Genomic DNA, 72089 nt, shown 5'->3' on the forward strand with positions numbered 1-72089 from the left:
TTATCTCTTTTGGGACATATAGTCGTTGTTTAAAGAAAAAAAGATAAGTAAAATAAGCTGGAGTGCGCTAAAATCAGCTGGAGTCCGGGGAAACAGCTGGGTTCCGGCAAGTTTACAGCACACCTTCAGTTGTTCTTCTACTGGCTCTGCCTTTTCCGGAGTCGATGATCGTGCTTAAAAAGTCTCCCCTAGCATGTGTAACACTGGTAATCGTTCCTACTAAATAATGGTAATTGTATTCCATTTCTTTAGTACCACTTGAGTAATAATAACCAGCTTAGCCAGAATTCACTCAAAAATGTTTATTTTTTTTCACTTAAACAGTATTCCTGTTTACGTATTTGTTTGGCGTTGTAAATTAATTGTACTTCTTTTGTAGATCGGCTTTTTGCGTTGATAGTAAGTTTCAGGAATCAGATATTAGTTATCGCTTATACATTCTAAATTTGCTATAGCATAAATTAATTAATTGTTCATTGAATTGTGATGTTTTCTATAGGCTGCATATCCTGCTAGAGACCTTTTCCACGGAACTCAGAGATTCTTTGAGTTCTCCTATCGCCTCCTCCTGTACATATGGTTGTTACTAACTAAAACTTCTTACTCAAATCGTAAAAAACAACTGACTAAATCAACAGTTTGTGATACAAAACAATAATTACGCACGCAATATTTGCTGAGAGGTGTCAGAATAAAACATCTTGTTTGACATTCTCGCAATGTTATCAAACCTCCAATTTATTATTAAAGCTATGGTAATCTTAAGCTCATTAATAAGTTTTTACAATGCTAGTTTTTAATCGGAGCTGAAAAAATTCTACAGTCTTGAGGGAATTGTTAACGAGCCAGATACAAGCGTGATGTGTAAAGTTGTAAACACCCATAAACATAGAACTTCTAGCCTTAGGAGGGCTTATATGAGGTTTATAATCTGACTTATAAAGTACTTAATGTCAGAGGCTACTATACTATTCTAACTATACACACTGGATTTTTTAAACTATCCTACGATAATCCGACTTGCAAATAATTAAATATTTCAAGTAGGCAAAATCAAAATAATACACTGTAACAATTCAATATTTCCACTTATATTTTTCATAGATAATTTAATTTTCACCATATGTTTTTCATTTTATCTAAATGTCAATCCCTTTTCAAACCATATATAGTAATTAATTGTCCATGCAGACCAATAGGTAATCAATTTAATACAATATAATATAGAAATTTTCAAATAACATAATTTCATGTAAATATACCTATTGGTCTGCATGGACAATTAATTACTATATATGGTTTGAAAAGTGATTGACATTTAGATAAAATGAAAAACATATGGTGAAAATTAAATTATCTATGAAAAATATAAGTGGAAATATTGAATTGTTACAACACTCAAGTTTTCTTTTCTTTCAAATATAGATTATGCTGCAATAAAGTTCAAGGATTCAATGGATGACTCATAAAACTAACATCTTCAGTTAAAAACTGCCACAAATATTGTGCTACTTTATGCCTAATAATGTTTATATTCATTACATAACACGGCTTAATGCACTGAAATATAAATTAGAATAGTAATAATTACTTAATTAACATAGGTAATTAATTATCTATACCCTTTTGCGTCTAAGCCTTCCGTTATTTCTAATAATTTAAATGGGTTATACGCTTAAAGATATGAGAATCAACAAAAAACATAACGATTGCACATTTTAATATTCAATTTCTCTTGATGTGTTTCAGCAACAAATAAATGAAAGGCCACCGTTGTAAAGTACGTACCACTTCGCCCTTACACATTAGACCAAAGAACACTTACACGTTAGACCAAAGAACACTTACACATTAGACCAAAGAACACTTATACGTTAGACCAAAGAACACTTACACGTTAGACCAAAGAACACTTACACGTTAGACCAAAGAACACTTACACTTTAGACCAAAGAACACTTACACGTTAGACCAAAGAACACTTACACATTAGACCAAAGAACACTTACACGTTAGACCAAAGAACACTTACACGTTAGACGCTCATGAGTTCATGATTTCATCCCCTTGATTTAAATAAAGCGCTTACACCATTACTCGGTTTAAACTGTTCTTTTATTGGTAACTATTCCTTTGCTATATTATTCCGAACTAGCCGCTTTACTCGTAGTTAGTTTACAACGAGAAAAGGACGCGGAAGTGAATAAAATGGCCATTTAATTATATTGCAAGGAATGGCTATACATCCTAATTTATTTTACAATCAAAACTTAATTTTACTACTTGGTTTGATACAAGTTCATTTATTTCAATTCAGGTATGATGTTTTAATTTCTTTGGCTTCTTAGAACGGTGTATAAGTGGCGCTGATATGTGCTTAAAAATACTGTATCTGTATTATAAGTTAATTTTTGTAATATACACGTTACTTGACATATTATTCCGGCCTTTTTCCATTTCAGTTGTAAAATACCTCTGCCACAGCAAACCTGCAGACTAAGCGAAATTCAACTTGTCTGATCACATTATTACTAAAATTTTCCATGAATAAGACATATTTATTCCCAATTTAAATAACATTAGATTTAACGAGTGCATAGGTTTGCTGCTACGGGGAAGGTAAAAAGTGTTTTTGACCATACGTAAATAGTATAGGATGAAATAAAAAAATTAGCCAAATTTTATCAACATATATCCATAAACAAGTAAACTACAACAGTTTTAATTTTCTCCTTAAAGATAACATGGGAATTTTTAAATTCCACTATTTTTGTATTTTCTCCGTGACCGTTAGGCATACAACAGAGCTTCAATATACTAAATAATTTCTTTTTTTAAGCTCTACAATATGGTTTAAAAATAAATTGCAAAATCTTTTGTTTTTAGGGTCAAAAATGGAAAACCCCCATTTTTACCCCATAAAGCCCCCCATAATCCCCCGTTACCATGAGTACTATGGTAATAGCTTATTCTCTATACGGGAAATTCACTAAAAGAAAGATTTCACCTTGTTTCAGGATCTGACCCCGTACTCAGATGGGACAATATTAAAAAAATTAAAAGAGTTGTAGACAAATCTAATCGGGCTGGAAATACATAATAAACCATTTACAGAACAGTACAGTAGGCAAACACAAATACCGTGAGAAAATAATACCCATAAACTAGGCCCTTTAAATGAAACAATATGATAGAAATACTAGGTTAGATGTACCCACATGCAGTAGCAGTATGAGGAGAGCAAGTACTGTAAATAGGTATATAAGTAACAAACGAAAATCAGGAGAAAACCGCGTCTGCCCAAAAGGGAGTGCAAGTAAGAGTCATCGTCATGTGAGTCTTTGTCATTCAAAATGTAAACACACAACCGACAGTGGACCACGGTATAGTCTGTCAGTTGTTATGTCAAAACTAGTACAAAACTAGAACTGGGACAGGTGGCGTCATCCTGTAATCCAGCTAATAGGAAGTTACGAAAAATGTGGTTCGAATTCCACTATAAAATGTAGGTCCCTTATTTGCCATTAGCTGTATGGGCTATTAATTAACAGCTTTGTCTAAGGAATGTCGGCCTTAGTCACTAACATGACTAACATGATCGTGCCACTCATCCAACACTCATCTCCATTCATACTTGGCTTAAAATACTTACTTTGTATAGTCGCCAGTTCATTGAAAAGTATTAAGTATTAATTTTTGGCTCATGTCTACAATTTAAATGTAAATAGTTACTGACATTTTTTCATATGAAGAAGATTCTGTGTATGACTATTATTTTATTACTGTATTGTACAGACTTCCGCAAAAAATGTCTCAGGTTTGAGCTTGTAAATATCTTTGTTATGGCTACAATCACAATAAAAGTACAACACAGCATGCTTGGTTTGTTATCCTAGGTATATATTGGATTACATTTGAGCGAATTTCCCAAGACATCACAGTTTCTTTACAAACACTTATCTTCTTTTCAATCTTACCCTCGATCGTAGAACGTCCGAAAATGCATATGTTCCCAGTCCAAGAAATAAAACGGAGGAAGGAAGACCTCGGGTGTGGCTCCGCCGCATGTCCGTTGCCAAGTTGTTCGCTCGACCCGACGTGACACCAGGGACGTGGTAAATATAGAGGTTATAGGGTTGGTTGGCAAAACCAGTTTGGTTGGCGCATTGTTTTGCGAAAAGAGGTAAAGTCTCAGCGAGGAATAATATCATCAGGAAGCTCACCAGCAGATGCTGGGGTGCAAACCCTAATGTCCTCAGAACCTCAGCTTTAGCGCTCAGTGTGTCGGCTGCGGAGTACGCTGCACCAGTATAGAATGCATCGTCACAAGCAAAAAAGGTTGACATTGCAGTCAATGACATGGCTCGGGTGTTTGTAACTGGGTGTTTGAAACCAACCCCAGTACACAAACTCTATCCTATCATAGGGATCGCCCCTCCATCAATCCAACGTGATGTCGCTGCCGACGCAGAAAGGACTAAGCAAGAGACAGACCCTCGTCACCCATTACACGGCCACCAACCTGCAGAGCAACGGCTTCGGTCCAGAAAGAGCTTTTTATGACGGACACGAGTCCTGGATGGATCACTCTCAAGCAATCGGGTGACAAGGTGGGAGGCCACGTTGACTAACCCTCCCATACCAGCCAGGGAGGAACTGGCTCCTGGTGGAGGCCTTCACTACACGGTGTGGAAGACCCTAAATCGAATTAGGGTCGAGGTACCAAAATGCAAGACAAACATGCAGAAATGGGGTCTCTTACCAGACGAGGAAATCATCTTGTGCGCGTGTGGTGCTGTTCAGGATCCTGGCCATCTGCTGATCTGCCCACGCCTAGACCAGTCTTGCACATTAGATGATCTTTTACATGCGAATGACAAAGCCATATCGGTAGCTAATTTTTGGAAAAGTGAAGTCTGATTTCCGGACACGGAAAGTATAGGGTTGGTCTTAGTGATCAGAAGATAGTTTAAGAAATACCCCTGTACATGCTACACAAGCTGGTTAAATGAATAGAGTGACACACAAATATCTTACTCAAGAACATAGGCAACAACAAAAAAGTAATCTAATACAACATATCAGTAGATGAATTCGCCTTTGTTTATAATTGTAGACGAATAAATAAAGACAATTTTTATCATTTATTATACAAATTTTAACCTTATTTCAGGACTTAAGTGTCATTTAAAACCAAATAAGTAAGAAGGATTTTTTTTATTATTTATTTTTGTTTTAATTTGATGGAAAGTTATATAGTTATAAATCTCTGTTTCCCAGCCCAGCTAGTTATTTAATTCTCAACCTCCGTAGTAAAAGTTTTAACGACATATATTTTGTCAGGGCTATTATGTTGGCTGGCCGTCGTGGCGTAGCGGCCGGTAACAATGAAACTGGCAAGTTTATATAGTGTTAAATATTATAGCGGAATAAATTTAAGAGTAGCCTTAATATACGTCACCATCACATATTATATACCATCGATGATAAGTTTAAAGATACACAGTTAATTCCCCTTTGGCCTTAAAATCAATCAAGATTAATGAAGATGTACTTTAGTAATAACAGGATTTTTTTAAGAATTTTGATAAGGTTTTTTCTTAGATTTCTAATTTAATTTAAATTCTAGTTTGATTATAATTTGTAAAATGTATTAAATTATATTATTTACTCTAACTTACACGTCTGGGATATTCCATGCTGAGAGCTGCGCCTGCGCTATGATTATACTTGCATCAGTATGTACATTGTACAAACTACAGTTTGATCAAGGTAACTTGTATAGTTTAAATGTTTTGTAACTTTCATCCAATGCATTATAGTTCAAATTACTAAATTTTGCTCTAAAGAGTTTTTATTTCAAGTTACTGTATCACATTGCAGCAGTAATGTGTAGACTGAACCGCGCCCTCGTACCTGCACAGGCGAACGACTTGGAAGCGTGACTCCATGTGCAGGCCCGAGGAGTGGCTCACAAAACATTACCAACAAGAGGAAAACCCGTGGAGGAAGGTTCAAGAACAACACACCATTTGAGAGAAACGAGCTGTAATAAACAATTAAAAAAAAACAACAACAACACATCAACAAGAATACATAACTCTAAATTACCTTCAAAAAACCTTTACTATTTGAGTTACGAATCTGGCCTACTAACTTACAATCAATAATTTTATGAATCAAATATCAAAAGGATATAATAAGATTTAACCTTCAAAAATATTACCAAAATTCATAAATTATAACAATAGATAAATATATTTTCTTTTTTTTTATCAATTCAAATGATCTAGGTAACCATTAAAATTTAGGAGCCCAAAAAATAAACTGTAGAATAGACAAAAAAATTTGTCAAAGGTCAACAAGTAGGCTAGCAGAAGTAGAATTATAAAAAAAAAAAACAATAACAATTAATAAACTACAATATATATATGCATAACAACAATTAATAACTTTAAATGGAGTCTCTTCCTTTTTTATATACCTACTAGTGGCTTGTAGGGACATAAGTCCCTAAAAAGCTGAAATGTAAAACAACATATTGCAATTCCGGTATTTAAACAAACTCAGAATAACATTATCTATGTGTCAGAATAGGCATCCCTACACCATATCTTTTGTGTAAAAACCAGTTTGTTGTTCTTCTTTGTTTGCTTTTGTTGATGTCATTTTCAATAAATAATTTGAATCACTCCAGTGGTTTAACATGAAAAGGCAGCAAACATATCATGGTTTGTGAATAAATACTGGTTTACTAAGGTAGCTTTGGTCTTGTGGTTAATGAGGATAAATAAAAGCTTCTCTGTTTGGAATTTTAAAAATTAATTGGAGGTTCGCCTTCAGATGAATTGAAGACGCCTGCAATTTCATCTGCAGTAGGCTTATTATACCTACGACTATCCATATTTATCCTGTCTACAAACCTAAGTTCTAATTCACTGTCACCTTGTACAACCATTTCTTCCGAAGCTCTTTTGTAGATTTGTGCAAATGGATTTCCTAATAGAATTTCAGCTAGTTTTGACAATATTTCAGGTTTCAAGTCACTATTTTCTCGACGCCTTTGACGAATTTCTGTTGCTGTTGATGTGTCAATAATGTACAATTGGCCATACACGGGGTCTTCATCATGTTGAGGCAGCAAATCTGAGATTGAACGATAAATCTGTCCTTGAATTTTGAAACAGTATGGTCCTTTTCCTGGAATATCTTTCTTACTGGCTGAAAAATAAGCAAAAGCCATCGCACTGTTGTATTGTCGAATGAATTTATACAGTTGTGGGCTCTCTTCAAACAAATTTTTAGTTCTACATTAGTTTTTGGCTGAGGAAGGTTAATAAGTCCGTTATGGCAACATGTCATAAAATGATTATTCGTTAGTTCTTCTCTAAAATGAAGAGCACTACATTGAATGCACTCTTGGTCCAGTAATCCTGCATCATGGATATTTACATTTCTCTCATCTACCATGGGTCTCCTAAAAAGGGGTTGTAACATATCTTGATTAAGTTCGTCATTATCTACTCTTGCTCTTCTACGCGCACTGTCATTCCTATGAACAGCTCCCCGCCTTTGTGGTCTTCCCCTGACGTTCATATTAATTACAGTACTTATAATGAAAAGAATATATATCCAGCAGCCTACATACCAAAACATCTTGAATCCCTGGTGATTTTATAAAAGTATGATCGAATATGATTACCGTACTCTACGTTGTATATTCACTGCACTAAAAATATATTTACTTACGAAGGAATGCAAATACACCATTTTAGAACCAATAACATTTGTAGGTTATTTTAGTTGTATATATTAACACAACCTTAACCGTAAAATGTGTAGAAATATAAAGAAAACAACATCATTTAAAATAAATTTGAACATATGATTTAAAAATAAAAACAAAACAGAAGTTAGATTTAATTTCGACTCTTTGATTATTTATACAGAATATTTATTCTATGTCGTTTATTCCTTTAACACGACAATAACGTAAAAGCATGAAAAAATGAAACTTGAGTATATGATTTAAATATAAACAAAGAATGGAGACGTTTTTCCGATTAATCTTCAAGATTTCAGTTTTATTATAGTATACATTTCATAGTTGACTGGCTAAAAGTAAACCAAATGCGTGTATTGATCACTGTTTTCAAGATATAGCACGATCAGCTGTATCGAAGTAAACAGAAATCAGCAGTAAATGACTTCTGTTTTAATTTCAAAAGATGTAAACAAATTAAACCCCATGTTGTTTTAATGGGAAAAGTTTTATTCTGTTGCGAATTTATGGTAAAAAAATAAGAAAAATTAATAGTTTTCCCTCAAAATTCACGTCAAGACCTTTAAAGTAAGACCCCTCCCATCCTTCTACGGCCATCCAGTCACTCACAATTTCTTTACAAAAATTTGACTTACGGAATTATATATATAGATTTTTTTAAATAAATAAATCTATGAATAAAAATAAATATAACAAAACGATCAGCTAACTTGCGGATGGACGGTAACGGTTCATGGGTCTTCTGGTGCACAACACTGGAGGGCCGCTGAAGTTGGGCGGAGAGAGGGGCCGGCCTGAGTCCCAAAAGAGGGCCCCACTAGTAGAAGGTTTCTCCACCCATGCTCCATGTGTCAAGGTAGCCCTCCTGGGCCCCATCAAGTGCGCTTGGTGCGTTTAAAGAAACATCATTGCAGTCGAGTCGCTCCCAAAATCAAAAGAAACCAAGGTGGTAGCATAACTAACCAAAACGTAACTCGATTAACAAGGATAATCATCGCCAAGAACTTGACAATTCAGTCGTCACACAACCTATGACTTCTTGGCGGCGGGAGTAAGAACTACATGACACACAGCCTCATTGAGGGTCGTTGGAACAGTAACAAGGTGACATACTATACAAAAACAGTTTGACCGTTGATTATGAGTCGTGACATTCGCCGGTGGAAAGTAGTCACGGCTCAAGACCAGATATCTCAATACACGTAGGTGGAAGGAAAATCACAAAAACGTATCCTGGCAGAACTGTCAGATGAGTACTCAATCAGAACCATCTAATCATCATGGGTTATATTCATAGTACTTACCATAACTGCTGTCCGAGTTGTATATACTGAAGTTACAGTATATACCCAAAAATTGTTATTTAACAAATATGATAAACAGTTGTATGTTTTATAAATTATTCCTGCAAGCTTGGGGAAATAGAGAAATGTTCGTGCTCTCGTGAAATAACCAGCAGGTAATTAATAATTACTGAAATATTTAGATCAAGTATTTTACTGGAGGTATTTTAGTGGCAATAAGCCAAGAGTACTTGCTGTTTTTATCATGTTGCTTTTGCACTCGGGGTAGATTAACGTTTCTCCACCTACACAGTTTTACTGAGTATTTATTAGTATATTACGTTACTAGTCCTGAAAATAAGTGTTTACCGGACGAGTGTGGTCGTTCCACACCACACTCATACCATACGAGTCCGGTAAACACATTTTGGACGAGTTACGTACGATAGTTTACGCCATACTACTTAATTCGTAGAAATCCTTATATATTTCCACCAACTAAAGGACTAAACATCACCAGTCATATTAGAGGTTATGTTTTTGTTTATAACCAATCATTGCACGCAAATACAGTATAATCAGCTGATTGGTGTCCGGTAAAACTCATTGCAGAACAGTATTACGCAATGAAACCCCATTTGAATAAGCTGGCGGCAAACAGCTGTTTTCTGGACTAAATCCTTGCGTGGGAAGTTCGTCAAAATAATGTAGTGTGGCGTAAAATAATTTTTTTTCATTCTAATTTTTGAACAGGGCAATAATTACAAGCTTAATCGTTGAATGTTAAATGTTTAAATGTGAACCTAATGTCATTTCACTTCAATAAGCACTACATTTATGGAAGGTACGATCTAATAATAATATTCATCGCGTAAACGTGGGTGTGTAATTTATTTGTTGTTTTATGGTCTCCTCCGTTAAACCAACGGAATTATCAATCATAGTTCAACTGTCGTGATTTGATACATGCTTCAATTTTGAAAGTTACCTCTAGTTTTAATAAATATAAATAAATCTTGTGATACGTAGAACAACCTAACAAAACAAAAAAAAATATATCATCAGGAAGCTCACCAGCAGATGCTGGGGTGCAAACCCTAATGTCCTCAGAACCTCAGCTTTAGCGCTCAGTGTGTCGGCTGCGGAGTACGCTGCACCAGTATGGAATGCACAGATACACAGTTACGTTAGTTAAGTTAGTTAAGATATGACAAGACAAAAGGTACAAATATAATATTTAGTATTTAATTAACATTTTTCTCAGACACACATAGAAATGGAAATATTTTGGTGACATTTTTTTATAAAAATTTAACCCATCGAAAAATTATTACTAAATAACAAATAAAACCAACCCTCCAAGGCACATAAAACTTAACCTAAAAGCTTTGAAGTCTAATGTGCAAAGCCTTTGGTGCATTAAATTTACATCCATTTTACATAACAAATTAGTATGCATGTTATGACTAAATATTTGTATTGTTAATGCTATTGAGAAAGCAGGGGACTTGTTTCAGCAGACTTCACTACCAAGCAAAATGTTTGATAAATGTTTTCCATAGGTACATAATCCAAATCAACGGGAAGTTCTTTCTTATAAGAGCTCTAGGTGCTTCTATGTACAGTGATCGTGGCCTACCTTTTACCTTGATAACTACAATAAGAGTTATATATTTTAGGAATTCTATAACATTTGTAGATTAAAGTGTAAGCAAGGAAAGTTGGAATTGTTCGCCTCGGTAACGCCAAAGAAACATACGTCTGTTTTAGTGGTAAAGTTTGACAACATTACTTTCTGTATTCTTTATATTTCTTATTGGTGTGCCAAATTTCTGTTTTTTGTAACAATAATTATCACTCATAGAAACCTTGTTACTCTTAGGAGACAACTTTTAGAAAATCTTAATGTTTGATATATCAAATCATTTCGTACACAATGTACATAAATAGTGTCAATATAATAATCGTGACAAAACAAAGATCATAATAATAATGTACAAGTATCAGCGGAAAAATCATTTACCTTCATTGTAACAGTATTTATTACATACAACTTTTTGCTTTTTAAATGATTTGAGGGAAGATGCAGATTTAATCGAATCAGGTTATTATAAAACTTAACACCAGAATAGTGGGGAGAAGATTGGAAAGTCAAAGATTCGTGTTTAAGGTATTAAAAGCAGATTTTGTGGGAAAGTTTAGAAATATTTTTTTTTTATTAGTATTAACAAATTATAGATGTACAGACTGGGAAAGGTAAGAATATTGTTGCTTTTAAATAGATTTTCACAAGAATCCCTAGCTTTTATAGTATAAATTGTTCTAATGATTCTTTTTTGTAATTTAAAAACTTTTTTGTCGGAATTTCTCCCAAAAATTAATCCGTAGTTATGTGTGCAGGGTAAACATATCCATACTATACCATCATAAGAGTGGAATCATAAACTGATCTGGAATGGATTATACGTGTAGTTACAAAATATGTTTTATTTAACTCTTTGATGACGTCTACGTCTGTTATGTAAGTTTTCCAGGTTAATTTATGATCTACTGCTATTCCTGAAAGTTTGGTGCCATTAGCGAGGTTTGCAAGATATAGTGATATTTTTGTGCGAAATATGTTATTAAGATAATTTTTTTGAAAGTTCATTAAAAGAGACTTGGAGTGATTTAGTAAGGTCCATTAGCTAGAAACCAACTTTCCAGCTTTTGGAATTCTTGTTTTATAAGCTGTGGAACCATTGATTTATCTGGATGGGTGAAGATAGCAGAAGTATCGTCAGCAAACATAATCAATTTGCAATTTAAGTTCATGTGCAAGTCATTGACATAAACCAAGAAGAGTAAGGGTCCAAGAATGGACCCTTGAAGTACACCATCTGTGATTAATCTATAATCAGACTTAATCCCCAGTGACGGCAAATTTATACACTGTTGGATAGAAATGAAACCAACCATTTAATTTCCGCAGCCATTTAATAAAACCGCAACTTCCGAATCAGTATATCATGGTAAGTAAATCGTTGAAATCAAAATTCTACATTACGTAAAACACAGTATTTTAAATATGAAATACATAAGCTATACAGTAAACATAAAAAATCATGCGTGTTTTTAGGCCAAGAGTATAGAAACATTTAGTCTGAAATAGTTTGTCATAAAAAAAAATTACGCCTGGTCTATGTTTCACAGTAGATCATTATTGAAACTTTTATCATTCGTGATGCATATGATTCGTGGTAATATCCATGCACACCACCAAAGATTACTTAAACAATATTTTTGGAAATAATAATAGTATTACTCCAACCAATTTAAAGGTTTGTACTGTACATTTTTAAGCTGTGTGGTCTTACGCTATAAAATTGAAATATGACGTTAGACGTGTTGTATGCAGGACTTGTTATACAAATATAATATTTTTAACCGTATTCGAGATTAGTTAGCCTAAGCCTTATCATTACTCTTAAAAGTTTGACATTAAAACTTAAGAAGTTTCAGATGCTAAAATATCTTAAATTCCTAAGTAAAATTAAGATAAAATGTATATTTATTAATTAGTTAGCATTTACGTATTTTTTAAATAGTGTGATGAGTGTTAAATTCCTGGGAGTGTGTTTGGCATAGTAGGGGGAGTTGGCAAGATGCCGGTTACACGTTTAGGTTTGAGGAGCAACAAAGGAACTTTTACTGCAAATGAGTAGATTATACTGTACCCGAGCTGTATCTATTTTGATAAGTATTAAAATAAGTTCCAACTTTCATAAACACACGTGGAAAAACTCTATTGTACGCCGTTATCCCAAACTTCATTATTGAAATAGATGCAGTGTTTACTGGTACTAGTAACGATATTTAGATTACTTTTGTTGTATATTCTTGAAATAATTCAGCCAGCATACAATTACCAATAACAGCAACAAAAACAAGCACAAGTGCAAGTAGTGGTTTTTATATCTATTTATTACAATTTTCACTGTTTCAACATCTCAAGTCGTAAAAGAGTAAAATGATCTATACTTTTCATTAACAATCACCTATATTAAAAATACTCTTGTTGGTTTGAGGATACATTTATATACCTAATGCACTAAAGATACATATTGTTCCTTAAAAACACGCGGAATAAAATAATGTTGGTAGTTTGGTTTATATTGAATCGGACCACGTGTAACTTGTATTTTTGACTACTTTTGGTTCGCACTTTCTTTTCGTTCTTTATTGATTTCCCTAAAGAACACCAGATTTTTGTTAAATTAACACTAATTTTTGATAGGGAAATAAATGTCATACAACTACCATAATTAAGTAATAAACGCATACTATGTCTTCAAATAACGATTTCAAACGACATCAGAATATTTTTTGTGCCACAATAATTGTTTTCCTTTGTAAAGAGGATCGTATTCAAGACAAAAGGTAAGCGGATAGGGAAGTGGGGTTGCAATGTATTGTGGGCTGAACTGTTGAAGTGGAAGGTATTGTTCAAGCAGCTTATTTGGACCAAAAGAGAATACTTTGAAGTTTGACTCACCAGATATATTAATTCTGCAAATAAATTAAGTCATTTTAATTGCGCCAAAAATATGCTTTATCTTATGCTGTATATGGATTTAAGTAAAAGACCAATGATTATATGCGTACCTAATCACTATTATTTATATGTTGAACTAAGATGTTAAATCTATAACAAAATCAACGAGGTGCCTAGAGGTGAGTGTAGAAATGCAATAGAGGTCTTGGGTAAGGAAATGTTTTTACTTAGAGTAAGGAAATTACGTAAAGTTTTACAAAAGTCAGGAATGATTTATGTGGTTTTAAGCTTATAACTTTGCACTTTACAGACACCAAGTAAATTCAGTGTTGGGCGAGGAATAAGTTGTTAGTTTCGATAAGATGTCTAGTAATTAATATTTAAAACCTGAACTAACTATTTCTTCCAAGAAATCTAGGCATGGCAATATATTCCATTGTCGACATATTTGTAGTTCTATAAGTCTTTTAAAATTATATTTCGACCACTCCATTATCCATGCAAAATTCCATGTTGCACTTATAGAATCGTAGTATTTCTTTTAAGGTCATAATAAATCCTCAAAGAAGAATAATCGTGGTACTATAATATTATTAATATTAATAAAATTAATACTAATCAATCGTTGAATTCATAGTACTGTGTCAATAAGAGTAGAAACCGTACAAATCATAACTTGTTGAAGCGATTTTAGAAGGTTCGTTGTAAATATTGGCCTCCCATAAAAACAAACAGCCGTCACTAAACATGTTCGGACGCGTCGTGCCGCTCGCTTTTTACCTCTTTTTCTATAACAGTTTTGTTCATGTTTCAATTTTTGTCTTCCAAAAATAAATGAAAAGGGAATGAATGTGGGAGGATGACTTGAAGTAGGATTTTAGGGATTCTGGTTGTTTTAAGTTCGTACTTAAACTATACATAAACATTGTTCTACTTAGTAAGTAATTGATTTTATTTATTTATCCAAGTGAATGTTGGGACTAAAATTAAATCCTCTCATTTTAAGTTTCGCATAAACGAATGCCGAACCATGACATTATTTTCTTTGAGGAGTCAAACATAGAATATTAGTCTGTAATTAATTAGTAGGAAAGTGTAATAGAAAGTAAATCTTCGAATTAGTCTTAATATTCTATAACATATTATAATATACTAAAATTTAACGGCATACAGATTAACCACCAAGGGCGACCAGTGTAAAGTATCATGACATTAATAATCAAAATATTAATAATTCAAAACTAACCTTTTGATTGATGTAATTATAAATACGCTGAAATCGTCACGTTTTTTGAAATGTTTTTGTTGTATTTAATGAAACTTATTTAATTTACTGAACGTCTAGTGACGCTTGTACTGTTAGATAAATGGGACCCAAGATGGTCTCAATTGAAATGTTGCATCGCTGTTAATTAGTTCTTCAAGAAAACAAGGAATTTATTTATCGGCGATCAACATCAAACTGAAGGGACGGGATCCATTAAATCTGGGTTCCCTGGTAACCCTTGTTGGATTATGACGAACAAAATATTATTAAACTAAAAATGCTGGGAAGTTTTTAAAAATATTTTACTATATTGTGGTTTATGTTGGAGTTACAACATCATCTAATTTACTTATTACCTGTTTTATAAAATCATATGTTATATATCTAGTTTTGTTATGATTATAAGTAAATAAAAGGTATTATTGTGTGAGTGTTATTAAAGAATAGTTGATTCAATTTTAACAGATTATGAGACTTAATTAAGTGAGGAATATGGAAAGAAATATGAGTAATCACATTGAACTTTCGAACAGAAATAATTATGACACATGGAAAATGCAGATGGAAGCAGTTTTAGTTAAAAATGATTTACTTGGGTATGTGTTAGGAACTATTAAAAGGCCTCTAGAAGAAGGTGAAAGAATGACTGCTTGGCTAATCACTGATGCAAAGGCAAAGGCAGATATAATCCTCTCTATCAGCCCAAGCGAATTAAAGCAAGTGAAAGGATGTAACACTTCAGCAGAGATATGGGAAAAATTAAAAGGCATTTATGATTCCAGTGGACCAGCAAGGAAAGCCTTTTTGTTAAAGAAGCTAATTTTGGCAAAACTGACCCCTGATTATGATGTCAGAGATTACATGAATATGTTTTTTGATGTAGTGGACAAATTAAAAGGAATGGACATCGATATTAATGAGGATCTTTTGACAATTATTCTTTTGTATTCCCTGTCAGATGAATTTGAAAACTTTAGAATTGCTATTGAAACTAGAGATGCACTGCCTTCTCCTGAAACTTTGAAAATAAAAATTGTAGAAGAGTGGGAAGCGAGAAAAGAACATGGTAAGAAAGAGAGTAGTGAAGCTCTGCTAGGAAAATTTCAGAATAAAGTTAGATTTCAACCAGGAAGATTTTCAAAAGACTCTTATAGAAATAGAACGGAATCAGTTGATTTTCCGTTTCGATGCTTTATATGTAAAGCGATCGGGCATAAAGCAAAATTTTGTCCCAAAGCAAATAAAGATCAACAAAACGTAGCGATTGCTAAGCTAGAAGAAGTAGGACTTAATTCTTCTGTACAAGATAACTGTTATTTTGGAAACTTGTCAATGAAAGATATACAGTGGTGTTTGGACAGTGGATGCACTTCACATATGACTCATGTGAACAGTAAATTTACCAAGTACAAGCCTGTAAATGGAAGAAGTATATCTCTTGCCAACAATTCATCAACTGATGCAAGAGGGGTTGGAACAGTTAATATGAACATTTTAAATGGGAGTACAAATCTAAGCGTTAATTTGTATGACACTTTGTATGTACCAGAACTTCGAACAAATCTGATGTCTGTAGCTAAAATTACTGACCATGGGTATCAAGTTTTGTTTAAAAAAGATGCTGCTTTGATAATAGATCAGAATGGACAGACAAAGATCCATGCGAATAGGTTAAATGGACTTTATTACGTACAAGAGAGTAGTGAAGAAATGAATATAAGCTGTGAAAAATCAAGTCTATTGTCTTGGCACCAACATTTTGGACACTTGAACCTTGAAAAGAATAATCAATTTAAATATGGTTAAAGGTATTAAAGTGAACACAAAAGAGCTTATTCCACAATGCGAGGTGTGTATTCAAGGAAAATTTACAAAAAGACCCTTTCCTAAAAGTGAAAGAACATCTGAAGTGCTGGACATTATTCACTCTGACATCTGTGGACCAATGAAAACTGAGTCACATGGAAAATCTCAATATTTCATTACTTTTATTAATGATAGCTCAAGATGGGTTGAAGTTTACTTTTTGAAGAAGAAAAGTGATGCATTAGATTCTTTCAAAAGGTACAAGAACAAAGTAGAAAATTTTACAGGAAGAAAAATTAAATATCTTCAAACAGACAATGGAGGAGAGTAAGTTAACAGAGAGTTCGATGGATTTTTGAATTGTAATGGTATTCAGAGAAGATTAACATGTAGCGGAACGCCTCAACAAAACGGAGTGGCTGAACGGATGAATCGTACATTAAACGACATGGCAAGATGTTTGCTCATTGAAGCAAATCTTCCTCAAACGTTTTGGGCAGAGGCAGTTGCAACAGCAGCTCATGTTAGGAATAGATGCCCATCAGATGCAATCGATGGTGTATTACCATATCATAGATGGTATAGGAAAATTCCAAATGTTTCATATCTAAAAAAGTTTGGTTGTAAAGGTTTTATCCTAGACAAGACAAATGACAAGTTTCAATCAAGAGCAAAAGAAGGGATATTTGTTGGTTACTCAGATGTATCAAAGGGCTGGAGGATGTGGTTACCCGAAGATAGGAAAATCATTACAACTCGAGATGTAGTTTTACACATCTTCCTTTCCACATGTCGATGCAAATCATACTAATTCAAGCTTTAGAGACAGTTTACTCCAAAGACATGAAAAGGTCGAAGAAAATCAAAGAATTGTTCAAGTTGATCAACCAAAAGGTACTGATGAGAAAAATGTACTTGATGATAGGCAAACATTAACAAATGAAACTAAAGAACATATGTCAAATGAAATGGAAGAGATTGAACATGACGAGCCATATATGATTGATGGGGATAATAATGGAGATGATCATCAGAATAATGATATTAACTTGAAAGTAAGAAAATCTGAAAGAAAAACAAAAGGTGTTCCTCCTAACAGACTATCATTAATAGCTCAAGGAAATGTGATTGAGCCAAAATCTTGGAAACAATTGGAGAAATATCCTGAACCTGAGAAAAAACAATGGGTTGTAGCAGCTCAAGAAGAAATGGAAGCCTTATTAAAAAATGGTACATGGGAACTTGTAGATTTACCTCCACAGAAAACAGCAGTTGGATGTAAATGGATATTTAAAGCAAAGTATGGAGATGACGGTATGGTTGAGCGCTATAAGGCACGTTTAGTATCCAAAGGTTACTCACAGAAATATGGAGAAGACTATGATGAAATATTTGCCCCTGTTGTTAATTCAACAACAGTAAGAATTTTACTAAACATAGCAGCGACAAAAGATCTGACTGTGCATCATTTTGATGTAAAAACAGCCTTTTTAAATGGAAAGTTAGAAGAAGAAATATATATGCAACAGGCCGAAGGTTTTGTGAAATCTGATAATGAAGATAAAGTTTATAAATTAAAGAAATCAATTTATGGGCTAAAACAAGCAGCTCGGGCCTGGAATGAAACACTGAATACAACAATGATGAGCATGGGATTTGAAAAAAACAATTCCGACCCTTGTTTATATACGAGTAATACTGATGGAAATTATACATACGTAGTGGTTCATGTTGATGACATTTTGTGTGTTGGAATGTCAAGAAAACATTTCAAAAACTGACACAATGCTTTGAAATGAAAGACTTAGGAGTTGTTCACAACTACTTAGGAGTTGAAATTGATAAGATGGATGGAGACTTTTACATTCACCAAAGAAGAAAAATAAATAAAGTCATAATTGAACATGGGCTGGAAAACAGTAAACCAGCAAGAACACCGATGGAAGTTGGATTTATCAACTCAACAGCTATGTCACCAGATCTGCCGGATAACAAAATGTACAGGAAGGCAATAGGATCACTTCTTTATCTTGCTGTGACATCAAGACCGGATATTTTGTCAGCTGTTGGAATTCTAGCTAGAAGAGTTGAAAAACCCACCCAAAGTGATTGGAATGCTGTAAAGCGAATAATAAGATATCTGAAAAGTACCATTGACAAGAAATTAAAATTAGGGGTGGAAAAAGAATTTAAATTGTCATGCTATGTAGATGCTGATTGGGGGGGTGACTTAGCAGATAGAAAATCAATCAGCGGAATGATGTACAAGTTAGGAAACAGCACTATAAACTGGATTAGCAAAAAAACAGACCAATGTCACTCTTTCTTCAACAGAAGCTGAATTCATGGCCGCAAGCTTAGCCACTCAAGAAGTAGTGTGGTTAAGACTATTGTTGAAAGATATGGGCTTCCCCCAAGAAAATCCTACAGTAATATTTGAAGACAATCAGAGCTGTATCAAGTTTATTGAAAACTAGCTGTAACCCGCGGGCTTTGCCCCGTTTAACTTCTTAATTTTCAAGATTATCTCGTTCGCATGGCTCAATCACGTCCTGGTTGAAGTTTGTTCGCTACGCTCACTCACCTTTAGGTTGGAGCTCGTTCGCTACGCTCACTCACCTTTAGGTTGGAGCTCGTTCGCTGCGCTCACTTGCCTTCAGGTTAGCTCGTTCGCTACGCTAACTCGCCTCCAGGTTGAAGTTCGTTCGCTACGCTCACTCACCTTTTGGTTGCAAATTAGCTGTTGTCATAAATGTAAAAGAAATAATAGTGCTGCACCCTGTTGGTAATCCTTGTAACTTTAATGCTATTGAACATCATAGAACAGAACCAACTTGTTTAATTGAAACAGCTGTTAAGATTCAATAATTCCATTTCTCATAAGGTTAACATGGGAAACTCCAGAGCCACTGGGGCGGAGCCCGAAAGGATTTTTGAAATAAGAATATGCCTATATGTTAATCGGGAATGTGAGCTATCATCATGCCAAATTTCAGCCCAATCCGACCAGTATTTTTCGAGTTTACTTTTCCCATACACACACATACAGCAACCACCTCTTTTTTATAATAGTATAGATGAAAAGATGAGTGCTAGAATAAAACATTTAGATATTCGAAAACATTACGTCCGAGAAATGATAAATAAGAACGAAGTATTTCTGGAATACTGTCCAAGTGAAAATAATCAAGCGGACCTTCTAACAAAGCCACTTCTAGGGCAAGTGTTTAAAAGATCACTCTTTTACCTAGGACTTTACTAGGCATGATGTTGAGAGGGTGTGTTGGAGTTACAACATCATCCAATTTACTTATTACCTGTTTTATAAAATCATATGTTATATATCTAGTTTTGTTATGATTATAAGTAAATAAAAGTTATTATTGTGTGAGTGTTATTAAAGAATAGTTGATTAAATTTTAACAGTTTAAACATGTTCCTCATCAAACTAAGGCTAATAATACAAAATTATTTCATGAAATATTTTATCAAAGCACCGATGGAATGAAAATAGCCATGTACACGTCAAGTTTGATTTGTAATTTGATGACCAAACCCCCATTTAGCATACCTCCGTTGTAGGCGTACAAGATTAGGCCTGGAAAAGCTAATTTATTGTAAAATATTAATTTCAAACTGTTATGAAGTTTATATAAATATATATATATGTGACCGTCCACAGGAAAAGGGACCTTAACTTCCAAAATTTCGAAATTGAGTTATTGGTTGCTTTGGATACACCATTAAATTACAAACATTTTGGTAAAAAAATTGTAGAGATATCTAAAAAAATGACTGAGTTATGAATTTTTAAAGTTTTTTTATCATAAAAACCTCGTTTTCGGAAAATGAGCGTCAAATTTTGGTAATATTCAACGTTGAATATTTCTGTTATTATTTACAATAATATCAAAGTTGAGGTACCTACTTGTAGGTAATTTTGTCCTGATTTGAAATATGTTTTATTTTTTCATTTTCCTTTTTTTCTGGTAGCTGGAAGCAAAAATGTCTAAAATGTATATATTTATATGTATATATATATTTATATATATATATATATATATGTCCGTTAGCACGATAACTCGAGCAAAAATGATCCGATTTTGATGAAATTTGGTACAAACGTGTAAACCTACGTTTATTCTAACGAGTTCGCGATCCAGCAAAATCGGACCATGGGAACGGGGGTTTATGGGGGGTTTTATGGGGTAAAAATGGGTTTTTCCCATTTTTGACCCTAAAAACAATAAAAATTGCAATTTCTTTCTAAACCATTTTGTAGAGCTTAAAAAAAGAAATAATTTAGTATATTGAAGCGCTGCTTTATGCCTAACGGTCACAGAGAAAATTCAAAAATAGTGTAATTTAAAATTCCCATTTTATTCTTATGGAGAAAATGAAGATTGTTGTAGTTTACTTGTTTATGGATATATATTGATAAAATTTGGCAAATTTATTTATTTCATCCTATACTATTGAGTTATGGTCAAAAATCCCTTTTTACCTTCCCCGTAGCAGCAAACCTAAGCACTCGTTAAATCTAATGTTATTTAAATAGGGAATAAATACCTATGTCTTATTTATGGAAATATTTTAGTAAAAATGTAATCAGAGAAGTTGAAATTCGCTTAGTCTGCAGGTTTGCTGCGGCGGGGGTATTTAAGGTTATATTATTGTTGAAACGTCAAAACAAAATGACAATAATACAATGTCACAGAGTAATACAGTAAAAGGGACCTTATCTTCCACAATGTATTTTATCATATGGAAGTTAAGGTCCTTTTTGCGTTGAGTGCAGAGGTTTAGAAAACTAGATAATTAAGGGTGTTATAATCAAGATATATGTATAAAAATTACATTTTCATATTCAGAAAGAATCCAGTTACAATATGCAATCAAAACCTAAAAATGTGAAATTTTGACCCAAACCACTAAAAAGTGCCATACTGTAAAATTTTGCCAGGGAAGTTAAGGTCCCTTTTCCTGTGGACGGTCACATATATATCCTAGAAGTCCTTACAAAATATTATGTTTTGTAGTAAAAGAATAATTTGCACAGTAAAAAAGAACAAATTTATTAAAAGAAAAATATGTATTTTTTGAATTATTTGTAATATCAATAGTATTATACTCACACAACGAGTACTTAGTATATTGCTAAATTGTTATGGTGCATTATACCGTGCATAAGACATAGTTAGCCATAAGCTATAGTTAGGGTCTTCTTATCTGGGTAGTTACAGTAATAGCTAGTGCTATTGCCACAGTCGACTATAGGGCTACATAATAATGCGCTTTGTATTGTAGATTGTTGAGTATTTGTGTGTTTTATGTATATTTACTCAAATGTGTTGTATATAGATTAGTTTGCTGGATAGGTTTATTTAAGTTCAGTAAAAAATTAATCACGCATCATAACATCAAGGTATTTATCTGCCAGGTAGGTCATTGGTCTAGTGCTGTTAACGATCTTAAGGTTTACTCCATAAGATATCCCATAAAAATGACCTTAACTCCAAGGAATAACTTAAAGATATTTTAATGTGTTTCGCCTAATAGATGTACCAAAATTAGAGGTTCCCTAGTTCATATCTCACAATTTTCAAATACAAACTTATGTTATATTATACATAATTAAAGTTAAATATCATAAAATTCGTTTAGTTGCATCGAAATTAATAAATCTAAAAAGCGAAATAAAAAATATATTGCTGTAAATTATTTAAATACATTTTGAACAACTGGATGTAATGATCTGCGATATTTATCAATTACAAAGTAGGCGTTCTACAATTACTGCTTATTGAAGTGTGAGTATATTAGTAGAGCTAATAAAAACATTAGGAAGGATAAATCTTCATAATTAAAAATTAGGATCAGTGCTTATTTAAAAACTACATTTTTAAATATGTATTACAATATTAATAGTAAAATGAATTTTAAGTATTGTAAACCATAATGGAAAGATGTAAAATACAGAAAATCCACTTATAATCCAATCACTTGTACCACAACCGTTATTGGTGATTGCAATGCCAATTAGTGACACTGCCCAGCACTGATTTGGCAACATATAGGCCTAGTAGCACCGACCTCACAAAGCATATCAGTGTTATAGCAAACAGCTTTTACATCTGTGTTCGGAGATTTAGTTTATCTTTGGTAGTCTAACTTGAGGATTTAAAAATATATGAGTCATTTAATTTAAATTCGCCTTATTATATCCAATATTATTAGGCATACCTAAAGGTTGATTGTAACTACAGTAGTAATTAGTTTAATGAATTGAGGCAAAGAGTACTTTGTTAAAACATCCATGAGTGACTGTCAAATTAACCGCTCTTAAATAAGAGAACCGAATGAAATTAATAGTACGTAACGTTAGCGAAGTAAATGATTGTTCATTTAGAGAAAGAAAAAGAGCAAAAAAATTATCAGGTTTGAAAATATGGCAATTACGATACCATTTTATTTTTGTTTTTGTTTTTGCCTCATATGGCGACGAGGTTAACTCCAAATATATTTAGTTTGTAAGTGTTATAATATGTTGTTATGAAATAATCCAGGTTACCATACTATAATTTTAAGTTAGGCAGTACAATACTTGGCTATAGTAAATTACCTACAATTACAGAGCCATTCTCAATAACGGTCTCCCTCACTTCTTTATCGGAGGTGAAACTGTCAAAATACCTTATTTCCAGAGAGGTTCTGGGCCTACGTTCCCAGAACGGACTTTTATGGCAAGCAGGTATCGCAAATGTATCGTTATATGATTGATAAATGTGAATGAAATTCACTATCATGGTACACCATGGATAAGCATAAAATATTTTAGCATATTCATGACAAAATAAGTATTCTAGTTTACTCAAGTTTGATAATTTGTACTCACTATGATATTCCAACAATAAGTTTAGTTTCATTGATATTTAAGAAACTAAGAGCTAAACTCAAATTCTTTTCAGATAAACGGTCCAATTATTATTTTTTATGATCATAATATTAATGTAGTGTTTTTTTTTTGCGAATACAAATTAAAGCAAGTTACTGTACTCAGTGGTATCTCATTTTACCAAACTCTATTAACCTTTATCCACTAGACAGCGCGTCACCGCAGCTACCGAGCTGTGAGATTGGTTAATCTGGCGATTAAGGAAGGAAATTGGACGGAAATTATAATTATATTTTTGTAATTTTTAAGACTTAGACGACCTAAGTTGAAAATAATGTTTCGTTAAAATTTGTAGGTAATCTAACTGTGTTTTGTGACTAAAAAATCCCTTCTAATTAAGTAACCTGTTATTGTTTTTGGCTAATATATTTCCTTCTGTAAATAGCAAGCAAACTGAAATATTTTTGATTCTGTATGAGATGAGTACACAATGTTTGAGAACCTAATATCAGTAATGTACAGAAGCCTTGGTCAGCGGGGACCAGTAAACTTATCAGCACCTCTGGGGCGTTCTGATGGTTTGTTATACCTCTGACGGGTCATCATACAGTTTTATTTCTTCAATTAAGGAACAGGTCTTAACACCAGTTTTGTTAATTTTTATTATTTATCGTGAAGAACAAATTACCATTTAAAATCATAGTTGTTGGCGGAACAACGCGCGCCAGGTAACTCCTAGTTCAATATAAAAGTAATGGCATAATAAAATACAATTCTGATTAATATTCATTGATAAGGTATAATAATTAACAAATTGGATATTAATATACATTATTTTCTAAATACTTTTACAAAAATAATAATAGCTTGTCAAAGTTTAGAATTCGACTGGCATTGTCTAATTACTACCAAAATAATATACATGTTCACATGGTTAGTCCTTGCTGTTACGGTTATAAGAGAATAATATGAAATACAGAAGGCTCTAACAGTTTATCATTTACAGTTACTCTTCAATGTCTTAAAATATTATATTACTCACCATACAGTGTCCTCGAGACTTGTTTGTAGTCAATAAAATGATAATTGTTGCTAGGCGACTTATAAATAGTTCTTTGTTTAAAGGTTACTTCTCTGTTATATTTACATTTAGAAAAAAAAACTAACATATGAGTGATTTTTACTTTGGCACAAAACAAGTATGCGTGAAATTTATTAATTTTACTTTGCACTCTTTTTTTAAAACCACAAAATACCACATCTTGGATCGATCTATTTTAAATTATTTACGTATACAAGATGGTACGGTAGTAAAAATGTTTTATGGTAAATTTATTGTTACCATCACTTATATTTTATCGCCAAAATAAAAAATGTCGCATTATTAACTTGTTCATAATACTCCGTATCAAAATAATTTAAAATTCTAAACTTAGAGGAAAATCCAATGTTAAATTAATATCAATAATTAGGATGCAATAGCCAATATTTTAGCTTATCCCTTAACTCTCATAAAGAGTCAATCGAGCACCTATATATAGAATTTTAATTGTTATGATTGAGTACTTAGAACGATAATTGAGCACATAGAAACGGCAATATTTAGACATATTGCCGTTTTAATTAAGTTTATATCCTGGAAGTCCTTCGAAGTTTCCAGCATAATGAATGTTTAGGAGAGTCATAAACTTTGAACATCCGAGCCATTAGGGTCTAAGACCGAGAGAGATGAAAACCCAGGAATATCCGGAAACAATCATCATCACTATGTATTTGAGGCAGAATATTTGCATTTAAGCTAAACGATGTGTGCAACACATATTAGGCCTTTAATAATAGAAATACATTTTTTCTTTAATTTACAATATGCTACTGAAATCTTTTTACAAGTAATATTTTCATCAAACGAAAAAGATTTAAAAGAAATTATTGGTGTTTAAAATTATCTTTTCCATGGCCTTATAATAAAAATATATATATAAATGAATACGAAATATGGTTTAAAAGACTATTCGGTTGAGTAATTCAAGCCATAATTAAAAAAATCATGGCAACTATTATTATGGTAAAAAAATAAATGCTGAGAATCCTACGTCGATTTCAATTATACAAATCATAAACAAATTATGGATGGATGTAAAAAGTATTTTGTGTTGACAATGCCCTGTAATGTTCAACCGATCCTAATTTGTCTTTAAAATTATAATAAGTTGCAACAACTTTAGTTTGGTATTTTATTTTTAATTTATATAAATTACTTAAATTTTTAAACTAGGACACTCAACTATTTTTTTTTATCTTAATATTTTAAAACCCCTACAATGTGAGTAAAGTAAAAATAAAACAACTAACTATATTTGAAGCGTAATATGAGGGTAAAATATTGTGAACAGGAAGTGCTTAGTAATGTTGTGTGAGTAGGGCTGGTAGTGTTGTGAAACAATAACTTGTTGTGCTGACCTAGGCGGGTTACACACCGGTGTCGCGGATATTATGTCGCCGATATTTCTGATGTCGCGGACATGATGTCTGCGACATGTAATAAAATGCAACCATGGGAGAAGGGACACGTGCTGGCGACATGAGAGGGAATCAGTTCAGTTTTTCATCAGTTTTAATAATGTCATCCTCTGAAGAAGATGGTGTGTTGTTGCTGCTGATGCTACGGAGACGAAGACGACGACGAACAGTAAATGTGAGAAGAGAGTTCTGGACCCATCCTTATTGGAAGGATAATCAGTTGTCCAGTCAATTCACATTGACTCTAGTATAATATAACCACCACTCGAGTAAACCCACCACTCAACTCACAAAACAAAACAGAAGTACCAAGACCAAGTGACAGCGCCGAAACTACTAGAAACGTGGTATGCGCATGCGCGGGCCCAAGAGACACGAGACATGTCTGTCCAAACACCGACCGGTTGGTTCGCTCGAGACACGCGTCCGCGACACTGGTGTGTAAAGCTCCATAAGATAACATAGGTTGGTTTTCGAGGGGCATGTCGCGGACACGAAAAATATCGGCGACATCATATCCGCGACACCGGTGTGTAACCCGCCCTAAGGCTGTTTTGTTGCAAGTAGGCCAGTGCACTTGATCAGGGGGATAGTTTTTTAGTGGTTACCGTGGTGTATCGGAGGACAGGGTCCTGCTGGGGGAGTTTAAATTGGGGCTTGAAGTCTTTTCAAAATTGGGGTTTCAGTTTCTAACTAAATTATTTATACAGTTCCAGTCTACTATACCTTTTTCATGGTTATTTATTTTTGTGTTCCTTGTATTGTTTTGGGTTTTAATAAAGTTGGGTTTGTATGCGAGTGCTGTGTTTCATTCCTGAGCTACGTCACCCAAAGTAATCCGTCGACTGTTACAGAAGGACTCACTTCATATACTGAGGTACATGAAGGCAAAGAGTTCTAAATTAAAAGAAAATTTATTATAATGGTAGACAGCGTGGTTGTATATTTTTTGGAATCCCATCAACATTTAGATTTAAATTATATTTTAAGTTAGTAAAATATTTTAAAACGATTAATCAGAGAGCTATTACTTTTCATCACACACTTTAATATTTCAACCTGAACTCACAACAATAAAATAATAGACATTTAAATCATAGACCAATTATAGCTATGAAAACAACAACTGCAAAGAGTATAAATTATTTTACCTCCGACCGTTTTTTAAAGTAGCCATTTCAGTTCAGTTCTTAGAATTGAAAAGTTTCACTTAACAGCTGTTTACTTTCATAACAGCATAGTTTTTCTCATAACAACACGGGTAACGGACCAATGAGATTCAAGGATTGAGAGAAAAGAAGTAAAACTGTAATGCTTCTAACGTCAACTAATCAGCTAATCAATTGACAATTTTAATTGTTGATCCGTCTTGTTCCTTTTGATACTCGCGTAAAGCCCCGTTCACACGGGGCGAGTTTACAAGCTACACGCCGGCTTTTTTACACGCAGCTAGTAAAATAGCTCAGTGTGAACGACGTACTCGCTCAAAAGCTGCTTGTAAAAAAGCTCTGGAAAAAGTTGACGCTGCCGCTACTTTACACGCCAACTCGCCAGCTTTTGAGCGAGTAGGCGTGTAAAGTAGCCCAGTGTGAACACAGTTGCTTGTGCTTGTGCGCTTGTTACTCAAAGATGTTGGAGGATTTGGTTCAAGCCAGCTACTGAGCGAGTGGAAAAAGCATCGTGTGAACGACTACAAGCGCACTCGACGGCGTCTTTCTACACGTCTGCGAGTTGGCGAGTGGACAAGCTCCGTGTGAACGAATACAAGCACACTCGCCAACTCGCCGGCTTCTTACACGCTGGCGTGTAGCTTGTAAACTCGCCCCGTGTGAACGGGCCTTAATTTTAACCTAAGTTGGTGGTTAAAGGAAGTTAGATTAAACAAAATAAAAAAATTCAGTTATAGTGAAAGTGAAGTTGACGAGATGGTAATGAGAGCACAAACTGTTTGTGCTAATCTTTTGCCACCAAAATCGAAACAAAGGTATGACATTACATACCAGCAATTCATTAAATGGACGAAACAAAATAAGGTTAGATTGATAAATGAAAATGTGCTTCTGGTTTATTTTGAAAACATCTTAACCATTGTTTCAGCCAACTGGTTGTGGACCACATATTCGATGCTGATATCTAACTGTAAATGAATTGTTTCACTATATTATTCAGTTGTCCAAATAAATATGCAATATTTCCCTAATTGTACCTGATACAGTATTTATGGTAAGAATGCTGCTAGCAGAAGCTATTGCCTGAAAAAAGTAACGTAACGAAATTTTACAAACACGTAATTACATGAAATCAGCTGATTATACAATAAGTCGTTGCATCACTTTCAGTGGCAATGACAATCAATGAAAACATAACCTCTCTAAGAAGTTATGAGTAATGATTGTTAGTGATTAAAAACCAGATTGTTAGTAATAAAAAAAACTGTCGTAGGTAAAGTAGTGTACGCAACTCGCGGTAATAGTTAAATAGTTGAATTTTCTACTCGTGTCGTAAAGACTAACTTAACGCAATCGTTGCGTAAACTACTATAACAGCTGATTCAAATTCGTAACTGTTATTATACGTAAGAAATCAATTATAGTATGGATAAACCGAAATAAATAAATATATATAGCCAAATATACTTAACTGTTCTGTGTTCTTTAGATCCATATAATGTGTAATTCTATAAGCTAAAACTATGTATACAATTAGCATATGTTAATAAGACAAGTATTTAAATTGTTAGATTGTGTAGAGTTAAGTTTCTATTTTTACTTAGAATTTTCCTTCGTTTTCCTGTTTATGGATCCTCATCACATCACACTAACCTTGAGTGTGGTTTTGTTTTGTTTTAATTTAAAGACTGGAATATTCACAACACTTTAAGCTCCAAACAATTAGTATAATTGAACATTTCTGTAAACTTCTTAGCAGCTGTAGAAAATGTTCTTAAAAATTGTAGTAAAAAAGGATACAAATATTGTACGAATCCGCATTTATAATATTTAAGCTCTAAATATAAATACTGGAAGTAAGATGTTGTGTTAATAATTTAAAATCAATAACATTTTTCCTACGAAATTAGAATAGTGTTATTCAATGCTTATTTTCAATTTATTTTAAAGCAACTTTCAATAAAAAGACTTTTTGCATGGTGACATGCTAGATCTACTTTCGTAACTTCGTATGGTGATTTTCATGGTCTGTAAATAAGTATTAAGAACAAAGACTGATAATTTAACTTTTATGAAATCAAAAAAAGGTTATTTTGCAACACATAGGCCATTTATAGAATAGATTATAGTCACATTTAAACAATTTTCTTTTGGACTAACGTTTACTCGATATTTTGTTGGAAAACACATTGAATTTTCAACTATTAAACCTCTGTTGTTGGTAGGCCTACATTATGTATTAATAAAATATTTAAAAGACGTTTAAGTTATTCCTTGGGGTTGGTTTAGTGGGAAAATGTTTTATATTATGATTGTGGACAAATGGTTTGTCTTAAATCAATAGTGACCACCTTACATGATTCACCTCGTATTTGAATGGATGGTGTTTTTTTACCTCTAGGGACATCAAAACGAAACAGGAAATCGGCCCCGGGTTCTGGTTGAACCTTGTGACCTACAGTAATAGTTTGGTCCTTATTTGGAAAATTCGCTAAAAAATACAATTAGATATATCTATAGTCTTCTAGGTTTTTCCTACTTTAAAAAACCATAATAAAGAAATTTATTTAGAATTACATAACATTATTAAATATCTTACATCCAGGGGAAATTCCCTGTCTTGCAGTGTCAACATTCTCTTGCTATATTTAGGGGAAAATAAGCTTTGTTTATTTTGAACATTACATTGCCAGTAGAGCAGATTTTTGTGATATTCCCCTATCACCATCACTGATGATTTACTTTTTCATTTTGATGTCCCAAATTACCACATTTTGAGAGATTCATAATACTGTGCGTTCAAGTTGTTACATTAATTAATTGGTAGTTTTATTTATTCGATAATATGCAATTAATATAAAGTACTTCCATGAGGCAGAAAACCTAAGTAATAGCTAGTTCTAATATTATTTAAATTGGCAATACGTGTTTAAAGAAATGTTGTTGTCAAAATCAATTTAGACAATGGTAAAGTATGCAGGTTTTATTCGCCGGGGCTAGTGTTAATTCTATTGTAAAATCTTAACAAACTGTATTTGAACATGAAGTGTATCAATATTGACTTATCAATATTTATTATCAATATATCTAAATATATAAAAGGCAAAGCCCTCACTGACTGACTCACTCACTCATCACTAATTCTCCCACTTCCCATTTACCTAGGAGGCTGAAATTCGGTACACCGATTCTTTGGGCATTAAATAGGAAAACTAAGTAGTTTTTATTCTGATCGGACTTTCGGGCTCCGCCCTAGTGGCTCTGCAGTTTCCCATGTTAACCTTATGATTTTTCATATTTAAAAGGAATTAATGACTCTTAACAGCTGTTTCAATTAAACAAGTTGGTTCTGTTCTATGATGTTCAATAGCATTAAAGTTACAAGGATTACCAACAGGGTGCAGCACTATTATTTTTTTTATCTACGACAACACAGCTAATTTGCAACCAAAAGGTGAGTGAGCGTAGCGAACGAATTTCAACCTGGAGGCAAGTTAGCGTAGCAAGTGAGCTAACCTGAAGGCAAGTGAGCGCAGTGAACGAGCTCCAACCTAAAGGTGAGTGAGCGTAGCTAACGAACTTCAACCAGGACGTGATTGAGCCATGCGAATACTTGTGAAGTTAAACGGGGCAAAGCCCGCGGGTACAGCTAGTTACTTTTATTTACATTACAAAATGCCATTGTCAGAATAATACTAAATGAAACAGAAACTAAACCTTCTCTCCCTCTTTTCCAATGATTAAATATTTTGCCCTTTAGAAACTTTACGTATTTGAGGTTTTAAGAATATTTTTTTATAGATGTGATACAAACGTAATGAACCAGAGCTATATCACAAAAGAATGTGGGTAAAATGTATGTTCCGCAACCCGATTTATCCTTTTCAAAAATAATTTTTTGTACTTATCAGCAACATTTTGTAATCTACTTCCAAACTATATTAAAGAGTGTACAAACGAGAACCAATTCAATAAATTGACACTTAACTACATACTTAACCATAAAGATAATATCCAATGTTTTGCTACTCTAATATGAAGGGCATAGGGGTTTTCATTGCTAGTTACAATTTAGTTATAGTTTTTTTACCTATGCCTCATACTTTTTAAGACATAATAATTTAGGAAGTTATAATTTTTTTATGTGAAGAAGACCATGTTTATGTTATTTTTTAAATATGTATGTGGTATAACTGTGACACTGATTCCGCCCAGGCACTCTAATAATTTGAAAGCCTACTAATCAGTTTGTGTGAGTTTTAAAAAATATAGATCCTGAACAGGTTTATATCATATAAATATTAGGGCTTTATTGTTCTATGTTTCGTTATATGCTATTTGATGTTTTGTAAACGGTTAATTAAAGTTAAAATAATTGTGTTATAGGCTTTTATTTGTAGAAATACTCCTATTCAGAATTGTGTTTCAACTACTATTGTGATTGTTACTGTTACAACAACAATAACAATGTAACCGAGCAATAAAGAATTTTTCAATTCAATATAATCAATGTGGCTCTGTTTATGATTATTTTGTTCAATGATGCATTATTACATGCTAAAAATCAGCTTTTACCCAAAATAATATGGGTTTGGTATGCAATAAAAAGGTTTAGTGGCAATGGTATTAGTGCATCACTACCCAAACAACGTAGTTATTGGAAAAACTTATAATTACAGTACTTTGTTTCTATACATAAAAAATTACATAGATTCGCTATTAGTTTCAAGGACGTATTTGCACTTACACTGATTTTACGTGCGACATATACAGGCAAATAACGGTTTATAGTGAAGTTTTGTCGTTTCGATTTAATAACCCAGCCAAAAACATAAAGTGGTGTAGCATGTGTGTCATACACGTGTGTGAATGACGGAAATCCAAATATACCTTAAGAAAGCAAGTATAGTTATATTATTATGACTTTCTAGCCCTTTAGATTTACCGCCTTGCATTATTACTATGTATATGGTAGTACCATATGTTTTATCGATGGTAGTACATATGAATAGTAGGACATTTTAGATTTATTATTTCATGTTTAAAGGTGATTAACTTTAGAATATAACCAAAATGTTTACTTATTACCGTCATAACATAATCAATACTTTGTGGGAAAAAATAGCAAGTGTAGTGTTGAGTCTACAGACGATTGCTGTGTTTCTCATCTTTTTTACTCATTTTCATCATGCCGAGGGAGGGTCTCATAAAACAACCCCTGCCAAGACACCGGTGGAGACCCGGCAAACAACTGTATGAGCACTCTGTCAATAATTTATAATTACAGTATTCCTTTCCTTTTTTATGTGTGGAATTGAATTGGTGAAATTCCTTAAGCTACTTGGTAAGGTAAGTATTTGACTTACTTTATAAATTTTATAAAAAAAAACTAATTATTGATTTTAAAAAAGAGTCTTTAAAACTTCGTAATATTTTCAGTTTGATGATGAGTTTGTCGTTGATAATTGGCGGTATTGCAGATAAGCGTTAGAACACTAATCCATAAAACACGTAAGTCGTAACCTAAAAGTTAGATAAAGTCGTAGTCATCCAAAATTAGTCTTATTGAAAATAGTTAATTTAAATTATATATTTACCTAATTCTTTAAGTATAATCCTATCCTATACATTTATATAATCAATTTATGCATTTATGATGTATGATTGTATGTATGATTGTATGCTTGCACAACGATCTCGTAAACGGCTTCGACAATTTCCCTCAAATTTGGCAAATAAATTTTTCTGGCATAAAACTTTTTACTGCAGTACAACTGCCAACAAAAATCGAATTAAGTAAAAATGAAATTGAAAGTCAACAGTTTTTCATTGGCTTTATGGGTTGCCAAGTAACCATGTTAATTGAACAAAATAACAAGGAAAAAGTAAACAAAAGAGTTGTTAGATGTGTTTATAACAAGCTATCCACAGTCTACTAGCAAATTACAAAATACAGTACAAAGGGGAAGACGTCAGTTGTTACTATTTAGCAAAGATTACACTGAAGGTTACTCGATATATATGAAAATATTTCCGATCAAATACTTATTATTTTACTTGGTTCTATCCTATTAAAACCTTATTCCCAAAGTACTGAGGCAATGTTTAGCAAATTTTGTTTTTAACAGTGAAATATCTAATTATGTTACATTTATTTTTTGTATATGAACAAACAAACTGTCAAAAGATTGTTAATGCAAGTATATGGTATTATAAACGAGTGATTTTACCATCGACTGATGAATAAATTAATCTGTTGTAAATTGCCAGGTTTAAATTTCCATCATAATAAATTTGAATTACACTGAAACTTAAATAATAAAAGCCAAAACTAGTTGTAAATAAAACGTGAGAATCCTTTATATTGTTTAAAAATGGAAATAAACAACACCAAGCCAGGAATCGGTCCCCAGGTACCATTGTAAAATACATAGACAAATGAAAGGGTGTCTGAGCAAGAACATTTAAAGCGTTAGTGATGTGTTGCATATTGTAATCATTTATTTAGTGTGTTATATGAGCTTGGTTCACCTGTGTTCAACAAGCAATTAACTAGCTCATGGTGTATGCAAATGGGTATTTAAATGTACAATTATATGGATTGGCTCATATATTTACAGACCGACGTGTCAACAAGTTATTATTAGAGAAAATACTAGAAAATGGTTTTGTCAGATATTTATAATTGGACGTTTTCATCAGACTTAATTAAATTTAGTTAAAAATTGAACTTTTTTCGAGAAAAACTTATCATTTATTATTTAAATATTATGTTTGTGCCGTGCCACCTTTTTCAATTTACATGTCTAAATACTATACAGCCGCAATTGTTACTCACTCAGGTATACAAATTCTAGACCACTTCTAGATGAGCTAGAGACTTGAAATTTTCGGTGGTTGTAGGTCTAGTGCCCAAACCACCCATAAAATTCCAAAAAGTGACATTTTCAAATTTTAACCCCCCCGTAATCTTGAATTTCCCCCCCCATGTTATTCTTATGGGGAATAACATTAAAAGTGGCCAAATTTGGTGAGCTCATCTGAACGGTTTAGAAACGTGCTAGAGACTTGAAATTTGGTAGTAACGTAGTATGGTATCTTAAATTAACGGGGAAATTTGCAAAAGTCCCATTTTCAAATTTCCCCCCCCCCCAAAAATCCAAAATGGCGGACCTCTAAAAACGACAAAACACTTTTTTTTCAAACGGCTATAGCTCGAAAACGGTAAGAGCTAGAAACGATTTGAGGAAAAATCGTAGGTTCGGAATTAAATTTTCTACAAGACTCAACTATGCTTTTTTCGAAAATCGCACTCCTTAACCTTAAAAAAACGCCCTACTTTCAAGATTTGGTCAATTTCTTCCAAATTTTTAACAGTTTTTGCTATTTTTCCAAACCTAAATAATTTTTTTTTGCAAACATTATTATTGCTTTGTATTCTCCGTAGTTTACTTAAATTTTTACTCATCACGTGTTTTTTCGTAACTTTACTCCTTCACCCCCAAAACTAAATTTTAATGTCAAAATTTGAAAGGATTTTACCACTTTTACGAGCCCCATGTTATTCTTATGGAGAATAACATTGAAATTTAATGACTTTGTTAGGATATATATTTGTACTTATAATGCTACCAACATTTGAAGATAAGTGTCTAAAGTAACATTTTAAGACTATTAACCCCCTTAAAAAATAAAAATGGCGGATTCTTGGTAAAGAGGTATGCAAAAGTCGATAACGCAATCTAACGATTTGGTTCTCGCTCTAATTTTTGCTTATGGATGCGACTACTCAGTGCATAAAGTACATAAAGTGTCAGTGCAGTAGTTGCTTAAAGTTTCAGTGCCACTTCTTCCTATTTTTTGGACTTATATTTTTGCCAATTTAGCTACATATTCGTGTTAGCATGACTTTCTCTTGCGTTGCTGCTGGGTCGTCCACCAGGGAGATCCCAGGTTTACCGAGAGCAACAACGCACAATGCATGGCTAATGCAGCCTGTGCCCTCGCCTGGCAAGTGTTCTGCGGCGGATTAAGTACCAACGCTATTGATGAGATACTCATGGCGGGCGACATCTTGTATACACAATCTCGCCATGAGTATAGCATCACTAACAGGTACCTATTCCCTGAGGACCTTGCCAGACACTTTGTGGTTGCACAACATCGTGTAACCATCGAAGAAATTTCTAATGTTGGGGACGGGTTGTATCCGTTCAGCTTCGATGATTTAGATGAGGTGACCAGTTCCTTGTCGTCGATGTTGGAAGCAGCTATGCCTGGCGACTCTATTGATGGCGGTTTCTTGTTTACGGGACAGTTGGTGACAGTCGCTTTTTGGCGTTTTCAAGGGCGGCTGTACCTACTTGATTCCCACGCTGTCAACGAGAACCGTCGTCGAGACATCGATGAGGCAAGAAATAAGGCTAGGGTGTTTGTTTGCAATAATTTTCTTTCTCTAGCTTCCCTCATGTTGGTAAATTCGGCGTTCGTCGGTGGACAGTACTCCGTTACAAAAATTAAATTTTCCGTCAACCAAACTGTCCACACGGTCGAATGTTCGGACAATAACTTAACACAGTTATCAGAATCTGATTCTGAGACAGTTGTTAAGAAAACCAAAGGTCCTGGTAGACCAAAATCAATAAAGCGTGGTCGTCCGAAAAATCTAGACACGACCCGGGAAGAGCAAGTGGAAGCAGCGAAGAAGAAGTACCGGGAAACGCATCCGGAGAAAAACCGCCATGATGTGCACACGTACTCTCAAATACACCCTGAGGTGAACAGGAGAGCGGTTAGAGATTACGAATCACGCAATCCCGGTGCTTCTGCCGAAAGAATGCAGATTTTTCGTTTAAGAAATCCAATACTTTCAGAACTCCATCATCTGCCCGGTCCACTTGCTCGGTCCGTAGTGAAAAATGGTCCACTGTCCGTTTGGAGTGGAGAACTACTAGACACAATACAGCCTTATAAATTAAAAAAAAGTGAGTCTCTGGGCGGACGACATATACAGATGTAGTCATTGTCAAGCACGGCTCTTCGAGGAGGAGAAGAATAGAAAGCAATGGTGCTGTGGGGAGGGAGCCTTCAATGTTCTCGAACTTCCTCCTTTGCAAGAGCCCTTCTATTCTGATCGTCACTTCCTGGAAAGAGCTCGTGCCTACAACGATCTGTTTGCTTTCTGCGCGCTCGAAGTGTCAGGCGGGTATCGTCATCCCAGTGGTCTTTCTTTTTTCAAGATCGAGGGAAGAATGTACCACCAGGTCTACAATCTGGACGCCCCAGGACAAAAGTTCACCACTCGTTCTGGGAACGTTCAGTTTGTGAATCGGTCCCGCCTGTATATTGACGATGGCGAAGAGCGCCGTAACATTGCGATGGGTAGATCGCTTGATGCCGAGATCATCGACGGTATTGCTGATTTCCTGTCGAGGGAAAATCCTTACATTGAGCATTACCGTCGATTGAGCAACGAGCCTTCTGTGAATGCTCACTTGGCATTTGAGATAACAAGCAGGTCTACCCATGGTCCTGTTCTCGGCGATCGGCAAACAGGAGTTGAAGTGCACGCCGTGCTCAGCAATGATGAAAATGACACTGAGCCCCGGAGACTGACAATATGGAAATCCGGTTCTGACAGACCTACATTTATAGATCTTTTACATCCCCTGATGGAACCTTTCCAATATCCCCTACTCTACCCACAAGGCACTGTGGGATGGCACGTTGGTCGTCTTGACAACAAGGGTGCTAAGCTGACTCAATTTAAGTACTCACGGTGCGTCCTACTTTCGGAACCTCGCTTCTCTCACCTAGGCCGTCTCTCACAAGCTTGGCAGGTTGAGATGTTCGCGAGGTATGAGGAGGAGAAACTGCGTTATGTTATATTAAGTTTACACAGCTGAAGAACACCGATAGTGCCTTGCGGGTGGGGCCGGTTGACGAGATTCGGAATGCACAGCAGGTCTTGAACGACATCGCTCGTGATGAAACCGTCCAAGGCGAGAGTGGGGTGCAGGCAGGGAAAGTCTACCTCCCAAGTTCGTTCACCGGTGGGCCCAGGTACATGAAAGTAAAATACGAAGACGCTATGGCAATCGTATCGCGCCTGGGTTCCCACACTTTCTTTTTGACGTTTACGTACAACGCGACTTGGGAGGAGAACAAGAAAGCTTGCCCTCGTGGAGGTACTCGCAGTGACCCTAGCACTGCTTGCAGAGTTTTTAGGATCAAACTTCTGGAACTTCTCCGAGACCTGCGCAGCGGAGCAATGTTTGGACGCTCTGTCTATATCGTCTACGTCATCGAGATGCAAATGAGGGGCCTTCCTCACGCCCACATTGTATTCAAGATTGACGGCGACGGACCAGTTCAGGCGTCCGAAATTGACTCCATCATCCGCGCGGATATTCCCTCGGAAGAAGAGGCCGGAGGCCGACTGAGAAAGTTGGTCCTCAAACACATGATCCACGGTCCATGTGGTTAATGATCATAGGACTGACTTTCTCTGTTGGGACTCTGCAAAGGGTTACTGCACCAAATAATTCCCCAAGCCCTGCTGTGAAACCACCCACGTCGACGAGAGGGGATTCGTCCAGTACAAGCGAGATTATACCAATCGGGGGACAATATTATCACGCAATAAGAACATTATCGTACATGACGGTTGGGTTGTGCCTTATAATCCTGCACTGATGTTGAAATACGAGGCCCACATCAATTTGGAGCTGGCGTCTACTCGCCGCGTGATTAAGTACCTCTTCAAATATCTTATGAAGGGAGGATCTCTCCAGAACGTCACAGTTACTCCCTTCAGTAAGCAAGATGATGAGGTACAGCATTACGTGACGAAGAGAATGGTGGGTGCCAGTGACGCGTGCTGGCGTTTATTAAACTTTCCAGTATCAGAATCTGAGCCGGCTGTTGAATGTCTTCCCGTCCATCTGGAGGGCAAGCAGTCCGTCCTGTTTAGACCTGGCCAACTGGCAGATGCAGCCGCTAGGAACAGCTCCAAACTCACCATCTACTTTGACCGGCCTAGTATTTCACTGTTTGACGACCTGACTTATCAGGGGTTCTATGACACGTTTGTAGTTCATGTCAAGCGCCCAAAAACTGCGGAGATATACGAGCACCCCGATGGCGTCCATTTTATCACTGCCCGACAGCGTGGCGAGAAGGTGTGCAGACTGTTTTGGGTCTCTCCGAGCAGGACAGAACAGTATTACCTGCGTATCCTGCTTATGACTGTATCTTGCCGTGGTTATGCCGACCTCCTGTCCCACGGTGGACCAAACTGCCGCACTTTTCGAGGGGTCGCGCGGCATCTTGGCTTGGTGCAAGACGAACAGGAGTACCACTACGCACTGCGCGAGGCCGCCACTTTCATGACTGGCCCGAGACTTCGTTCTTTCTTTGCAACATGGGGGCTCCTGCAGCTCTCCTGTGGGATGCTTTCCGTGATTCCATCTGCGAGGACCACATAGAGCGTAATCCTCTCGATGTTGAACTGGCCTACAAGCTAGGACTCATCGATATTGATCGGAGTCTTCGTCGGCAGGGTTCTTGCGTTGCAGATCACGGCCTCCCCGATGTACACGATGACACGACGGAGTTGGGCAGAGAACTGCTCTTACACGGTGAAAATCAACAGAGAGTGTTTGTGGAGGAGTGGGTGCCAAAGCTCTCTGAAGATCAAAACCGCGTATTTGAGTACGTTACCTCCGTTCTCAATGCCCCTGCCAGCGGAACGTCGTCGAAAATCATTTTTCTTGACGGTCCGGGAGGCTATTATTATTATTATTTTTATTTTATTATTTGTTGTCATGAGAGCCGAAGCCCCCTGACTGCTTACCCGGTACCTATCCTTCAGGACATACCCGGGCCCCATGATGTAGGCCGAAGCTTACGCATCAACCTTTAGCACATCATGGGCGGATGACTTAAGGTCATCAGGCTCGCCGGCTGCCGAAGCAGACCCTTCGGAAAGAGGGTTGCCCCTCAATCCTAACCAGGGATTCCGGCTGCTTGTTTAAGCGTCACTCCACCTGGGTTCCACTAGGTCGGAACCTAGAGGTCCATAGTAGAGCGCCCCGACGCATTTAGTGCAAGCAACACTCGGGACCTATCTCATCCCTGACAGGCAGAACCCGCCATCAATAGCCAGGAGGAAGGGGACCATCAGCACGCTGACGGGGGGAACCCCAACCTCCCATTTACACCGCTGCCCGATCGAGGCCTTACCCATTGCTGGGAAACCAGAGATAACCAGAGCGATAGATCCCCAGATACCCCTGGCGGGCTCGGACCCAGCACCCGATCTACTTCGTTTGCCCGTCAGACCCAACATCACTGCCAGGCCATCAGGGTTTCCCAAAAGGAGGCAGGTATAGAAGTGGGACCCACCCGGATGAACCTATCCACCAGAGGTGGCGACACCCTTGACTCAATTGAGGTTCCGGGAAGAACCCCCCACACTCAAGATAACCATACCGTCCGTGCTCAGAGACAGGGATAGGTTTGCATAAGTACCTACAAACCGTTGCCCTCACACTGCGGAAAGTTACGTTGCCCTTGAGTGTCCCCGTGAGCTGCGGGTACTTGCCCGTTTTCACCTCCAGGAAAGGTTACTTCCAAAGTCGAGGATTTGCCCACTGAATGCTGGTCGCACACAACAAGCAGGCCGAAGCCCAAAGAACCACAGACACAGGTAGGTTAGAGATTATGATGTACTTCCATCTCTCCTAGAGCTAAACACCCCTCCATCCTGGATAAAGGAATGTCACTGGGACCCGATGCCCAGTCGACCATGTCTGTGGCCAACTTGAAAATGCCGATACCAACACGGAGCATTTACCTCCCCTCTGGGGGCTAGGTATTTCACCTCCCAGGACGAGGCTACTTCCAAAGTCGAGGATATGCCTCACAAAATGTCAGTCGAACACAACAGGTAGGACTCAGTCACAACCACAGTTACAGGTAGATGAGGAGAGGCGGAATTAACGGCGTCACTGAGAGCTAAACACCCCCCCCACCCTGAATGGAGGGAATGTCACTGGAGGCTCCCCCTAAGGGGCTGGCGCTTACCAGTCGTCCATAACTGTGGTCTACCTGAAGTGCCGGGTCTGACACCGGGCAGTTACCTCCCCTCTGGGAGAGCTAGGGTCCGCGTGGTCGCCCAGGCCACGAACCCACGCAAGCGTGAGCCCCCTGCGGTTGTGAGATGAAGATTACCTGATATGGTTCTTCAAAGCTCTTCCGGGAGGCTATGGGAAGACCACTCTGATTCGTGTCATTCTCGCATACGTGAGAGGTTGTCGTCAGGTTGCACTGGCAGTCGCTAGCTCTGGGATCGCCGCGGGTAACATGCCTGGTGGAACTACAGCTCACAGCATGTTCCGGTTGCCACTCGACTTCGGTGACGGCACCGGCTTTTGGAACATCACCAACGGCTCCCAGCGAGCAGAGCTCATCAGGGCCGCAAGGCTCATTGTCTTTGATGAGGCCCCGATGGCTCATCGGTTCGTTTTCGAGGTTCTTGACAGATCCCTGCGAGACCTCATGCGTTCCAGTGAGCTATTCGGTGGTAAAATATTCCTCTATTGTGGCGACTTTCGCCAGATCGCGCCTGTCGTTGTAAACGCTCGTACTCCAACTGACATTGTTTGTGTCTCACTTCGGGCTTCCCATCTGTGGCAGCATTTCAAAATTTTTGCCCTGACAACAGCTCATCGGACTAGTAGTTCCACAGCCTATTCCGAATTCCTTCTTAGGGTAGGCAACGGAACTGTCAGTTCGACCACTTTCTTGGAGGGACGGAACGAACAAAAGTCTAATTCCGCTGCTCGGGATTAGACAAGTGACGTCTTTGACTGATTTGGTCGATTCCGTCTTTCCCGCAAACGTCCTACTCGACTCTGATATGTGTTCGCGACGCGCAATCCTCTCGACTCTGATAGTGAACGTCAAGGAGATCAACGACCACATCTTGAACTCCCTCGACGGTCATCTGTACGAGCTGAGGAGCGCCGACACAGTCGACAGAGAGAACGACGATGGCCTGGATGTCGACGTTCAACTCCTGAACACGGCTACTGGCAAGGGCGTACCAGACCATGTTCTGCGGCTGAAGATCGGCTCTGTTTGCCTCATTATGAGGAATCTCAACATCGCTGAAGGACTCGTCAACGGCACTAAAGTCATTGTAATCGGCATCTCCAACCGTCTGATTACAGTGAGACTTCCCGGACAGACGCAACCTATCGGAATTCCCCGGATTACCTTTACTTTTGCGTTTGTCGAGGGTTCGCCGTTACGTGTTCGTCGACGTCAGTTCCCACTGATGTTGGCCTATTGCATGACCGGACACAAGAGCCAAGGTCAGACAATAGATTCAGTCGGTGTTGATTTACGGACCGATTGCTTCACGCACGGGCAACTATACGTTTTGCTCAGTAGGGTCAGACATCCAGACCATATTGTTGTTCTCGTACACCCCGAACGTGTCCGAGATGGAATCGCATACGCAAAGAACATCGTGTATGGCGATCTCCTTCTCTAAACCTGATTTGACATTAGCAGTAGGCTAGGGGATCTGCTTAATCAAAACTCCCCGTTGTGACTTGACAACATCGGCAGTACGATAGGGGGCCTGCCTTATCAAAAGTCCCCGTTGTTGTATAAAGTAGTTAGTAAAGTTTACTAACTTGTACATTTGTAAATAATTGTAAATATGGTTCCGACGTTTCCTGGCCTCCTCGTGGCGGAACTGGATATGCCATAAATTGTATGGCTAACCGACAGGGAAACAAACATTATTGATCTATTTTCATAAATATATACATGAATATCTACTATAATCTATTTAATTCATATGATACTTTACTATTATCAACTTATTCACTTATCAATCGACATACTAATCAATCTACTCATTTTATACAAAAGTTTACTAATTTGTACATTTGTAAGTAATTGTAAATATGGTTCCAACGTTTCCTGGCCTCCTCGTGGTGGAACTGGATATGCCATACAGTTCGTGGCTAACTGACAGGGAAACAAACGTTACTTAATCTATTTTCATAAATATATACGTCATGAATATCTACTATAATCTATTCACATCATATAATACTTTACTATTATCAACTTATTAACCTATCAATGAACACCAATATCAATTTACTTATCTTGTACAAAAGTTTACTAACTTGTACATATTCAAATAATTGCAAATATGGTTCCGACGTTTCCTGGCCTCCTCGTGGCGGAACTGGATATGCCATAAAGTTTATGGCTAACCGACAGGGAAACAAACCTTACTTAATCTATTTTCGTAATTATATACTTGAATATCTACTATAATCTATTTACTTCATATAATACTTTACTATTATCAACTTATTAACTTATCAATCTCCTCTAATAAATTCATGAAATCGTTATTACTTTAATGTCGATTTCTACTATAACGAACCCTTTGCTCCTCATATTATTACTTCCTTTGACCAAAAACTCAATTGTAAAAATACTCTACTAACATACTCACTTACCGCAAATCTACCCACGATTTTTGTATAAGGGGCTTTCTAAAATATTCGTAAAAATGTTACTCGAAATTAACTTATATAACTTAATATTGACGGTTTCACTTCTTGCTTTGTTACAACTTATCTCTAATCTACTAATGACGACTAACAGCTAGGGGGCCTGGGGGCGGAGCCCCCAGCGAGCCAAAGGCGGGTAGTTATTATATAGTTTAATACTTTTCTTTGAAATGGCGACCATACAAAGTTAGGTATTTGTACCATGCAAAATCTAAAATTTGGTAAGGGTGGTTGTGATTGTTATACATAATAATAAGATAGAAAAACAACTTGTAAAAGGCATTTCTTTGTAGGTCAAGATATCGCATAAATCAGCAAAACCTGTATAATGTAGAGATATCAGTGTAACGCAATTAAATATTGCTTTATTCGTAAAATAATCAATTCAATTAACATATTTTAGTAAATATTTTATCGTAGTAACAATTTCCGATATCTAGGGAGCAGGTCTTAACACCTTCTTTAAAGTATATTTTTGGTGGCAAACTGATTTTATTTATTTTGTTCAGTCTATGTCAGTAGTTGCTTTAGAAACTCGTAATAAACAATATGACTTAAAACGAATATGGTGTAATCTGTGTATCTTACAATTTATTTATTAAATTTCAATTTTAATTTATTAATTAAATTGCAAACCTGGTTGCAGCGTTTGATTAATATTACATAAAAAAATTTATATTGTAACAAACAGTACCTTCCTAATGTGAGTAAAATTAGTCAAAGAATATCACAATAATATTGTATAGTGACATTTCGCATATACTAATTTTCTTACTAATGTAATCACGTTTTAACATGAATTATGCCATTATTTCCAATTTAAAGCTTAGGTAGGCTGTGAAAAATTTAAATAATTTAGTGGTAACTACACTACTAAACTACCATACTACTATACAGGACTAGAGGTTACTATTTCGTTTTGAAGTCAAACATCAACGTGTTACAACACCTACATTCATTCGCATTCCCTCGCCTATCGAAGCAGTAAAGTGTTATCCTGACGACGCTCAGGTGCAGAGGCCAGAGGTAATCGTCATAAACCTCTGGTCCTTCTCACCTTAGGAAACTAACTGCGGACACTTGCGAACCATATCTTTCAACCTTCAAAAACATCAGGTCCTTCTCACCTTAGAGAACTGCGGACACTTGTGAACCATATCTGGTAATCCTCGTAAGCCACATGTCCTTCTCACCTTAGAGAACTGCGGAAAATTGTAAATTGTAACTGGTAATAATCACAAACATCAGGTCCTTCTCACCTTAGAGAACTGCGGACACTTGTGAATTATATATGGTAATAATCATAAACATCAGGTCCTTCTCACCTTAGAGAACTGCGGACACTTGTGAATTATATATGGTAATAATCATAAACATCAGGTCCTTCTCACCTTAGAGAACTGCGGACACTTGTGAATTATATCTGGTAATAATCATAAACATCAGGTCCTTCTCACCTTAGAGAACTGCGGACACTTGTGAATTATATATGGTAACAATCATAAACATCAGGTCTTTCTCACCTTAGAGAACTGCGGATACTTATGAATTATATCTGGTAATAATCATAATCTTCAGGTCCTTCATACTTTAGAGAATTGTAGACACTAGTGAACCATATCTGGTAAACTTCGTAAGCCTCAGGTACTTCTCATCTTAGAGAACTGCGGACCTTGTGAACCATATCTGGTAAACTTCGTAAACCTCAGGTCTGTCTCACCTTAGAGAACTGCGGACACTTGTGAACCATATCTGGTAATCTTCATAAACCTCAGGACCTTTTCACCTTAGAGAACTGTGGACACTTTTGAACCATATCTGGTAATCTTCATAAACCTCAGGTCTTTCTTACCTTAGAGAACTGCGGACACTTGTGAACCATATCTGGTAATCTTCATAAACCTCAGGACCTTTTCACCTTAGAGAACTGTGGACACTTTTGAACCATATATGGTGATCTTCATAAACAGCAGGTCTTTCTTACCTTAGAGAACTGCGGACACTTGTGAACCATATCTGGTAATCTTCATAAACCTCAGGTCTTTCTTACCTTAGAGAACTGCGGACACTTGTGAACCATATCTGGTAATCTTCATAAACCTCAGGACCTTTTCACCTTAGAGAACTGTGGACACTTTTGAACCATATCTGGTGATCTTCGTAAACCACAGGTCTTTCTCACCTTAGAGAACTGCGGACACTTGTGAACCATATCTGGTAATCTTCATAAACCTCAGGACCTTTTCACCTTAGAGAACTGTGGACACTTTTGAACCATATCTGGTGATCTTCATAAACAGCAGGTCTTTCTTACCTTAGAGAACTGCGGACACTTGTGAACCATATCTGGTAATCTTCATAAACCTCAGGACCTTTTCACCTTAGAGAACTGCGGACACTTGTGAACCATATCTGGTAATCTTCATAAACCTCAGGACCTTTTCACCTTAGAGAACTGTGGACACTTGTGAACCATATCTGGTAACCTTCATAAACCTCAGGACCTTTTCACCTTAGAGAACTGTGGACACTTGTAAACCATATCTGGTAACCTTCATAAACATCAGGCCCTTCTCACCTTAGAGAACTGCGGACACTTGTGAACCATATCTGGTAATCTTCATAAACATCAGGCCCTTCTCACCTTAGAGAACTGCGGACACTTGTGAACCATATCTGGTAATCTTCATAAACCTCAGGACCTTTTCACCTTAGAGAACTGTGGACACTTTTGAACCATATCTGGTGATCTTCATAAACAGCAGGTCTTTCTTACCTTAGAGAACTGTGGACACTTTTGAACCATATCTGGTGATCTTCATAAAAAGCAGGTCTTTCTTACCTTAGAGAACTGCGGACACTTGTGAACCATATCTGGTAATCTTCATAAACCTCAGGACCTTTTCACCTTAGAGAACTGTGGACACTTGTGAACCATATCTGGTAACCTTCATAAACATCAGGCCCTTTTCACCTTAGAGAACTGCGGACACTTGTGAACCATATCTGGTAATCTTCATAAACCTCAGGACCTTTTCACCTTAGAGAACTGCGGACACTTGTAAACCATATCTGGTGTTTGACAGGTATAATCTCTTTAAACAATGATGGTTCACTTAAAATACGTCATTTCCATGCTTAGGATAATAACGTCATGTTTTTCCTAGTTCGTATACTAAAAAGTAAATGATTTTGTAAATTGTAAATCATTTTGTAAAAGTAAATGATAAGGCACTAATGGTCTATATTGTCTATGAAAGAAAACAAAATACCCTATACAGGGAGTCTAATAGTATAGTAATCTTAAAAAACTTATCAATTTTTATAAAAAAATATGTAAACTTTATCCACCAAGTCCTGAAGTCTCAAGTGTGTCCAATTAATTTTAAATTGTCTAAGGTGCCTATCCAATGTTAGGTACGTTTTCTTGTTACTATTAAAAATTGCTCTAATAAGGTTTAAAAGTTATTTTAGTTATTATAACATTTCAAACATTTTCGAGATGATTTCCTTAAATTGTATTATTATTTATGTAAACCGTGTATCTCGCTGTAATCTATATTTTATAACAATGATATGATGTTTGTCTGTCTAGCGATCCACTGTGAACCGTTTAGTTAGATGTAAACTACCTAAACTAGACGAACCTAAACTAAAAACACCATACATAACTATGTTGTTTTTATTTATTTAGACGTAGTATGATTATCTTATTATGCTTATAAGCTACTTGACGTAATAGATTAGGTATTGATAACGCTGAACTAATTGATGCTTTACCAGATTATTGTATACAAGTGTTATTAGGTTAATGCAAGCTAATGGGACAATTTGCAAGATCTTGTCTAAATGCTAATTATGTTTGCAGATCTTCACTCACTTTAAATGAGGTACTTGCTAGCTTATAGAAACGATTGGAGTCAAGTGTTTTATTTTAACACGTCGTAACTACTATGTTCTAAAAATTTCCTTTACTTATAAGTTTTACAAAATATATTGATAAATGTTATAATATAGTTTTTCCACTCTTATTATTGCACAAAATGTGTTAGGATGGGATTCACTAATGTGTTGTTACTCTCCGAATGCAAGTGATAATGACAATAAAATACGTACTTCAGTAATCATTATTGAAGGGTTTCCTCAATATAGTGTAAACATTTATACTTAAACTGATTGTTGTTTTTTCTTCAATGGTAAAATTAGCTGATAATAAACAGAAAATCAGGCTTTAAGTAAAAGATAGTGCACTGTTAATAATTCAATAATGGTAAAAAGGTGAGGGATGTAAAATTCATAAAATACTTCCTCAAGCAATTTGAATTAATTAAAATTCTTTTTTTTCAAAGCTGAATAGTTTTCTCACAAATACTTTGTTGAATTTTACAAAAATCTACGATTTTGACTCGAGTGTAAGAGAAATTCGCCAAAACCATATTTATTGACCTAGTTATTTGTAGAGTTAAATAGTAATTTAATTTTTTAACATTATAACTTTACAACATGAATTAAGTTATATTCTTTTAACCCTTTCATAGATGCCAGAGCAACAACAGTACGTAAGCCTATTACAAATTATGTAATTTATTTGCAAAAATAACAAAATAATTTTATTTTTATTTTTATTATGATTGTTTCACTAGATTAATTATTTAAGGCGCAATAACTATCTACACTAGTGGTTGGTAAACTAAGTGCTCGGGATGGTATAGAATAAATATATGCTACTATTAATATTCCCTTTTAAATACTATTTGTTATTTATATTCCAATGTGATATACAGAAACACCATTTTAGACAAGCTGAAATTCCTTGTCCGAATGTGTTTTGAATGTAAACGGTGATACAGTATTCATGGCCTGGCTCTTCCAGTAATATACTTTTAAAGATGTCTCGGTAACTTGGGGGTTTTACGATAACTGTATTATTCCAATTTGATTCGTTGATAAAAATGTTTAATTTTAACAACAGCCAAAACTTGACTAAGCAATAAACGAAAAATAATATGTTATCTTTCATTTTGCTTCTAAAAAGACACTCAACGAGATAAAAGCTTATAACTTAATTTATATTTGGCTAAGAATATGATATTTGATCACAACCTTTATATACATTTTAAACGTTTTCCATCAAAATTATCACATTTGAATTAATATTGCATAATAAATTCAATAAGACATATTTATTTATGATAAAATGTAATTGCTTAATACTAGTTTCGAGTCGATTACAAATAGGTCTAATCGATATTGTTCCATTAAATGGTAAAGTACTTTGAACTAAATATTATAAACATTCATGTAGTCCTAATGCAGATGTTGTTAACGAAAAAGAATCATTTAAACGTTCTGTTTCTGACAGAACGTATCTTATGTCACGTTACGTATGATCATTGATCATGTTGCGCTTGTAACACAATCAAGTGGTTCCTGTAAACTATTTAAATACAACAACTATCTAAATAATAACCTATATTTCAAAGTATTTTCCTGTTTCTTGTCTAATTAATTGTTGTTAGGATTCTTATACCTTCTAAATTAGAGATTTTGTAGGTTACAGAATAACTTCCAGCAAACTTACTCTATTTTCGGGTAAGATTTTTCATTATAAATTTCTAAATAAAAACATAAAGGCTGCATAGTTTGGTATATGGAATGCTATTATTTTAACTATTGAATAGTTAAATGACAAAACAAAAATATACACGTCTAATAACACTAGTAATAATAAATTTACACTTATACCGTTGACTCACAATACGGTAAAACATATAAAAGATGTATTTGCACGACATGTAGTCCTCATTTGATCATTTAATTATTGAATAATTACATTATCATATAGTACTCATTGGATTGTTAAAATCAAGCATTTTTAAAATTAATTTCACATCAAGGTTCTACTCAAACAATATTACAACTACTGTAATTTGAATTTGGTATTATTATTGGAGTAACATGATTGAGGAACAATTTAATAATAGACTAATGAAAGGTTTAAAGAGGTTTGAAACTAATTACTCATTAGCAACAACGTTTTATTAACAAATATAATAAGTCTAACATCATTGTTGCTAGATATTTATTCCCTAAGGTACTCAACAAGTTATGTCCTAATACTGCAATTCACAAATATATTGACTTAGTACCGGGAGTCCGAGCCATGGCTCGGTTAGTTTATTTCGATTGTAAAAGCAGTATAAGGAAACTCACGTTTATTTACAACTAATTTTGGCTTTTATCATTTCCGTTTCAGTGGAACTTCAATTTATTATGATGGAAACTTTAACCTGGCAATCCACAACACAATAATTTATTTTACAGTCGATGAAATAAGGTCACTTGTTTATAATAGCCTATACTTGCATAAACATTGTATTGACAGTTTGTTTAAACTAATTAAAATGGCTGATTGAAAATATTTGTTTAAATTCTAGTTTAAATCAAATAAAAATTATATTATTAAATATTTATTTTACTGTTAAACCAAAATATGCTAAGAATTTCCTCAGTAATTTGGGGATTAAGTTTTGGTAGGATAGAGCCAAGTAAAATAATCCAGTATTAGATCGGAACTATTTTGCCCTGTATCAGGTTTTAGTGTAATCTTTGCTCAATAGTAGCAACTGATGTTTTTCCCCTTGTATTGTATATTGCTATTTGATAGTATACTGTTAATGGATTATTATAAGCACGTGTTACGAGGCTTTTGTTTACCTTTTACTTGTGTTATTCTGTTTAACCAACATGGTAACACCACCTTATGTTTAGCAACCCATAAGGACGATGTTAAATTTTTAGATTTTCAAATTATTTGAAATTAGTGAAATACGAATTTCTCTGACGAAGTGGCTGTCGTCAATCACGTTTTAGGATATAAATAAATTATTTACAACATTTGAAGGAAATCGTCAACGATCTTTGTGCAAACATACATACAAGCAAACATTGCTCATACAATATTATAATAAGTTATACAATGATGCTGGAATTATCGTTTCCAAACGCTATAGTTTATATCTTTTGCTAAAAAAACATTCATAACCAAAGGTGGATTACTATTTGAACTTAATAATATAAACGATCTTTTAATGGTTAAGAAATTAGGTTTTCGATATTTGTAAATACGTTTAAAATCTGTTTCAATTTATAACAATGTATTTCGTTGGTAAATCTTCGTTTAGAACTTTCGGCACGACATGTAAGAACTTCCAATAATATTAGGGTTTAGGGGACTAAAACTGTTAAAACCCTGGCGTTTGATGCAACTTTTAAATTTAATTATTCCAACTCTTTTGCTAGTTTTTACGCTTGCCGTATAGAATACGAACGTCTTGTATCAAGCTGTAAGACAATAGGTATATCTGCAAATTCATTAGTTATTGTCGGTTCTGAGAATGGCTGTTTGAGCCTTTTAAAATGAGATTAATTAATTATAATACTATTAAAACTGTTATTAAAACAAATTTTTGACATTAAAAGTCATTAAAATTACGATCTATGAATATTTGAATTAATGGTAAAAGGATTTTCCGCATTTACTAGAAGACGTTAACTATGCCCTCCTGATACTTCTTATATAAAAGATAAAGAAGAAAACTATCACAAGCTTCTAGCGAACCCAGTATCACAAACTTTTGTCAACTTTTGCGGGGTTTGCAAGTTTCATAGCCTTTCGACATCAGAGAGAAATAGTAAACAGAAGTTCTCGACAAATTCTATTCATGTCTTCCTTGATTTTCAAAGTCCTGAGTAATACAAAAATGTTTACATGCAATTTTTACTAAATAAGTTTAAATATAATTATAATTCAATATAAGTTTGGAAGCTTATACTAGATGTGGTAAACGGCAAATATATTTTTTCGTTGATAAAATATGACGCATAGCTTATAGAAGCTAGGCTTATTGTATGGAAACTATTATAACGTAAATAAATTAGAGTCTTTTACATATCTCCAGTGACTAAAATCGTCAATGATATCTCCCATATCTTGCTGTATTTCTAAATAAGTAAAAAATAGGTACAAGGTGGCTGAAAAGTAACTTGCTCCCCCCTAACTGTTTAACCATTTGATATATTTCATATCGGGTTTTTTCCTTAGAGTTCTTAGAGCTAAAAACTAACTTTTAATAACCAGCTTCATAAACATTTTTAGCTGCCATTTAGTGGTCCGATGTCAATTTTCTTCTTGTAGATTTTTTAGTTTCGTCAAAACCTGTAAAATGATACCAAAGTCGACTACACTTCCGTATTTGAACCTTTTGAGCTAACCCCTACCCCCACGATGCTGATCAAGAAGTTATTCAGTTTATTATCATATAGGCCTATTTACGTGCATTAATGCTGCACTCAATAACTAGGTCCATTACTCCAAGTGCAACTAATTGTTGGTATTTATTGTGATGCCAAACTGAGTCTATTTGCAATATAAGCCATGGACAATAGAACCACTCTAGAGTAGAACGGACAATAGAGCGTATCTATTGTCCTCAGCTGTAATCAACTTTTGTAAGCGGGCCAACTGACTGTGTTGAAACACTGCGTGGATTTAACAGATATGTAAAAAAAAAACAAGAAAACTTATCTTAAATTAGGTGCACACAAAAAACATACAGTGACTGTTATATCTATTTTACTTATTTAATACGCAAGCAGGTTTTTTGTGACAATTACTCCTCCGAAATTACTGAACCGATTGACATGTTTTTGGAGTCATTAAAAAGAGCGTAACGTGAAGTTGTGCAGGACATTTTCTTTTCAAGGAAATAATTACAAAGTGAGACCCTGAGGTCATTTAAAGTTTTGTATTTCTCCATAAGATTAACATGGGAAACAAACATTGTTACGAAACTCCAACTGTTGTCAGAAATTAAAAGTGAGAAGAAGAACATATGGTTATTGTAAACAGTCAATGTGTAAATTATCTAAAAGATTAACATGGACAAACTAATGCGGCTGTAAGTGGGAACAATTTTTGGAAAACACTAAAAACTAGATCAGCTTTTGAAAAATTATAAGATATTTACATGAAATGTTGATTACATTAACCTGTTATGAACATCGTGAGTATTTCCATTATTGAGTAATTTGAGTTGACTCTTTTAAACTCATCGGTAATTATGATTGTCATTCATTTTCAAGCAACTCCTGTAATACTTTACCTTTGCTCGATTTCGAGCAACATGTACACTAGTAATAGTATATTTCATCACTGGGCCTAAAGTGACTCTTTTTGACCCGTGGTCAAATTTTACGATCAAGGCAAAGCCGAGTTTGAATAATGAGCGTGGGTTAAAAAGACACCTTTTGCCCGTGTGGTGAACTATATTTTTCCTTATACCATGATTTAGATTTTGTTTGGTTGTATATTGATGTAATTGTTAAAATATATGTCTTATATTTATGACAGGTTAAGTGTAAGAAATGGCCATGTGGCTCTAACTGTTGCCTGTATAAATAAATAATATGTCATAAGCAGCTGTTTAGTAAGTGATTCAATCATTCCGTCTATTTCAATTGTGTTACAGTACATTATACCATCGATATGGCAAGCGATCGACTACAATTAGGTTACCTAATAAATCAATCGATAAAATATTTTCGATCAATTGGATTGCCACAATCTAAATTCACAACTATACTGTACACAACAGCTGATTTTTACTCCCTAGGGACTAGACACGATTTTTACTCCCTAGAGAGAAAAGTTCTACTTTAGATCCGCAACGCATGCATTAAATCGGCTGTTTTTGCTGTAGTACAGGATTACGAAATAATGAGGCTATGCCGGATCGAGATAATTTTTAAGTTCAAGATGAAGTGGAGAACTTAAATCAAACTATTTTAGTCCGTGGTACGAACGCTATTTTTCACCACACTATACCCTATTACCACTATTCACCACAATAACAATGCACACTGATAGTCAACACAACTAAGGTTATGTAAAGAAATCATTTTGAGGAATCAGCAAAAATAATAATAAATAGTTGCTAGGCAGCGGTGGCAATAAAACAATTCTATTGCAATGCTATGGATACTGATTGTGTATTTAATATGCATTCATATTTTAAGAAAGTTAACGGGCAGCTTATTTTGCGGCACGAGGGATGTAAAAACCTGCTCGGTCCCCAAATGACGATGACAGCTGTCATGGCCAGCTAAACGTAACTTTCAGCCACCAATAACGTATTTAAAACAGCTAAAAATATCAAAGTGTGGTGAAAACCCCTTTTTGCAATCATATCACAGTCATCAGGATTATTCAAATCATCAAGTGCGTAATGGTAATAGGCACACCCGTCTCTTGGAGGAATGTGAGGTAGCTGATATTTTTGCTCTTGTAGGATGTATAAGCGGTCTGTTAAAAATTATATGTTCTAGAATTAACTCGTGTAAACATATTATTTGCAGTATAAATTCTACAGTGACTATTTCTTGGGTAGGTACTTTTTACATTTCAGACACATGGGTTTTACGTTTAAAATTTATTTTCACCTACTACCTTATTTTAAACTAGCCGGTTCAGTTCAATTTTATAATCTAATAAGTCCACTTTACCGCATTGTTTAGTTAGTTTACAGCACTAGTGTCGTAAAGTAAGGAATCCATCGGGTTCAAGGTATGAGAGAAAAGAGGTAAAATTGTAATGCTTCGAACGCCAACTTATTTGCTTGTAACGACGAATTAAATTGCTTATCTGCATGATGAGCCTCGATATTGGATGAATTTTAAGTGAACTTGAGGTACAGCTTGGTGTTCTCAGCAATGTGGTGAAGTGTGCGGAGTATAAAGGTGATCAGGCACGTTTGCTCAACGGCGAAATGTCATTTTTCCGGTACAATGGTGTGACCATTCCTCTGAAGAAACGGTAGCTTTCGGGGTTGGCCTTCTGGTCCTTAAAGTCAAACGTTAATCTCGAGAACATTTACACTGGCCAGTCTACTTCATAGAGTTGCGTGTTGCAATCTAAAAAGATTTGAAAAATATGTGAAAATGTATTTTAGTTTTTTAATATTATCAAAACACAATAACTTCTATTATAAATTTCACACGAGCTAAAGCTTGTGACAAATAGCTTATATAATCAATAGATAATCAGTTAATAGTTAGTAATAGCTCAAATAGCTTAAGTCTTAAACAAGGTTTGTAAACAAATACGGCAATACTTTATGAAAAATGTATCACTGAAAAAGGTGGTTTTTCATCAGTTGGGTTATCTTCAAAGATGGTTATTGGGACCTCACTTGACTAACCCACTGATACAGATTAGACCACAGTAAAGTAGGAAGGGACGGTATATCCTATAAGAAGCTAGTCAGTAGGATATAGAACTGTTTTGTGAGTAACAAATTTAATTTTTATTGTTCAATAAACTAATATGAAAGAAATACCAAATCGAACTTGAGAAGCTGGTGACAAGGAAGGCAGAAACGTATGAGTCAAATTGAATTAGTTCCGCATGTTCAGATTTATGAAAATGGAGATATAACCAAATTATTTACAGTAGGATCAGAAATATGTTCTTACTCACACTTCTGACGTTGTAAATTCATTTGATTTTTATCTGGAACATAATGTCGTCATTCTTTGTTAACGTATCAAGGATTGAAGTACCTATATGAAAAAAAATTTTGTAGTAATTGACCGTACCTAAATATCTTACTAATATTATAAACTAGATAGCCTGTTGCTCGAAATCGAGCAAAACTGCAACTTGTAATAAAATAATGAAGAACAAAAAACCTAAACAGCAAAACCTCAATCATAGAGTCACTCTAAAGTAATTTCTATGACTGATTATAGAAATGTGCAAAATATTATGTTGTAAAAAAAATTAGAAAAGTAATCTACGGTACAATCTTTAAATATAGATCCGTTCTCATACTGCTTTGGTTATCTCTTATGTACTGAAGGCGGGTGCCCTCTATGAGAACGTAGATGTCAACCACACACTGAAGTGAGCTTTTCAGACCTATGTAGCTAGCTAAAATAGCATTGTTAAATTATTTAATATTATAAATGTGAAAGTTTGTGTGTTTGTTTGTTTGTTTGTTTGAAGTTCAATCACGAATAAACTACTGGATGGATGGGGCTGAAATTTGGCATGATGATAGCTCACATTCCCGATTAACATATAGGCATATTCTTATCTCAAAAATCCTTTCGGGCTCCACCCAGTGGCTCTGTAGTTCCCCATGTTAACCTTATGAGTATTCATAAAAAAGGAATTAAAGAATTTAGTCAGCTGTTTCAACTAAAAAAGTTGGTTCTATGATATGCAAAAGCATTGAAAGTTATAAGATTTACCAACGCAGCACTATTATTTTTTTCCATTTTTGTAAACAGCTAATTTTAACTAAGCAGCAACAAAAACCTGTGATACGCATTGAAAACTGTCAAAGTAGGATTGTTTACAGTTATGTTTATGTTTTTAATGTCATGAATAATTTGTGGTATTTTGGGAATTTTTAATAATTTATTTTTCTCCATTTTTCAGGTGAAGTAGTAGAACATTATGGCTATAGTAAATGTTTAATACTATAGAATACCGTAAATTTAAAGAAGCAATGTTTATCAAACTGTGTCCTTCCCCATTGCAAACGCAAAGCTTGGGTATAACTGCAATAAGCATTTTAAACTTATATGCCAACTCCGTACGAAGGACGGGTACTCTGCTAGTATAAAGATATATAAAGGGTGGACCAAAAAAACAGGGACAATTTTAAAATGTTATTACTCAGCTGTTATAAAGGCTGGAGAGATCATTGATGTGACAAAAGAAAGTTTATTTGATGCCATTTAGTGTATAGTTACTATGGATCATCAATGGTTACCGCAACATCGTGCCTTTGTCATAGAGACTTTTTTAAAGAATAATTAGACTTTCAATTCCACTCAACGTCAATTTCGTTTTCACTTCAACATTGGCCGTAATGGTGCACCCCAAAGCGAAAAACTATTTAAAGTTGGGTAAGTAATTTCCAGAACACGTCTTCTGCACTCAAAGTCAAACCTAGTGGGATACCTCGGACTGTTCGAACGCCGGAAAACATTGAAATGGTTCGCGCGAGTGTGCTGCGTCGAGCGTCCAAAGCCAACCGTTTGCAAAACATTGCATTGAAATTTAAATGTGCATAGGTTTAATTTTGAGTACAAAAGCCGTGTTTAGGACATTGTTTACCAATCTTTGAGTAGTTTATTCGGTTTGGGGCTGCACCATTACGGCCAAAGCTGAAGAGAACACAAAATTGACGTTGAGTAGAAATGAAAGTCAAATTATTCTTCAAAAAAGTCTCTATGACAAAGGCACGATGTTGCGGTAACCATTGATGATCCATAGTAACTATACACTAAATGGCATCAAATAAACTTTCTTTTTCCGCATCAATGAACTCTCCAGCCTTTATAACAGCTGAGTAATAACATTTTAAAATTGTCCCTGTTTTTTTGGTCTACCCTTTATATAAATACAGTATATATAAATACAGTATGTATAAAAATAAATAACATACAGTATAGTTCACAAAGAGATGTAAATAACGTTTTCAAGATAGTAAAATACTCGAACATTATAAACAATTTTGCGTACCATTTTGGCGCAAATATTACCAATATATGTACTTAGCTTTATGTTAAAATATCAAACATTTTCAACAGCCCCGACCTTTTCGTCAACTCTTTGAAGAGTGAACTAGCTCAACCGTATAGTTCTTTACGTGAGGAAACTATTATCTGAAACCCATGAATAGGGCTAGACTGTGTTATATTATGTATATGATGTATCATCTTTGTAGTGAACTAATTGACAATGCATGTACAAACATGTGAATATCAGCGTACTGTTGTTAATGTTCAAAAGTCGTTTCATTGCATTATATATTGCTATACATTGTTATATATTGTTAATGTATGACAATGCGTTAAGAATTATAATGGTGGTTTTAATGAGTAAATATATGGTCCATGGCGCTGGACGTTTATTCTGGAGTACGATCCATCACATGGAGGGTAACCGAGGGACGATGGTTGGTCTACATTCATCATCTGCCTTTGTCTTGCAGCGATGGATGGAGGCAATACGAGTTTGGACCTTTCATTGGTAAATGATGAATCTATCTTACAGCTGAGGCAAACTCTATTACTATATCTTCAACATAATTATGTTCATCGTCATTAATTAAATCGCGTACCTGCTCAATAAATCTTAAAATCAAGTTACAGTAAACAAATGTGTATTAAACTTCAGCCTGCAACCTCTTACATAATGAGATTATTCTCCTAGAACATTAGAGATGTTGAAAACTTGAGATTTCAGTAGATTTATCATGTAAGGTCTAATAATACTGCTAAATAGTTGTTATTTGCACCTTCGCTGAGTTTATTTTCTTTTCACTTCCAATCCAAATGAACGAAAACTGAAAAGTTCATTGTACTTGAACAAAATCAAAGTGGTTTATAACTTGATCGAAGACAGATTTGCCTCTATAATTTTACTCAAAAATCTTTTACCCTCTTAATCTTAATCATTATTTATACCAAATGAAGTCCAATTAAGGTTTGTAAAAAGGCTAAATCCATCGTTGCGTAGTGAAAAATAGCGTACGTACCACGGGCCGAAAGGGTTTTGCAAACCCGCATCTCGAGCCGGCAAACCCCCATTTTCGGTCCTAGGTACGAAATATACTGTTATATGCTATCCGTTATGAAAATCTACAAGGTAGATCCCCAGAAAAAACTAAGTCCCATTGTGGTAGTATTTTTGCCATACTATTCTTCTTTTGGCTTTAATTAGAAATTGATATATTTGACCATGTTTAAAATCTTGCAAAATAAAGTAAAGCCACATGTCACAAAAATACAATACATAAGAAACTTTGCTTTCTAATGGTTCTAACCGAACACAGCAGTCTTTGATCATTGGTCTTTTAATTAATAGCCATGCTGATGAAACAGATGGTCTTATTTAGTAGCAAACCTATAAGAGGCTTCTAATCTTATCTCTCGTTCATGTTCAGGTTAAAAACGCGTAGCATTGTGTTCCTGCCTCAATATGATGATAAATATGACGATGATGAATGCCTTCAGAAGCATAGGCTACTGTTATCATGCATCATACAGGCGATTATCATAGGGAGCTTCATACCGGAGTGTCCAACAAAGAGGTTTAGACCATTTCATTTTATATAACCAGCCCATATATACAGTACACTCAAACTTTCGAATTTCCATTTGCCTGAATTGATTTTAAATTAAATCTATTTATATAACATTAGGTTTAACGAGTACCTAGGTTTGCTGCTACAAAGAAACTAATAAAGTGTGGTTTTTAGTAAATATTAAAAGCTTAGTATAAAATAAATAATGTTGCCAAGTTTGATCAAAATAGATCCATAAACAAGCAAACTGCAAAATTTTACAATATTCTCCATAAGAATAATATGGGAATTTTAAATTTACAATGTTTTGATTTTTCTCCGTTACCAATAACCGTACAAAAACACTTTAATATACTAAATCATGTGTTTTCTTAAGATCTTTAAAATGGTCTAGGGAGGAATTGGGAAATTTTGTGTTTTGAGGATGACAAGTTAGAAAAACCAATCTTTACAACATAAAACCCGCCGTAAAACCGGTTCCCATGGTCCAATCATGCTGGTTCGCGAACTCATTCAAGTTTATCCCGTCTTACACCTTTAAAAAAATGTCATCAAAATCGGAGAAAAATTACTGAAGGTACGTTTACGGACACATATATTACTCTATATGTATATTTGAATGAATGGTGTATTTGGCCTCTGGGGACATCAAAATGAAAAAATAAAACCGTCCTGGACCTAGGTCTTGCCCTGCAACCTACGGTAATAGCTACTTTCCTTAATAGGGATATTCACTAAAAGTAGAGGTCATACAAAATATTTAAGCTCAGTGTGATATATGATAGAAAATTGTAAAATTCCGAGTTATAAATCCATACAGCATCAATATTTAAATATTACAGCCATCTAAAAGGACAAATTACCAAGGACATATTTTTAATGCTTTCTAAGGCTTGTTATGTCTTTTAAATTAAATCTCATATGAAATAACAAATTAATAGAAATTGTAAAATTACTTTTAGTTATGTCGAATAAAATATTAATTAGATTAAGTATATGTGAACAGATTAGTTAAAAGATAAAGTTACAGTTAGTAAAATCACAACCATAATTGAAGAACTAGAAGCAATTATCTACTTGTGGAGTAGTAAAATATAGGAAACCCCAATTAAGTAACTAAATATTAAATAATAATTAAAATTCAAACAGGTAACCTAAATGTGTAGTTACAGGAATTAAAGTATTTTACGGTCGAGATAACTGCAATCTTTCGTTGAATTAAAATTCTTTAGTAAGTCTGGAAACATTCTTGGTAAAACGTTTGTTAAAAAGGGAACCCTTTTTCAAATGTGCAAGATTTTCACTAACTTGAAATAATTGCAGAGTTTTGCTATCCAACCTAGTGTCAAAACTAAAGAATTATTCAAAGTTTTTTATCACGAATAAATCAACTATAAGAGTTACGGAGTAATTGTTATCTTGTCATGAGTAAGGAAATGTTCTGATGTCAAATTATCCTACTTGATATGAAATCTAGTTAGATTTCACCGTAGTTACGTCTTTGTCACGCTGCCAGGTAAAGACAGCTGAGTTAGTGTTGAAGAAGTCAATATACAGTTCAAAATGTTTAAACGTATTTTTTCTAAAACCAGAGTACGAGTTATAGTGACATTTAAACGATACTAGCTGCTGTAGATATTTGAAGATGGAATAGAAGTTCATAGTACAAAACAATTACAAAAGATCGTTATAGCATATTCAACGTTATATAATGTTTACTAACAAGTTTAGGCAATCCATTTAGGCAAAATCACTTCATAGTTTATATCTTGTAATAATCAGATTAAAATATTGGTGTATAGTTGTTTGGGATGTGAAATTGCTTTTAAAAGTATTTTAATAGTTAATGGAAGGGGTTTTAACATGAAATACTGCCATAAATGTTTAAGGTGCCAATAAAACAATTTATTTAAACCATGCTATATAACATAAGACAATTTATTTTTTCCAACAGGATAATACAGGTATAATATAAAGTAGCAAAAAGAATTATACAGGGAAGGAAAAGATTCCCTCAAGACTATTCGCCTGCGTGTGGGGAAATCTAGTGGATGGGGGTCGGTGGGGGTTCGTCTGCGTAAAATATATTTGCAGGTAACTTAAATATATTTTACGTTAGGTTGAAAACATTAAATAGTGGAATTGCGCTATACCCTGTTGCAATGTGTTTATTATTTTCACAATTATACCTCGTAATATATATATATATAAAGTTTTCTATTAAGTTTGATTGTATGCAATAACATTTTCAAATTAAATACATCCAGCCTGTAACGCACGCTAATATGTAGACAAATCAACCCATAATAAGTGTTGTTAAATTCCTATTTCAATGTTAACAATTTATTTTATGTCACAACATGACAATAAATCAGAAAAGTTTCAAAATTATTATTTTTTTTGTGCAGGCTACACACATGTTTTATTATACATGGTGTCCTGGGACTCTCTACCAACATTTTAGGGCATTGTTCCTGAGTAATAAATATATCTAAATACCATATTTAAAGTGAAAGAAATGGCGGCTGTGTGAGTAACTAAGGACTTCCGGACAATTTAAATATGCTATTTAGACATGTTTCTTACTCAGGAACAATGCCCTAAAATATTGGTAGAGTGTTCCGGGACACCCTGTGTATTTATAGTCCTATTCTGCACACCAACATTTTATGTTGCGAAAGAAGTAAATTAGAATTCAGCTACCGTGAACTACGTTAGTATGATGAAGAATTCGCTTCATCTCTGTGAGTATTCAACCCAGACGATAATCCTGTGGGGAGGGGGGGGCTGTACCAGGCTGGGTAATGGAGCAGCGCCTTCCGTAGATGATTTCCTCCCGATGTTAAAAGTTAGATAAATCTGCAACCAAAATATACACTAACGATTTATTTTCAACGTGATAAATTTATATCAAGCGGTTAATTAACATATAATTAATAGTTGTGTGCTGTTACAGAATGAACTGCTTTTCATTCTGTATGAGAAGATTAGCTGAATTTCGAATAAAAACATATTCATAAGAGGATTGTTCTTGTAATGTTGTAATGTTGTGTGAAGATGGATTGTTCTTCTAATAATACATTCATTTTTATGAAATATTAAATAATATCATTTTCTGGTACAGACACTGAATTTGCGGATATTAAATAGCTTTTAAAACGATGTACGCTTCACTTAATTCAATACGGTTAAATTGCTGACCGGAATGACCAAATCGAGATTTCATGTAACCTAAGTGTTCCATTGCCACCATATTTTCAATCGCAAAACTCAGTTATAATTATAACTTGTTTATCACATTATTCCTTTTAACTTTGTTTTCATTAGTTGCTGCATATTAAATAACATGGTTATACAATGTAGAAATACTATTTCCCGTGCGTATCTTATTATTTTACTTACCAATTGGTAAATGCTTATTAATAAGTAAATTGGTAAATTTATGAACAACATGTCAAAGACAATCGATTAGACTGTAGTTTTTACCGACTAAAACGCCTGTAGGTATGTTAACTTTTAAAGTTAAACGGTTTCTTGTAAAACGATTCTTTATTCTAATGGACCCTTTAAAAACAAGCAAAATAATAATTATGTCCAATTAATATTGCTATGGATCTAGTTCAATTACAACAGACCATATTTAATATTTTTTTATATTTTTTGTGTCATCTAAAACAATTTAATCTGGTAACATAAGAGTAAGCACTAACATTATCTTTGCCCAAACAAATGTCCGACCGGGAATTTACGGCCTCCGCTAACCTACAACAGATTGCGGTAGAGTTAAACATTCAAAAGGTGTTGCGTTTTGTATATTCAGAAAATCCCAAGGGTTGGTTTTATAGCGAAGTTTTAACTCTGTTACTTTATAATAGCTTACGTGAGTTCTCTCCATACTTTCCATCGTGAGCAATTCTCATTTTGAGGCAATTCCGGCTAATTAAGTTAGATTAGAGTGTTAAAAAAATGCCATGTTGTAATCATTATGCAATTATCAAATATGCTAGGTGCACAATGCAGTTGTGTACTTGCTATTGATCGGAGCAAGCATACTCTTGCAAAGGCGTGATATAAGCATACTTTCCATGTTTCGAGTGAAAAAGAAAACACCAAAGGTAGAAAAAGTTTGAGATGAATTTTAAAACTAAATAAATCATTGATTTTAATTTTTACATGTTAATCCTTGTACAGTGACTAAATTAAGTAAGAATTAAAGTTGACCTGTTTATTAAATATTTCAATATTTTTTCTTTATAAATCTACTATCTTCCTTTAAATTTCTTGTTTAATATCTCTTATCTCTTTAGTATTTTAAATGTGTCTTTAATATCATATTAGGATATTGGACAAGAAACCCAAACATGTTCTAGCTTACGATGTTATGTAAGGTATTCATAGTAATTAATACAATCATCAAACGCATCGAAATGTGTTTATTTTTTTCCACTTGTTTTACAAAACTAACTATTAAAAAACATGATAGCTTTAAAAAAATTTATTTTTTAAATTTCCAATACAATAATTGAACAAATACAAAATGCAATTGAAGTATTCCACTTCAAACATTTCTTAGTATAAGGTAGCATATGAATTTAGACAGTTTGAACCTTTTAAACGTCTAGTACTATCTGATTAGTATACTATTAACTGAGAGTGTTTTGTTGTATAGTAAATTAGCGTGTTTAACCACGAATTTCCTTCTCTGCACCAAGTTGATAAGGTAAATATATAATCAATGTGCATCATCTGGTCACGTCAGTTTGATGTATTGGTTCCAGCATAGATTAAAAATACCCCCTAAAAGCAGGTACATGCCTAAGTAACTACCTTCTGAACACCAAGAACACTGGCCTGTTTATACAAATTATTTATGTGAAACTATACTTCTAAATTATTTATAGATAAAATAAAGCCCATTAGATAAGTCTTCAGAATTCCAATCCATACACAAATTTACAATTATAGTTGGAATGTATCCACAAACCTAGACACCCCTAGTTTGAAACCATCAAAACGCTACTAAAATATCTCAGGATCGTACGGGTGACCTTTAAATTTCGACGTGACCACTATAATAATTCAGCTGTTTTGGCAACGTAAGTATGTTAGCAACGTCTACGTTATATCACAAGCATCGCATGTTTTCGGTCCATCACGCTGATAGCCAAACTTATAATAACAGTATTCATCAGAGGTTATGGTTGGACATTTTCAATGCTACTTAACGGGTAGACTTTTCCAACATAGTTAAAGTTATGATTGATTCTTTCTATGTGTATGATGAAGTAATGAAACCTACTGACCAACTTCATATTTACTTTAAATTACAATCAGGTGGTGGGTGATCAAGTTTTTGAACATTTTAATGTGTTTTTAAATGTGTTTTGTACAAGCAACTTTTGTTTTAAGAGCTGTAACGTTATATTAATAATAACAACTCTATAATGTGAAAAATTTCAACACCGGAAGTTGGTTGTAAAGTATTACAAGTACACATCATCGGGATGTGTTAAATTCCTGATTAACGAAACTATAAAGTCTGTTCAGCTGAAATAATGAACTGTCTTTAGATAACGTAATGTATCATTTTAGCGAATTTCCCTATAGGGAAGTAGCTATTACCGTAGGTCTCATGGTAAGACTTAGGCCCGGGACCGATTTACTTTTTCATTTTAATGTCCCCAGAGGCCAAAAACACCATTCGTTCAAATTTTTATATATGTATATATATATATAGATTTATATATATATATATGTGTCCGTGAACACGATAACTTGAGTAATTTTTATCCGATTTTGATGAAATTTGGTTTGAAGGTGTAAGACGGGATAAACTTGAATGAGTTCGCGATCCAGCATGATCGGACCATGGGAACAGGGTTTTATGGGGGGTTTTATGGGGTAAAAATTGGGTTTTCTCACTTTTTACCCTCAAAACATAAAATTTCCCAATTTTTCTCTAAACCTTCTTAAAGAGCTTAAAAAAACAAATAATTCAGTATATCAAAGTGTTTTTGTACGGTTATTGGTTACGGAGAAAACTAAAAAAATGGTAAATTTAAAATTCCCATGTTATTCTTATGGAGAATATTGTAACATGTTGTAGTTTGCTTGTTTATGGATATATTTTGATCAAACTTGGCAAATTTATTTATTTTATAGTAAGCTATCAATATTTTACTAAAACCACACTACTTTATTAGTTTCCTTGTAGCAGCAAACCTAGGTACTCGTTAAACCTAATGTTATTTAAATAGATCAATTGAAAATCAATTCGGCCTAATGGAAATTCGCTTAGACGGCAGGTTTGCTGCGGCGGGGGTATTTATGTTTAGTACCATTCAGTATATTTCAGTAAATAGTATGAATTTAATTCAAGTTACCAGTAAATTACCTAGCTCATCATTTAACTTAAACAATTCAAAATATTTTTCGTAAAAACTAATTGTTATTGTTATAAAATTCTACACGTAAAATGTTTATCTAAAAGATTTTAAATTTATGAAACACTTAAAATGGCGAATCAAAGAGAGTTCGTAATAAATTCAAATTAGGGAAATAATAAGCAACATCAGAGAGGGGTTGAGATTTGTGTTACTCAAACTTCGTAATGCTTCCAAGTGTCTCTTGACGTTCTTTGGTAAATTAACTGGAAACATGAATCATCCGTTGAAATACCAAAGCCTCGCGCATTCCACTTTCTTGGAGTCTTACTGTATGGGATATAATAGGTTCGTCAAACTGTTTATTGTAAAACATTCATGTAAGTTGTTGGGAACTTAATGAAATATAATATTTAGGAAATTCATGGTATTTTCTCACTATTAAATAATTATTTTTTCCGTTTTGGGTTGGACAAACCATCGAAAACATAATTCTGTTGGTCGGCTCTAAACATTTGACAATCCAAAACCTTGAGTCAATTTCTAGTTACAACAGTTGTTTAATATTTTAGGCCTACTAAATCTATAATAACAATTTTTACTTCAGATTCGAGAAAGAATATCCACCAACACTGACATTACTTTTACTCTATTACATTTCTTTTTGGTATGCTTATAAATCTTAATAGCAGCTGAAAAAGTGTCTCGCATATTCCAAGCTAGCCTTACTTTGATGTTTGCCTCAAATTCATTGTTTCCCCCTTTTAAATGATACGTCGATAAAGCCATTACTTGTCCATGCACGCTGAAGTTTCTTAAGACGAAAATGGTGGATGAAACACAATTTACTTAAAAATAACCCCCCTAGAGTTAAATGTTTGGTGTAAAATTGCCATCTCACTGTTCAATATGTGGGCGGTGTCAGCTGCACTGATTCTCAATGGCTCTACACTTCAATCATCCAATTACATACGATATCACTAACATAGTGTGCTTAACACAATTCTTTTACTAAAACAAGGGTGTAGGGTGTGGTTATACGTAATAAGCCAACTAACCAAGTAGGTGAATTCAAATTCTTCCATTTTAATTTTTTTCCGGGTTCAAACTCTTACACTTGCTGCATCAGTAAGACAGAGTTTTTATTTCGTCTAACGTTTTGTAGTTACTCTCATATAATTATTATGTTTGTAGTAACTTATTATTTCCCATAGTGCACCTACAAATCAGAAAAAAGAAAAACTTAGTCAATATCCAATTTTTTTTAAAGGTTAAAAATGTTTTCAATAAGAGAAATGTTACTCTTGGATCTAGACACAACCTATCATTGGTGTATAAATTATTAAATTGGCTGAATACGGTTCACTTCTGCTAATTGCAGCATAGTGTTACAGAAAATGTAACACCAAATATTTGTCCATTGTTTCACAGTGTTACACTTCGTGACACTATGCAAGCGAGGTCCAGCCCTTGTTCAAAAAATGTAACACCATGCAACATGGAATGCCATTTGCAGATTTTGAATTTTTACTCTTGGCGGCAAGTTATTTATCCAGCATAAGTGTAATTCACGTTTTTCAATCCACAACTCCACAACCTATTTTGTCAGTGTTTTTTTTTTTTTTTTTTTTTTTTTTTTTTTTTTTTTTTTTTTTTTTTATGGAGGATCTAAAGGATTAAGGAATAAATGCGTGGAACGATAAATGTCGATAGAAAACATCTGCGAAAGTTCAAGGCTACAGCAGACATGACCCGTGGAGACTACGACTGGTACGTTAGTGACAAAGGTATATCTGCGGTGAAGTGGATGGATAATAAAGCTGTCCATATGGTATCCAATTTCCATGACCCACGCGAACCCACTACAGTCAAAAGGAAACAACCTAATGGGGAGCGGATTAACGTTACCTGCCTAGTTGCCATATTGGACTATAATTTGCATATGAACTGCGTGGATAAGTTTGACAAAAGAAAAGCTGCTTATGAAATAAGCCGAAAGAGTCGTAAGTGGTGGCACAGGATTTTCTTTTTCTTTATCGATGCAGCTGTTGTAAATGCGTTTGCTATTCACAACTGCCTTCCTATTGAAAGAATGGACCTCAAGACATTTCGACGAAAAATCGTGTTCGGACTTGTCGGGAACCAGTACGTTACAGAGGCAAACTGTAGCCCTGGTCCCAGTAAAAAACTTCAGGTAGCTTGCAGCAAACCAAATAATCCTGTAGAAATACGACGGTCCGCCTCTTCCCATCAGTCAAAAAGAGCTACAAGACGGCGATGCGCCTTGTGTAGCACAAAGAAGAAAAAAGTGTCGACATTCTGGATGTGTTCCACTTGCTGTGTTCCTCTGTGCTTGGGCAAAAACAAGGACTGTTTCCAAAAGTATCACTCGAAGCAGTAAATTGGCAAGAAACTCTCAGTGTATTGCAATAAATGATTGTTTTTTTTTATTTTCTTCTGACAATATTAATACTTATTATGTGTATCTTATATTAATATAACCTCAGTTTGATCTAATATTCATTTGAAGTTTCATTCACGCCACAGCAACCTAGTAAACAGACTACAGTGTACATCTTGTGTTTCAGTAGAAGTTACTCAAATTTCATGTTGCATAGTGAAAAACATTGTAACACCCTTTAGCATCGACTTGAATAGTGTTACAGAAAATGTAACACCCATTATTTATATATATATATATATATATATATATATATATATATATATATATGACAAAGAGACAAATATTAAATTTGTATCAACATGTAATATGATACCCAAGAAAACAGAAAACGATAAAAAACCATTTTTTAATTTGTCATAGTTCCGTGCAACATGGGGTCACAGAACTTGGAATAGTTCCGTGCAGCAAAGAGTTAAACAGAAAGGCCAGTACGGAACTAGTTTTAATTACGTATTTTTACATTTTACAATTTAAATGGTTATAAGTATGGTTGTGAATTATATTGGCATTAGTGTTATTGGAACGACTGTTACATTACATTATGCCAACTACGAATTACCAATATTCTTTTGTGCAAAAGAACTGGAGATAATGAAATTTTCAGTAAAATACTAAATGGAATCAAACAAAGCTATAAAAATCACCTATTTCTTTGAATGATTTTGACCTTTGATAAAATTTTAACTTTAAAATTTTGACAACAATAAAAAATCTAATGATAAAAGTAAATAATAATGTATTAAAAGATGGAAAACAATTCACGTGATCACTTAGTAAGTAGTAATTACGCATTACCTAAGCTAGGTGAGTGTTTCGTAGAAACCATTTTGATGACTTTCTGATGGTTGTTACTCAAAGTCCATCGGATTAAGGAGAGCAACGGATTACGTTTATATCCTGGGGAGATTGGAAAGGTATTGTTATCTCTGTTATGCGTATGAAAGTAATCTAAACCGACCCCTTTTGTGTAACTTAACAAAATATTTTTGATTTTAGTATTACCAAAATTGTCTACAAAATTAATTGTTGAAGGGAATTTTTACAAACATGAAGTTATGAAGAGTCAATAAGATGTTTCGGACGAAAATATTGATTAAAATTTTATCAACACACTTTTTAATGAAAGATCTTCCATATTTACAGTTGAATTGAAGACTAATTAACTGTAATTGGTTTATATGGTGTATAAACATCAAAAGTTGAAATCATTATAAACCAATACATAACATTGAAATTTAGACCTTTAAGGGCTTTTAAATGACAAATAAAATCATTTACGTAGTTAATATAACCAAAAACACTGAGCATTTTTAGCTATCAATTGAATTACGCATTGCTTTTAGTAATCTAATTGGTGGGGGAGCGAGCTGGTCTAGTGGTTAGAGCGCGGGACTCCGGTTCCTGGGGTCCCAGGTTCAAATCCCACCAAAATCACCAATGGAATTTTTATCTAAGTGATAATGCCGTAACCTCTAGGTCTAGCCTGAAGTAATGCGAAAAACAATTCCGGGCTCGTGTCTAGCATCCTAGGACGAAAAAAAGTAATCTAATTGGTGATAGTTTTGAGCACCAAATAAAAGAATCAAAAAGTAATTAAAGTAATTGATTAAAGTTATTTAAATATTCCACTTAGCTACAAATGAACTATATAAAAAGTTAACTCATTAGCATTGCTAACCATTGGATTATAGCCAAATTTTCAAATCAGTAAGGTAGTGTTTAGTGTATAAAAAATTTTGTTGATTTTAACATCCTTAAAAATACGCATTAAAAACTCTACCCATCTGAAATAAAACATCATATGAGTTGAAACTTTAGGGATTTGTAACGATGATATTTAGATATACGATTAAACACTTAATAAGCGTTAAGATTTGGCCAGACTCCGAGGACTAAGATTGGTTTTTCTAGGCAATTAAAGAAAGCCAAGATTGGGCCGGAGATTAAACTTATTTCACCAAAGTAACGTTTACTCCAAGATGCCGATAGTTTTATCAAGTAAATCATACACTACTATACACTATACAGCCTTGTGGGAGGCCTGCAATATAAATCTATTATAATAACTACTGTCTCAGAATGTGTTTTTTAAATATCATGATACAATAAAATACATGGCATTCCGATACATTCATCCCCTTAACATTTTTGGTCGACTACAGACCTGTTCGTATAAAATTTATATTTTGAATATTGCTTACAAAGTATTTACAATACAAATTATCGAATTTCAGGGGGTCAATTCAATTACCGGTACACCTTTTTTACACCAAGACAAGCTAATGTTTTAGCAAAATACTAAAAATATGTCAAGTATCTTTTCATATCAAAAAAACTTATAAACGGTATCAGCAATCTGACACATAAATATCTCCTCCCATAAGCTGGTCAACAACCTTTATCATGGGTACGGGAGTACGGTGGGAGTAACTATGATATTTTATAAGGGAAAATCACAAATGTTGCAATAACTTTTGAACCGTAGTTTTGACAGAAATTGAGGGTTCCACTATTTTGTTTAGAATTTTAAGGACCATAACGCATTAATTTGAATCAAAACCAGCTGTTTTCCGAAAAACTGTTTTTTTGTTATTTTATGGTGTTTTTATGGTAAGATAACTTTTTAAGCATATTTTTACGGAAAAGGGATGGGTACCAATTTGTTCAAAATTTAAAAGACTATAACATACCAAATCTTTATCAAAATCGTTCTATTCATTTTTGAGAAAATCCGATTTTCCCGTTACTTTATGGGGAAAATCACCATTAAAAATCAAAATTAAGAAAAAATAAAGCCCCCTGGAGACACCATGGATCAGTAATACCGACATAACAAACATTTAACATATAAAATTTCATCAAAATTGGAAAACAGGTGTGGTCTGTAGCTCTCTGTACACATCCACACTCGTACATGGTGGACGCACGGACACACACACATATAGACATCACTTCGAAAACCACTTTTTTGGGTTCAGGAAGGTCCAAAACAGATATATCCACTCAAAGCTCAAACTCGACAATTTTGACAAAAACAATACTTTCTCCATGTACTATGTAGGCTATAGGAGATAAAGTAAGTAGAGGCAATATGATGGTTTAACGCCACTTTAGGCACGTTTTCCCCATAAGAATAACATGGTGAGCTTTTTTTGACCACTTTTTTAAAAATCCAGCTCTCGGCCTATACAAGCCTATATAAATGTTCAATACCATTGTACAACTCCATTACTATTTCAAATCCACATCCATTCACAAAATCGTGCGAGGTTTGTATGCGAACTTGGGCGCGCTCCCGGCTCATGTCGCGCTCCCTTGGACATCCTTAGTGGAAATCCATGAATTCTGGCTACTTGGGAACCCAAGCCATTTGACATATAATAAATCACCTTTTCTCCTAATAACCTTTTCTATCAAATACATGTCTTTATATTTGGTATTTAACAATTCCTCTGTATAGAAGCCTCCCCTGATTATATTACAATTTTCATCTTTCAAGATATAAGTCACAGGCTTTGTATTCTTTACTTCTGCTATTGTAAATAGCTCCCCTGTCCAATTCGGGGTATATCCTTTACTAAAAACATGTTTATACTTGGAAATTCTCACACTATCACCTACCTTATATCTTGGCTTTTTAACTTGCACTACTTTAGAAGTCAACCTCTCATGCACATATTTACTGTTCTTAATATTCACTTGGTTAGGCTTCATTCCTATAGATCTATGCACCTTATTATTATATTTTCGAATTAACTTTGGAAGTAAATCCAACCATTTATAACTCCCCTGAGCACTAAATTCCCTATATAACCAATTCTTTAAAGTTCTCTGAAACCTCTCCACAATTGCAGCCTTAGTTGTAGAAAATGTGTGATAGTGATTAATATTTAATTGTTTCATTAGTTTGCTAAAATATTGATTAAAAAATTCTTTTCCATTGTCAGATTGAATGTTTTTAACCCCCTTGGTAGAATGGTTTTAATGGCTTCTGTAACCACCAAACCCGTCTTATTCTTTAGCGGAGCAGCATAAGCTTTTTTAGAAAATGTATCTATTAAAGTTAAAATATATTTATTGCCAGAATTCTCTCTAGCATAGTTTTGTATATCAATTAAATCTATTTGTACAGTTTCGTTTATACCTAAAACTTTAAAAGACCTTCTAATGAAATTCTTTCTCGCAGGCTTATGAAGTTCGTATGCAATTTCATTCATTTTTTATAACATCACTCTTTCCTTGTACTGTAAATATATTACCATTAGCCCCAATCAATAGATTATCGTCCATTCTTTTAAATACATAGTTTTCTGGTATATATGGTCTATTATCTATATACTTAAATCCACTCAAAGATGTGGGGTCGGCAACTAATAAATCAGGATTGTATTCCATCAAATTAAATTTTCTTCCTCCATATACAAATTTTGATCCATCATAATACATAGCTTGTGACATTAAACAAATATCATCTAAATATTCCCCCATTGGCAGATTTCTTATATATTGTTTTTTGGCATCCCAACATTTTTCTTTTTTATCAAAAGTTATAGTCTGTTCTTTTGTAACACAGTCAGTGTCATCAACGGCAGGTTTAACACGTACTAACCTTTTATTATTAAAATCCCAATAGCCTGCTTCCATTTTTGGAACTTGTGAAACATTCACAGCATCCTTACTATCTGTACCTTCTATCAAATTGCTAAGTTTCTGTTTCTTAGCATTCCAAACACCATTCTCTGATTCTAAAAATTCATAATTATTATCGTCTTGTACAAATTTACCATCTTCTTTTCGTATTAAAGTCTGTTGTAAAGTGGGCACATCATTTAAACTTTCACCCTTTTCTACATTAGTAATTTTCTGTTTCTTAGCATTCCAAACACCATTCTCTGATTCTAAAAATTCATAATTTTTATTGTCTTGTACAAATGTACCACCATCTGTTCGTATTAAAGTCTGTTGTAAAGTGGGCACATCATCTAAACTTTCACCCTTTTCCACATTAGTAATTTTCTGTTTTTTAGCATTCCAATTTTTATTCTTAGATTCTAAAAACTCATATTTAGTTTTACCTTGTAAAAATACATCACCTTTTCTAGTTAATGTCTGACCCAAAGTTGATACATCGTCTACAAACTCCCCATCTTTAACATTACCAATTTTACGGTTTAAACAATTCCAACTATCGTCTTGTAAATTTAAAGTAGGTTCATTAC

General features: G+C 34.5%; 1 protein-coding gene across 1 annotated transcript; it reads left to right on the plus strand.

Moving 5' to 3' along the window:
* The first annotated feature begins 41178 nt into the window (after window positions 1-41178).
* Window positions 41179-41817, plus strand: LOC128987507 (ATP-dependent DNA helicase PIF1-like). The gene has a single exon (XM_054408387.1). It carries the CDS (start codon window positions 41179-41181, stop codon window positions 41815-41817), a length of 639 nt encoding a protein of 212 aa, XP_054264362.1.
* Window positions 41818-72089: the final 30272 nt, after the last annotated feature.

Source organism: Macrosteles quadrilineatus, unplaced genomic scaffold, assembly GCF_028750875.1.
Source record: "Macrosteles quadrilineatus isolate MER2022 unplaced genomic scaffold, UCM_ALF_1.0 Scaffold_2__2_contigs__length_208266976, whole genome shotgun sequence".
Taxonomy (NCBI): Eukaryota; Metazoa; Arthropoda; class Insecta; order Hemiptera; family Cicadellidae; genus Macrosteles; species Macrosteles quadrilineatus.

What these genes read in the sequence shown, in the direction of transcription:
- LOC128987507 (XM_054408387.1), top strand. Translation starts at nt 41,179, where the DNA reads ATGTGTTCGCGACGCGCAATCCTCTCGACTCTGATAGTGAACGTCAAG.